General features: G+C 37.9%; 6 protein-coding genes and 1 non-coding gene across 20 annotated transcripts; 1 reads left to right on the top strand and 6 right to left on the bottom strand.

Annotated features, from left to right (window-relative positions):
- Nucleotides 1-6,229: 6,229 nt before the first annotated feature.
- Nucleotides 6,230-7,603, bottom strand: LOC103695709 (uncharacterized). Its single transcript, XM_008777099.6, has one exon. It carries the CDS (start codon nt 7,355-7,357, stop codon nt 6,470-6,472), a length of 888 nt encoding a protein of 295 aa, XP_008775321.3. The 5' UTR covers nt 7,358-7,603; the 3' UTR covers nt 6,230-6,469.
- A 14,021-nt stretch (nt 7,604-21,624) lies between these two features.
- Nucleotides 21,625-36,378, top strand: LOC103695710 (protein STRUBBELIG-RECEPTOR FAMILY 3). Of its 14 annotated transcripts, none has more exons than XM_039123702.3 (17): nt 21,625-21,771; nt 22,948-23,095; nt 25,191-25,320; nt 25,400-25,471; nt 25,670-25,735; nt 25,842-25,913; nt 26,007-26,078; nt 26,166-26,237; nt 26,311-26,376; nt 27,102-27,167; nt 27,407-27,780; nt 27,874-28,154; nt 29,701-29,969; nt 30,084-30,222; nt 34,123-34,262; nt 34,362-34,518; nt 35,954-36,378. In XM_039123702.3, the coding sequence occupies exons 2-17, from the start codon at nt 22,987-22,989 to the stop codon at nt 36,071-36,073; spliced, it is 2,205 nt and encodes a 734-aa protein (XP_038979630.3). In that variant the 5' UTR covers nt 21,625-21,771; nt 22,948-22,986; the 3' UTR covers nt 36,074-36,378. The 14 variants fall into 14 exon arrangements, with proteins under 14 accessions (XP_038979630.3, XP_088559214.2, XP_008775323.4 ...); XM_008777101.6 differs by having other exon boundaries at nt 21,634-22,063; XM_008777104.6 differs by having other exon boundaries at nt 21,679-22,063; nt 25,260-25,320.
- Nucleotides 36,379-39,782: 3,404 nt separating this feature from the next.
- On the bottom strand, nt 39,783-39,856 carry TRNAV-CAC (transfer RNA valine (anticodon CAC)). The gene has a single exon. It is a non-coding gene; the product is annotated as a tRNA-Val (tRNA).
- Nucleotides 39,857-41,124: 1,268 nt separating this feature from the next.
- Nucleotides 41,125-43,313, bottom strand: LOC103695712 (Pentatricopeptide repeat (PPR-like) superfamily protein). Its single transcript, XM_008777106.6, has one exon. It carries the CDS (start codon nt 43,193-43,195, stop codon nt 41,270-41,272), a length of 1,926 nt encoding a protein of 641 aa, XP_008775328.4. The 5' UTR covers nt 43,196-43,313; the 3' UTR covers nt 41,125-41,269.
- A 1,143-nt stretch (nt 43,314-44,456) lies between these two features.
- LOC149753035 (MDIS1-interacting receptor like kinase 2-like) lies at nt 44,457-47,705 on the bottom strand. The gene is made up of 2 exons (XM_089924922.1): nt 45,638-47,705; nt 44,457-45,089 (listed from the first exon to the last, which is right to left on the bottom strand). Exons 1-2 carry the CDS (start codon nt 47,211-47,213, stop codon nt 44,728-44,730), a joined length of 1,938 nt encoding a protein of 645 aa, XP_089781048.1. The 5' UTR covers nt 47,214-47,705; the 3' UTR covers nt 44,457-44,727.
- A 634-nt stretch (nt 47,706-48,339) lies between these two features.
- Nucleotides 48,340-52,459, bottom strand: LOC149753034 (uncharacterized). The gene is made up of 3 exons (XM_089924955.1): nt 52,035-52,459; nt 49,398-51,885; nt 48,340-48,783 (listed from the first exon to the last, which is right to left on the bottom strand). Exons 1-3 carry the CDS (start codon nt 52,457-52,459, stop codon nt 48,340-48,342), a joined length of 3,357 nt encoding a protein of 1,118 aa, XP_089781081.1.
- Nucleotides 52,460-66,500: 14,041 nt separating this feature from the next.
- LOC120109922 (MDIS1-interacting receptor like kinase 2-like) lies at nt 66,501-69,166 on the bottom strand. The gene is made up of 2 exons (XM_039123698.3): nt 67,517-69,166; nt 66,501-66,970 (listed from the first exon to the last, which is right to left on the bottom strand). The coding sequence occupies exons 1-2, from the start codon at nt 69,090-69,092 to the stop codon at nt 66,609-66,611; spliced, it is 1,938 nt and encodes a 645-aa protein (XP_038979626.3). The 5' UTR covers nt 69,093-69,166; the 3' UTR covers nt 66,501-66,608.
- Between the last annotated feature and the right edge of the window lie 2,125 nt (nt 69,167-71,291).

Here is a 71,291-nt window from a genome sequence, read left to right as displayed (position 1 = left end):
CTACTGAAGTCTCAATCTAAGATAATCTACTAGAGTTCAATCTACTGAATTGGTAGGCAAAACGATCTAAGACATATGATGCAGCTCTAAATTGGTTTAAGCTACTAAAGTTCTTGATAAGGTTTAAAGAAGGACATTCATGTGCATATGTTGCAGCTCTTTATATATAAAGTTTTTTGTAATAGCATTACACGTGTCGTGGGCAAAAAGTTTCAGCCAAAAACTATTTGTAATAACATTATATATAAAGTTCTTTGTGCATAATGTTTCTGTGAGGATCCGCACGGGCGTGTATTTAGTCTCACATCAGTTATTTGCCGAAAATATTTTAGGTACTTATACAGGAGTAAGGAATCCAAATGATACCTTTTGGCTAGCCTTTTTGGGAGAGGTCATGGATTGTGAAAAATGGTATCAGAGCTTATGTGGATTAGGGGACATGCAACACGGGTTAATGGAGGCTGACCACGGGCCTATCATGGTGCATATAATTAGATTTGAATGGATTTGAACTCTTAGCCTGACAAAGACATCAGGGCTTAAACGGAAGGAGTATGTGCGGATCCGTGCAGGCGTGTGTTTAGTCCCACATCAATTATTTACCGAAGAGATCTTCGGTACTTATACAGGACTAAGGAACCCAAATAATACCTTCTAGCTTCCTTTTGGGTGAGGTCCTGGGGAAGATACCAACCGTCCCGTAGGCCATTTCAGCCAAAATCAATATCTGAATATTGACCACACATGATGCAGCTCTGTGTAAAAGTATATCAAACCATTACATTACATATAAAGTGGATTACAAAGCTGACTACGAAACATTCATTACAAAGCTGATTATAAAGATGATAACATTCCTTACAAAGATTATTACAAAATATTTATTACATAGTTAATTTTCAAAAATATAACATAATCACAGATATGTCCTTCCCCCAACATATAAGCATAATTGCTAGCACAACCCATGAAAGTATCATTACAACCACATAAATCTTTTCCCTTGTAGCACACTTTGCTAGCTCCCTTCTCAACATAGCACATTTAGTCTTCACCCTTAACTGCCTCCATTTTGATGTCGATAGCCTCTCTTTTTAAAACCTCTGCCTCTTCTAACAAACCGATTACCTCTCCTTTTAGTTCTGATACATGTCTTTTTCAAATCAGAACTTTCTCCTCCATATCTTCCTATAATTGTAGATAATATTCCCACCTTAGTTTTCACATCCCTAGCTTTATCCCTCTTTTCAAGAAGAGCTGCTTTTACTTGACCATTTTTTTTAGGACCAATCCATGTGAAGTACCTAAAATATGAATCCTTCTATAATAAAAACGATGTTGCCCAGCTATGCAGCCCAAGAAGGAGGTCTTTTTCAAAAAAAAACTTTAGCTAATAATGCAACAGAATTATTTGCTTAACAAATAAATATTTAAATCGGCATATAAGCACTAAGTAAATATGCATGGAATTAAAACAAGAAAAAAACAAACAAAGCAAACAAAAAAAAATTATAGTAGTTTGGTGTCAACTTGCACCTATATCCACTCTCCAAGACTTTTGAAAATTTTACTATAATCTATGATCCAAATTACAGCCTAGTTATTTTTCGGGTTCATAACAAAACTCGGTTAATTTTCTCTAGTTAATCAACCAGAACTTTACTGATTATTTTTTGGGTTCACAAATAACCCAGTTGATTTTTTAGAAAATTAATCAAAAGTTTCTCTGAGCCTATCCCAGGCTCAACACAATCCAATTACAGGTTTGGATGGATTTTTTTTCCAAGTTTCAATCCTTGAAACTTGTTACAACAAAGAATAGAAAAAAATAAATATTGTTACAATGAATATAGCTCCAAAACAATAAAAAACAAAGCAATAAATAGAGCTAGGCTTTGTTGGTTAATTTGAATACTCTTGAAGGTGCTTCATGAACTCTATGAAATTAAGGATGTGATCTTTTTGGCTTATAATAAAAGCTCTTAAATGATTTGTTTGTTGAAACTCTCTCTGGTTCTAGTGAATTTATTTTTGTAGTGTGTGAGCTGTCTTTTTTTTTTGATGTTTCCATTCATTTATATTCTTTGAAGAAGGTTGGAACGCTTTTTCTAGTCGTTAGACAGTTAATAGAGCCATTGTGAGATAACAATAGCCATTTAGACTCACAAAAAACTAGTTGTTATAGTTGTCAGGCACAGAGGGGTCGACTCACTATTTTCTGGGATCGACTCGGGATCTTCAAAAGTCGGTTCGAGCTTGCTTATGTTTTTGCTGCACTCTGTCTTTTGTCTGTGGCATTTGTGGAATTGGTTCTCTCGGTTCAGGGATTGATTCGAGATTTTCAGGAGTCGACTTGTTGATTTTAAGGGTCAACTCTTCAATAGACTGTCTTACGCCGCTTTCTGTCTTCCCACTTTGCCCGTTTTGGGATCGACTCAACTATTTCTAGGGTCGACTCTAGTTTTACTAGAGTCGGCTCGTGAATTTTATGGGTCGACTCGCTAATGCAGTGATTTTTATAGCTCTCTGTCTTTTTTCTGTAGCCATTATGGGATTGACTCACCTTTGTTTGGGGTTGACTCGTGCTAAGTTGGAGTCGGCTCAAGTATTTCATGAGTCGACTCGTTAATGAGATAAAATTTTTGGCTTTCTATCTGTCCTCTGAGACTATTCTGAGGTTACACTTGTGATTTGTTGGAGTTAGCTCGTAAAGGTTTATCAGTCAGCGACAATGTTTCTGGGGTTGACTCGTTGCAAGTTTGGAGTTGACTCTTGAGGTAGCTTAGAATAAAATTTTCAGTATTTGTCCATGAGCTTCCAACGAAGGTTTTTATGACCTTTTGGAGTTAGCTTCTTGATGTGGTGCTTCAGATGAATGATCTTCATTTGAAATGAAACACATAAGCTGTAATCGGACAATAAGGAGGGACATGGAGGGAAAAAAAAAGAGAACTAGAAATCCTAGCCAGAGAAAGCGTGGGAAAGGTGGAAAGGAGCTTAGTCATCAGTAAATCCTATCACATTAGCTTCAATAACGTGTCACGTGATAGCATGTGAGCACTTTCGCGTCGGCAACCAAACGAAAGCAGCAGCTGGCAGAGAAATTGCAACATTTTTAAAGTTTGAGGACTTGATTGTAACGAATCGAAGTTTGGGATAAAAAAAAATGAAAACCTTCAAAAATTTTGGGGGTTTTGAAGTAATTAAGCCCTTTGGAAATAGTAGCTAACTCAATGTTTAACAAAGTTTCCTCGTACTTAGTGTTGTATTTGACTAAAAATGAACAAATATGATTTGTGCTATTAGGAGAAGGTGCTGCTATAAATCACCTCTGCTCTATTTACCAATCCTATGTGGCACTAAAAACTTGCCCAAATATAATTGGGCATAGGTAGGTGATTGTAGAAACCTAAGTACCAGTAGCCAATCACATGTTTCTATACATAAAATTGGCAATTTGAATGGTGATTAGATAAGTGACATTTGATATTTTTCTTGAATAAAAAAGAAGAGAGAGATTCCCAACAAGCATAAAGTCTTTAATTTATTTTTAAAACTTAAGATGCTATAAGTGGAGCATAGAAATGGCTAATACCAAGTGTTTTAATCAACTGAAATTCAAAATGTTTGGCGATATGTTGCATTGAGACTCCAAAAGTCCAGTTACAAAAAGGTTATGAAGCAAAAACAAGGTCTAATCGCATGGAATTCTCTCTTTAAAATTGCATAAGATGATGGCACCAAGTGCTTGCTTGAATAGTTTTCTTGAATGCGTGGCCCTCGCTCTGACACCTAGTTAGCAAGACCCTGTTTTTATTGGGGGGGCTTAGGCTCAGAACAGGTTGCATAATGGGTGGTGGATGAGCTCTTTCGGCCTTTAAAAATAAAAAAAAAATTAGAGAACAGAAACAAAAAAAGAGGAGGAGAAGAAGGGTTTTATGGTTTGAACCAAGTAGCCTGCAGCAAGTCTAGAGTATCAGACACTAGCTCGAGAGCAATCCATTCCAAAGCCCAATTATGTCTGATGCCCATGAAATTTGGAAGTTGCAAGACTCAACCTGTTTAGTGTTGTCCATATTCCTTGGGGCCCAAAAGTTTTGCTTCAAGATACGCCCAAATCAAGCTAGCTTGCACCAGTCTTATTGTCCTCAAGTTTATATCACCACTACATTGAAAATTACTGAGTCTTGGAACTGCTCCCATGTTTTTAGTTAGGCTTACGTTCCTCTATTTGAATTTGAAAGTAAGGTTTTAAATAGGGATTTAAATTTCCTCGACCTACCAATCCTTTGGGTCAATTGTACCATTTTGTCGTATCTGGGTCTTGTTGCCCTTTGATGAGATATTGAAATTTTCTGGTTCAATCTAAAGTAGGGGTGCAAATAGGTCGAGTTGCACCTGATCATGAGTAGCCCAGATCCAACCCGGTTCCTTATTCGGATCCTAATGTTAGACCCAGATCAATCCAATAGAAGATCGGATTGGGTCAGAATAGGTCTACTGCTAAATTTTCTGACCCAAGAGGTTATTCAGGTTGGGTAAGTCCATGGACACTAATATAACCAAGCTAAGTCTTAATATAAAATTCATACCATTGGACACTACACAAAAAACAATCTCTTTCATTCCTCTCATTATCAAATACAAGAAAAGATTAGAGGAATAGAGATATAGAGACCCTGAAGTGCCTCTGCGGGCCCTGATGGTATATCGGGTTTGGGTCGGATCAGGTCAGGTCATAGGGTAAGAAATCCAAAAATTGCCATAAAAATTAAACAAGGTTAAGTCGGATCAGAATTAGTAAACTCAGACCTGGCCCTTGGGTCCTTCATATCGGGCCGACTTGAGTCTAAGCGGGTCGGGTCACAAATCAATTCGATCCATTTAGACCCTGGTAGAAGATCCACACTCAATAATATTAACCCACAAATTGCTTTCTAGAAAAGATAATCCTTTCTCAACAACGGGCTAGCTGCTTGATTAGTGATTACTCTCTGATTGGAAGGAGGCACTTGATTTATAACTTAGTCCTAGTCATATCCATTTTTTATTTTCCTATTGAGAAGCTTACTGGGGACCTTAACCTCTATGGATGACCATAGCAAAAGTAAGAAACAATATTTTTTATTGCTTTTGGATGGGATTATGATCAGTTAGGCTGTGATCAAACACCAAAGGAATTTAGGCTGCACTTGTATATATTATAAAATCATGATATTTCAGGGTTTTTTTTTGACTTTTGAGTTTAGGAGGGAGTTCCATCTAAGAAGTCCCATTCAAATAATTTAGTACGTGGGCTAGTTTGACCTAAAAATTTTATTTGGGAGAGAAATCCGACCCCTATAAGAAGTTAGTTGGAACGAATTATTCAGGATATACCACTCTTGTTTTGAACCCAGTAACTCCAGCTAGTAAAAGGAAGGGTATCACCACCAAGCTAACATAGTAATTATAATCCAAGTTGTTTCATTGTGCCATAAAATCTCAAAAGATCATGGAATCTGAAAATTTCAACTTTGTATAGAATTTTCAAATAAAATTCTTGAGGCTTCTTATTTTCATACTTTTCTAATTTTTAACTTGCTCTTTGTAGAGCCCGAATACCTTCTAAAAGTCTAAGTTTTAATAGTTAAAAATACAAATTCATGGAAATTTTTTTTTATGATTTTTATATATGAACTATCAAAATGATACCTAAATCCATAAGGCAACCTTTAAAAGTATTATGTAGTATTGTAGATCATTGATTTTTTTTTTTTTTAACATATTTTTCACTTCTTTGATACTTGCTTAAGATTGCCACAAATGAATAATCAAAATAGTGCTGATAAGAACATGACAATCCGATTCTCATTAACTTCTTTCATAAAATTAAGATATGTAACCAAATGAGTGCTTGATATATAAGTACAACATGTTCCATAAGCAAACAAATCATCATAAAAATATAAATTCTTCATCTGCCTAATTACACAAACACATGCGAGATTATTAGATTATGTACCAACAATATTTGATCCAATTCTTCAACATCACAATAACAATATAAAAATCCAATACTTTCTCACAAAGAAGAATCGTATATGCAAGCACAGTTAGCTAAACCACATTCCCCAGTATAGAATACTTATGCATCACACTAATTTTTTTTAAAAAAATAATGATAACACTATTGCAATATAACAAGAAATTATAATTATAGTCAGCCCAAAATAATGTAAACAGATAATTATTTTAGCAACCAACAAAACTTGCATTTATTTTTGCATATTAAGCTGCAACCTTAATAAGATTAAAGCCACTGTACATCACATATATATCCTTTATGTCTATGAATCCAAGCATCCTATACCATTCACTAACTCCAAAAATTCACAGTTGAGGTTCCTTTTTCTTCCCTTTCAGGGAAAAAACTACCACCAATACGGTACTTTTTGAGGTATGGTTCTGTTATTCCTTGTGAACAGAATCAAACGATGGTGGCCCTCCAATCGAGCGGCTGCTGGGCCTCCACGGAGGCGACGGTGGGCTTCCGAAACGATACGATATGGCTGCTAACCATGTAGGCGGTGACCCGATCCGAGACCCTGACCTCCTCCATTCTCATCTCCCTCAGCCTCTGCGCGAGCTCCGGCACGCACACCAAATCCCACACCACCCCCACCCCTCCGGGCTTTAACACCCTCACCACCTCCCCCAGCCCCCTCCCCCTCTCCGCTGCCGCTGCCGCCGCCGACCCGCCGCCGCCGGCTGCCATCCGGCCGAGCCCGCTGAGGTGCACCGCCGAGACGACGACGTCGAAGTAGGCGTCCGGGAAGGGCAGCCGCCGGGCGTCCCCCTCCCGGCACGTCACGTACTCCTGCACCCCCTCCGCCCACGCCCGCCGGAGCGCCGCCACCGCCGTCTCCCGCCGGCGGTCCAGCCCCACCACCCTGCCCCCGGACCCCTCCTTCTTCATCTGCTTCGCCACCGCGTTCAGCAGCATCCCCCGCCCGCACCCCACGTCCAGCGCCGTCCGCACCGCCACCCAGTCCGGCACCGCCGCCACCATCCGCTGCGCCATCTCCCACCGCAGCGCCACCGAGGAGTACAGCACGTTGCCGGCGGCGAACAGCAGGCACAGAGCCGACAGGGCCGCCACGGAGCCGGTGAAACCGGCAGCGAAGCGGATCGCCGGAAGGGGAACGCCGGGGAGGAGGGAATGGAAGAAATCCAAGATTGGGACGAAGTAGAGGAGTAGGAGGAGGGAGACGGCGGCGAAGATGGCGGCGTGGAAGGAGAGAAACGCCACCGTCTGCCCCTCGTCGGTGCCGTAAATCGCGTAGATCTGCATCCAATCCCTCCCGGCCTTCCCCATTTTCGACCAGATCGAAGCCGATCTCAATTCTAGGGCTTCGAAATTCTTCTCTCAAAACCCTCAATCTTTGATCCAAACCTCTGAAAGTCTGAACTCTACACTAAGCAACAGAGGAGTTGGAAATGAAGACGGGGGATCACAGACTTACAAGGAGGAAAGAGGAGGGCCGTCGGATGGCCCGATCTCGTTCGTGGACCGTTCGATCGGCGGTTCTTCTCGGTGGAGGCAGTGGAGGAGCCAAGGGTGGGGGAAGAGGAGAGCGAGGGGGTTCGCTCCAGCATTTAAAGAGACGGCGGTAAATCCGGGCGCGGTAGTTCCGTACGTTTACGTACCGGGGATCGCCGGTCACCTCGGAGGGAATAATTAAATAAAGGCAACGGTTATTATGTAGAGACTTGATGGATTCCATCGTAGCCGTTAAACTAGAAGATTTTTCGATCAGACGGTGAATGATGATGTCAGACCCTTTATTTGTTTAGTAATGGTGAAATTAGGCAAGTGGGGATGCCGGGAAAGCCGGTGGGCGGCGGTGGGGTTGGTGTGGGTCGCCATCGTGTCTGCCGGTCTGTCCGCTAATCTCGGGATATAGAATTTTAATTAATTAATTGATTTTGTATAATTGAATAATACGGTAAACTTTCTAAAATTTAAAATGCCAAACTTCTCTTTCTATCTTCTCCTCCTCCTTCTTCTTCTTCTTCTTTTCTTTTTCTTTTTTTTTTTTGAAAACTTCTTCCGAACTGCAAACTAATTTAATAACTTCACCTTCTTATAAAGCTCGTTTGGTTCGCAGAAAGTATTTTTTTTCTAGAAATATGGTTTCTGAAAAGAAAATTTCTATGAAAAGAATGCCTAAGAATGTACTTTTAGCATATTTGGTTAAAAATGAAAAAGTAACAGATTTAGAGAGTGCTTATATTTGGTTGGCCATCTACTTTTCTGAAAAAGTTATATATAATTTCTATTATACCCTTAATAAAAATTAGGTCTTTAATACCTCTTTTATGCTAAAGGGCTTTTTTGGAAAAAAAATAAAGATGGAGTGATTTCTGCCTCAATAACTTTTCCATGTTTCTCACGGGAAAGACTTTTCCATAAAATGTGAATCATATGCCCATGAAAATACAACTTTCTCATTTTTCTCCTTTGAAAACTACAACCAAATAAAAAGCATCTCATTACTTTCCCATTGACCACACTTTCTCCCTTCTTTTTCCGCGAACCAAACGAGCCCTATAAAGAAAAAAATCTTATTTCAAATATGTTTACCATATTGCCATGCCTTTGGAATCCGACAGGAAAGTAGGAATATAAGCTTAAATACTCCTTTTTTTTATTGAGAATTAAATACTCTTTTTGAATGTCCAAAAATTAGCTTTGCATGGTTATATTAGGTATCATATGTAATTTTAATTATAAAATTATTACATGTATAATATAAGAAAAAAATTAAGAGATAGAAGATTTTCTTTCAACAATAAACTCATCAATAATATTTGTTTAATTGAATTTCTTTCTGTTTTTTTACACGATGCATATTTAATGGAAGAGGTTTAAATTGCCATATACAAGGAGATGGATATATGAATCATATAGGAATGATATGATACATGACAAGCATCCACTTAGGTCAACATCTTGTAGTGTTTCTATTGATTTTGATATTGCGATCAATATTAGTGACAGTATAAATTATTCCTATTTGAATATGGAAAAAGTGTGCAATAAAACACCACTTTGGATATATAATTTTTTCACCATTATAATATTTACTTTTGAAGCTTTTTAATTTTGCTATTAGTTAATGAATTATCCCAACTGGTCTGTCTATCTATTGTAAAGTACAAATAATTTTAGAGATTAGTCTTTCTCAAGATTGACGGGAATTTCATAATTATGTACATTGTAACTTCACTTGTGTTTATTAATGCATTAGTCTTTAGCATCTTCTTTTCAATCTTTTTTTTTGAAAAACCCTTGAGCCTTTAATATCACAATTAACTGCTATCTTATGCATAAAATAGAATAGTAGCGTCCTTAGAACTTAATAGAGTTAGCTCATTACAAAATAAGTAAAGGGATGCTAACCTATTTAACTCTTAACTTTTTTGATCTATCCCATTTTTTTTCACCAAAAGTTTAAGAGTCAGGCCCCGACCTCAACCTCACATAATTTTTTTTTATTTTTTTATTTTTTTATACGATACCCCTTATCTAGTTAATATATTTTTTAAATTTTTCACATAATGATATATATTCACTCTTTTTCAAATTGTCTTATATGCATTATACTTACCTAAGTTCAGATTTTTGAAGATGAACCACCTAAAAATTAATTAAACATAAAATATCAGGTTATTGAGTAGATGGTTGCGACCACTAGGACAAACCTGGTTCATAACATTGTTCAAGTTATTATGACTTAATTTATTTAGCTTACATATATCTTTTTGTTATCAAATGATTTTTTTATTATTGAGTTAAAAAAGTTAACATGAGCCTTCCTATTCTATGATATATGTATACATTTACATACATACGTATATATATACACACAATATATCTCTTACATATATAAGTACACACATATGTATATATAATCAAACAAATGCTTGCCAAGTAAGTTAGTTGATATTTGTCTGCTATTTTTGTAATGTGTGCGCTCTCACGCGCGCACACGCACATATTATATATATACATATTATATATATATATATATATATATATATATATTGATCAAACAAATGCTTGCCAAGTAAGTTAGTTGATATATGTTTGCTACTATTGTAATGCAAAGTGCAAGGCCTAGACTCCATTTTTCCCCAGTATTGTCTCTTGCCTATTATTGTAATGCAAAATGCATGGCCTAGACTCCATTTTTCCAAAAAATTGTCTCTTGCTCCGTATTTTTTTTTGTTGACAGAGAGAACAAGGAAGTAAACTAGGGAAAATCGAGGTGGCTTTTTCTTTTTGAAAATAATGGTGGTAGCCCCATGATGAGGTATTTACTATATCATACAAATAATGAAAGAAAGTTAATTAGATGTAATACAACCATCCATCTTCTTCTATGTTTATCGCATCTCTTTAGTACCTACCGTACATGCAGAGAGAACTTCTTAATCATGGCAAATGTGACATCTACTTCTTTGAATTACAGTTAAAATCAAACTTTAACGTGTATTTCTCTTTTTTGTTGGGGGGAGCTATTCTTAGATTAGTTTATTTTTAGTAACTAAATATTTCCTCGTAGACTCTCCCTCATACACTCACCCTCACTCTCGCACATATTTAAACAAGCATGCATTCACGAGGCCTTTTCTCTCCTTTTGTTTTAGATGGAAGGAAACTAGCATCCATTTTATTTTGTGGCACCCCAAAATTGGATTTATAATAGATACCAAGATTATTATCTTCATTTTTAACTTTTTCTTGGAAAAATGAATTAAAAAGACTATGCGCAACACATGATCTGTAGTGCATCCCTTGAATATGGTCCAACAGGTCCATGGATGGTAACATGTGAATCCATGAATAAAATTGGAAAAAGTCATTATTTGTTGCTGCTCAAAATTCAACCTGATAAGTGGATAGACTAACAAGTGAGTTGCTCTACTCTGTATAGTGGAAGGAGTGTAGCATGATGCTGGAGCTATTATGCAACCATATAAAACGACTAGAGGGTCACTGGAATGTGTCTAGCTAGGAACCCTCCAACGCTTAAATTAGGTAGATTTTTGAGAGAAAATGGGAGAGATAAAAAAGAGATAGGAGTTTTTGGAATACAGTGATGGAAGTTCACTTCATTATACCTAAGGTCCTCCTACTTGGTATTTATAGAGGAGAAGATATGAATATGTATGTTTCCGATTGTAAAATTTATGATGAGCAGTTGAGTATTCTCCATATCCGCTGATCAAGGTAATGAGGTTATTCATTTTCAAGTGTGATGTGATCGAATGCTTTCCTTATTTGTTGCACAGTTATGTTATTCCTTTTGGGCAGATTGAAATAGCAGCAAGTTGTCATCGATCGGCGATTATTCGAATATTTGATTGGCCATTGATTCATTGTTTGATTCGGCGAGTTGAGCTATCAAGTAAAATTTTAGGGATGGCAAATTCGTGCCATATCACGTCCTTGCTCAGAGATCGGTGATTGGCTACATGATATACAAGATCTTGATTGACATTGAAATACTTCTTGTATGTTGCACCAATGCTCCTCTGCTACACAGGATTAGTCTGCCAAGCTTAGATGCTATGGCATAGTAATACTTGTTAAATTATACTTCACAATTAACTACTGTGTTGTTCTTTTGAAGTCTCCTTAATTATGTCATAATATTTTAGAATGTCTATTGTTCTATATTAGATTAGAAAAATTTTAGATCAATGCAGTACATAAATGCAAGAGTCACCTCCTCTTTGTGATATCAACTTTAAGATCTCTTGCATGACAATATTATGAGATGCTTGCATCAAGAGTGATGTGAACAGCTAGAAAAAAGAATATCGGTGTTTCGTTCTCTATTAGGCATTGCCACCAGGTACCCTTTTTAAGACAAGGAAGATCCTTCAACGCGTTTTTGCAACTGTTTTCAGCTAACAAATCATTAAAGAGAGAAGATTTCAGGTTTAGCTTTAGAATCATCTAAAGAAAATTATAATTAATATATAAGAGTGGAAAGAAGCATAAAGTTTCTAAGAAGTACATCCTAGTTGAGCTACTCACCATGAGCAATCTTACTTATTAGAAAATTGTAGGCAACCCATAGATAGTTTACCTTAAGAATAACTTAATGAAGAAGACTTTTCACTTTTATAATCACTTTAAGTTATGGAGACAAACATTGTTTGATCTTTTTTTTAATCTCACCGCAAAATGGGCATTCTAAAGACTGAAATAGTGGGGTGTTCGGTTTACCCCTTGAAGGAATGCTTAATGAACAAGCTAGCATTCATGAGTCAAAGTTAGATGAAGGTTCTATTAATACTTAAGTGGATTCCAAAGAGACAAAAAAGAAAAAGTTTCATGTAGATAACATAGATTGCTTTGTGAAAAGAAACCATGCAATATAATCTCCTTTCCTCTTTTACTTTAGCCAATTCCTTTTATTTAGATCTGGATTCAGATCTAGATTTAGTCCACTCTTCCCCAGATCTCTTGTAAGCAGGGTCCCACCATGCCAACTTAAGGTAGAAAAATATCTAATACACCTATACCCTTCCGCCGGCACCTGCGGAAAAACTATTTGAGTGTTGTCTTATAGAACCTTAGAATTGAAAAAAATTTCTTCAATTTGATCATCATACAATGGCCTGATTGCCATTAGTTCAGTGGTCTCAAGGGTTTGGCTCTTGAGTTGTATAACTCTTTGGGATTTCGATCCTTCTGAGAATTTCTTTAGGTGAAAATTTTAGGTTGATTGGATGCTCTCTCTTACCCTATGGGATGGCACTTCTCTCATGTACTTTATTAGAGAAAAAAGAAGGGTAATCATATAGTATCACATGAGGTTAAGCACAAGGCAATAATACCACTCCTATGATCATAGAGAATGCTGATATTTGTTTTGTCGCGGACGTAAGTTGCTCTAGGATAATTATATTATTGTAAGTGGTAGTTATAACAAGTTTGATATGTATTATTGGATCGTTTTGAGTAGCCTAAACTTTTTAAATCAAAGAGTTAGTTAAAATAATATCAAAAATAAAGTTCACGGGAAATCGTTTTAGTTAGACTTATTGCTAAGCATTGTGGAGTCACGTGCCTTGGTAGACTAGTGGGGCCAAAATGGCTAGTGGGCCTTTTCATTCAATTTTTATCCTTATTTTTTTTAAAAAATAAGTGTTTATATATATATATATATACCCTCATAAAAATAGAGAAAATTGTCTCACAAATTTATTATTTATATATATAACCGTGTAAGTTATTTATTTTTTCATGTCTTCCCTTGTTGAGTTAAGCATATACATGCAAAAAAAATAATTATATAAGGGTACTCAAAAAATAAATAATTCATAAGAGTATAACGTGAACAGTGAATTTGCAAAGATATACACATACTTTTAGATATTTGCAAAAATATACATATAAAAAAAATAATTATAAGAGTATACATCTAAATAGTAAATTTTTAAGAGTTGGCATACCATAATTTTTGATATTTATAAAGTTATATATGCATAAAAACCTAAATATAGAACAAACCGTAAATTTTCTTGCCTAATGAATGAGACTCTAATCATAAGTGGTAGGTGAACAATGTGCAGAAGCAGAAATAAGGACATGCCCTACGATCAGGACTTACTAGTTAGCTAGATATCTCTCTTTCTCCTATTACAATTTCTCTCATCCATCCCTTTGTTTTTAGTTTTTTTTTTCGGTGAAGGATTGAAGTAGCCAGATAAACGGTTAATAAAAATATACAAAATAGTAAGACTAGAAAGCAAGATATGCCGATTCCGGGATATGCGGTTCCGGATATCCGGGTGTGGAGCACGTCGTGCAGGACCGGAGTGAGGGTGGGGGACCTCTCCCGAGTGCTCCGGCCAGGGCATGAGCCAGGACTGGAGTGTGCCTGGGTTTGGCGCCTAGGCCTCCATCCGAGGGTCGCACTGTTCTTATGGAAAGTCGTCTGGGTTCGGCTTCCGACAAGAGCAGTACTGAGCGAACGGGGCTTGAGGATGCCCCCTGAGTGCGGGGCATGCAGAGCCGATGAGTCGGTGGACCATGTACTGTTTTAGTGCACATGGGCGAGGGCAGCGTGGCGTGCGGCAGGGCTGCTATGGGAGGGTTGGACCCGAGGAACCAGTTCTTACGAACTATCCGTTGGTGGTCGGGTAACCCATTGACACGCCAAAAGGCGGTTAGAGCGACCTGCACAGTATACCAGATATGGCTGGCAAGGAATGCTCGAAACCTTGGTGAGCAGAGCATGTCGCCAAGGCTCGTGGCGGAGAGCGCCCGGGCGCAGGCGGCAGAGATTAGTCGTGCTTCCTCCTTAGATGGACTTTTGATAGCTCGGGATATCTGGGGTTCCCCTTCTGCCTCGGCAGCTTCTCACACGGTGTTTTTCACCTGGGAGCCCCCACCCCCAAGCTTCCTCAAAGTCAATTTTGATGGGTCAGTGCTGGATGGTGGCACGATAGGTGGAGCGGGTTTCGTTATTCGGAACCCGACCTCTAGGGTAGTGGCGGCGGGAGGCTGTCAGTTATTTGACTGCACGGTTTCTGGAGCGGAACTGAGAGCTGCCTGAGCGGGTCTTCGACACGCTCAGCGTGTGCTCTCAGCTAGATCAGTTATCTTGGAGGGTGACTCGGCTACGGTCATTAGTTGGATCCAGGGGGGTCAGAGGGTCGGTGCTGCCGACCATCCCTTGATCCGTGATATCTGGTTGATGATGAGGGACGGAGGGGTGGTCCAGGCGAAGCATGTATTTAGAGAAGCCAACGGGGCTGCGGATTGGGTGGCCACGTATGTGGCTAACCATGCCAGTAGTACCCTATGGGCAGGGGATGGGGAGTTGCCTCGGGAGCTCCGGGATGTTTTGTTTTCCGACTTTATTGGGTGCATCCGCACACGTGTTGTATAGATCACCCAATTTAGCAAAAAAAAAAAAAAAAAAAAAAGCAAGATCTACCATATTAGTATCGAAGGCCGTATCGGTCAGCCGATGGCATAATCCGATACACCCCTATGTCATTCCTGTTGGGCTCATACCGATGCAGTAGAGAGGGTGAAAGAGCACGAGAGAAAGAATGGGAGAGAGAAAAAGAGAGGGAGAGAGAGAGAGGAGAAAAGAAGAGAGAGAGAGGAAGGGAGGACCACCGAAGGCCTTCGGAATGTGTCGGAGGGGCACTGAAGGGCTAGAGCAGGGGCTCCACTCTCTGAACCCTGTTTTGTTTGAAACAAAAGTTTGTTGGGATTTTTTTTTTATTTTGAAAATTTTAAATAAAGCTGATAAGTTCACTTAAAATTTTTAAAATAAAAAAGCCACTCATATTTCAAATAAGATAGAAGCAAGTTAGAAAGAAACTCCAAACAAAGGAGTATATAAAGCCCAGAAAATTGTCACTATAGAGGCCCATCTTTTGCAACATCCAGCCAGCAATATACGAGCCAAGTCTGGGTTGAGCCTGTCAGTAGGATTCAATATGAAATCAACCTTCACAGCAAAAGCAGCTTGGTTTCCTTCACGATAGATGTGCGAAGTAACAAAGGAGTTAAGATGTTTAGTCCAAAACATTTAATCCTGAAATATGGGAGAATGAATAAGCCAGCAAGTGGATTGGGAGTCAATCCAGTTTAATACCGTAGCCGAATCTCCACGCAAATGAACATCTTTAGCATTGCAATGACAGAGAATGAAATAGAGTCCAAGCCAAGCTCCTGTAAGTTTTGAATAGGGAACAGCATAGTAGGTTAATTTCTTTCCCCTAGCAAGAATCAAAGAGGCTTCAGAGTCTCTTACAATGAAACCAACTGCAGCTTGGCCATCTCCTACAGTACCATCAAAGTTCACCGAAAGGACTCCAAACTAGCTGCAGCTCGGCCATCCCTTCCCTTGCCCCTTGTCCTCCTATTTAGTCATATTATAGCTCGTATATGCTGTGAGATAAAGTAGATGAACTGGATAAACATTGTTGATCATTACTGCTTTCACATTTATATTCCTACTAGTATGAATTAAGAAAAATCTCTAAAACATAAAATATGGATAAATATAAATTCACAACTCATGCTACATACTTGCTAAATAATGTAATTTACAAAATTCAATTTTTAATGTTTAGGTATTCAAAAGATATTTACTTGTTGCTTACCAAATTATATATAGATTCCTTCACAAAAGCATCGAAGTATCCAAAGCCATTAAAGTTCAACACAGGAAGTGCCATTCTTTTAATGATTTTCAGTTATTAGTGTTATGAAAAAAATAGACGGTAAGAAAGAATTTATCGGTTGAGACGTGTTGTCACTATCCTTAAGAATAGATCGTGCCTCTCGGAGAATGAATCTTGGTGTAGCAGGCAATGGCGGCCTATCCTCCAGGATACAACAACAGGGTCACTCCAAGCGTACACTCGCAAATGCAGTGCAGTGACTAGCGAAGGCTTGGGTCTCCATTGGACTCGTGCACGCGTAGGCTACTTACTTTCTTTGCTTCACTAGGTTAAAAAGATCGAAAACTATATAAAAACTATTTGAGTTTCATTTCTTTCTAATATGGGACTAAAGAAAATAAACAAGAGAAAAGAAAAGTAGACATGGAATTTTGAAGTACTCCAACAATTAGTACCTTTGTGATTAACAAACTACATCACAAAATCTATTGCAATATTTCACTACCAGAATATGGTACAATTCCCACTAAATTATAGTGTGGATGGTATTGGATCGAGTGGGAGGTTAGAACCCCACACCATTCTTAAAAATAAATTAAATTAAAAAAAAATATTTAGTTGCTATAATTTTTAATCCAGTGCGCGTAAAGGGATGCCTAGGCAACATATTTAGGACCTTTAGCCAAGAAGGAGCACAATATATATGTCCGCATATCTGTAAAAGAAGTGAGGAAAGGTCACTGGGAGTGCTTTGATCCAAAGTTGCTATTTGCTAGTACTTGCTCTAGTTGTAATTTGTAAACACTCAAGACTACATTTGGCACTGTTGTCATTTTTTTTTAAAAATAAAAAACAAAAATCCTATTTCTTTTTTTTAGATTTCTGATAACAGAAAATATGCTTGTTTTTTTTTTTTATAACAACCAGAGTAGGGGATATGGTCGGCAACGTTATAAAGGGAGAGATCATGAGACCGGCAACATGACCAAAGCGGCAGAAGAAGAGGGAGTAGAAATAAGGCCAGCAACATGGATGGGGATGACAGGTAGCTTGGCATTGAGTGGAGAGATGATCGATGAGGCTCGAAGAGCTAATGTGGTCAGATAGGGGCGAGATTGGATGGAAGAGGAGGGTTCGTGGGAAGAAGGGCGAAAACCTACTTAAAATAAAATGGAAGTAAAAAAAATTTTACTTCTACTTTTTTCAGAAAAAATGAAAATATTTAAAAAAATAGAAACAGAAATAGGGTAATCAAACATATTTTCTGCATCAGATACCTTTCTTTTATGTTTAAAAAGAAGAAGTACAAAAATACATTACCAAACAAAGCCTCAATCTTAGCTTTTGCACGCATGCCCCGGAGCAACGTTGGTTTGGCACAGTCTCGCCTAAGCTATAGGTTTGGCCTGCTCAAGTTTAACATCCATGAATCCCACCTATTACTCGTTGGACAAAATTTGCAGGTTTTGGGGCCAATAACCTGAATGCGCAGGGTTACTGGGATATGGTACAAGGAATGCCACAAGTATTAGGGTCTGAGAAGCCAAATTGGACATAGCTTATCAACTTTAATTTTCATCAATTCATATGATTATTCAGATAGGATTTTTTTTTACAGTTTTACACTATTTTTATTATTCCACTTATAAGCATATTTTCATGTACATGCTGCAAGAGCTGCTTCTTCTTCTTCTTCTTCTTTTCTTTTTGCCTTTATTTGTCAGCAAAAACAAGGATACTCTCCATTCATTTCATTGATTTAATGTAATAGGAGAGGCAAACTACCAGCCCGGAGAATGGCGACCGCTCACTCAAAGTGTTACAATCCATTTAGAAGCAAAGGAACAGGGCTTACAGAATAGTTTGGAGCACATTCTAAAAGGGACCACAGACCTGTTTGCCTATCATCCAAAACATCTATGTGATACTCGTTACGAGAGGCATTAGTCACAGGCTAGATTACGTTCTAAGGGTGGAGCCACACATGGATGATTGGCAATAGTTTTTAGGAATACCTACTAGCTGGCTGTTCAGGTCAGATGCTAGTTTAATCACATACTTATTGAAACAACCTATGGCCTCATCCAAAAATAATAACCGGAAGGCATTATTTGAATTTCTTGATCATGTATAAGTATTCAAGATCTTCATAGCGAATAACCGATGTGGGACTAAATATACGCTTGCATGGACCCTCATATGTTCCTCTATTTAAGTCCGAATGTTTTTACCCAGTTTAAGGATGCATATCCATTCAAATCCAATCACAAACACCACGCTTGTGGTCAATCTTAATTTGATTGGAGAGACGAAACATTCCGATATGGTGGATCTTGCTTTTAGACCCTATCCGACCCTACTTGTAATGGGCAAAATGGTCCACATTGAGTCAGGGATCCTCTTAGATCCATATCTCCTAGTCCACATAGGCCAAGGACAAGGTCTACTCTGATACTATTCGTAATAATTCAGAACCTCATCCAAAAAAACTAGTTAAAATGTATTATTTAGATTCGTTGATCATGAATAAGTACCAAAATCTTTTTGTCGAATAAAAAATATGGGGCTAAGCATAGACCCGTACGAATCCTCACACTTATGCATGACAACAGAAAATTTTACCTACAATCATAGTGTCTAATAAATAAGCACCAACTAATAATAACAATTTAATACACTCGGCTATACACTTGATTGCATCATGTCATTTCTTTTAAAAATAAAGAGATTACATATAAACACCCATTTCACTGATTAGTTACATGCAGTGACTCCTTTGCTTTTCAAAATTAATACATCTCTTTTTCTAGAAATTTCTTAATATGACTTCTAATAAGTTTAGTTTTCATCAATAATAATAGAACGTTAAAAAAATATTCTCATTGAGACTAACCTCATAAACTTAATTAACAAATTTTCTTGCTTTATTGTTTGTAGCAAGTGTGTATTTATCAGATAGAATTATAGCTTATTTTTCTAATTAATTTCTCTCTCTCTCTCTCTCTATGAGTGTGTGTGTGTGTGTTCAAGGATATGGGATGTATTGATATGTAAATCTGTAAAGAAAAAGTTTTTACATAATTGATATATAAAGATAGAAATTATTCTAAGAAAAACTGTAATGCCAAGGCCGATCATGATGTTGTATAAAACAACAAAATAAACTATTCATGTAGAATTCTTCTGGCCAGACTTGACTGCGAGTAAGCTTAGGATTTCTAGTTTTTTTTTTTCTCTTACGAATCCCTCCCATCATTGGACTCCAACTGCATTATAAGTGTATACCAGTTTAAATTCTTACATGGGCAACTAGTCTTATAAGCCTTAATAATGCTTATTTTCCAGTCTAGGTTTTATTAAACATGAGCTGTTGTTAGAGCTCATAAAATCTAACAATTATATGGAAAAAAGATAAGAAAAACGAGGACAGAATAAAGAGAAAGGGGAAGAAAAGTGGTTTAGTAAGAGCTTGAGAAATGGGTAGCTAACCATTGGTCTCACTAAATAAGGATGGGTCCATATGGGGGGAAAAGAACTTGATAATGTTTTTATCCTAACCGGGCACATGACTCCCCTATAGCAGATTCCTTCAGGCCAAACTACATGTCAGTCCACACTCAGTCTGAGGTGTCGCCACATAAGCGCCAACCAATCGCATGGGTGGCACAGATTCGTTTCAGCAGGATGGAACCATGTTCGATCGACAAATGTCCCCGGTTATCATTTCATCTATAATCAACCAAAAGGAGAGTGGAGGAATATGATAAGAAGTCTAAATATAAAGTTTAGCTGCTTTGCTGAGGATAAAGTTTAGATAATGGTTGGTATGACTTTGTAGAAGTTTGATGATGTGAAGATTCTCATACGGTATCTCAAAACCTTTTTTATTCCCTATACTGCAAGTTGGGTGACAAAGCCGATCAAGTAGATCGCCGGGTTTCTATAGCTTATTGTGTCGTCCATTAGAGAATGATTACATAAAATAGACGGTATGCTTCTTTTCGATCGGTGTAAGTTTGGCTATAGAAGGATATCAAAGGCATGATTGTGCTTCTAGATCTTGCTAATGACATCTTCCAAGTGATGTGCCATCAAGTTAATTACTCTTGTTAGGTTATCATATTGAATTTAAAGACCTAAAAATTGGTATAATTTTTTAATGGATTTAAAACTGCGCTCACAAGTAACTCTCTATTAGCATCTTTGAGCAAGAGTGTGTTTAGCTGAGTTTGGTAGATTGAGTAAGGTATGCTAAGAAGTTGATATATAAGAAAACCTATAGCCAACTTGATTATGTTGCAATTATGTTAAACACTATGAGAAGTCCCACCTCCACCATGACCATTTCATAGATAACAACATACCTTTTCAGAAAATGCTCTCATATTAATAATAACACTATAGAAAAGTAATCCGGCACCAAGTTTGGCTAGGTATGTTCTTAATAATACCTGGATTATATATTTGATGATAAACTACTGCACAATGCCCAATCTCCGATATAGCCACGCAAAGACAACTTTTCTTCTCGAGAAGGATTTTAGAGAAAGTAATTTAGTACAAAGCAGTTCCATAGGCAGCTCATTTAATTGGTAGTTGCATTTATTATTAGTCGCGTGTGCGCGTGTGCACACACACACACACACAAATCTTGGCAATGTTGGATTCCACAATTCTTCATCACTTGCCTTTTTAGCAGTCACAAGCTAGCTAGCTAGCTAGCTCATGTTATCATCAAGTTAGTCATCATATTCTGACCTAATCTCTATGCATTTCATATGCAACCCATTAATTAGCTCGAAAGATCAACATCTCTGAATTGGTTGACACTAGTTTTCTACATTCAATGCACATCACCCTTCAAGATTAAGAAGCATTTTATAGATGAATGCCATCTAATCAATTTTGATTATCTAAAATGTTACTACTAATAATTTTCTTTAATTCATTAGAACAAGAGTGTACGCCTAGGAAAAAAAAAAAAAAAGGAGATATAGTATCTCATGCCTAAAAGTTTTGCAGCCATTCGAGCCACCGTTATAACCCTTATGACATAGAGGAATTAAAACCGATACAATTCAATTTGATCCAACAATATCTTGTTACACTCGAAAAGATAATTACTAGATACACAAGTAATGGTGGATTTTACCACTCATCTAATTTGGAAAGATGATCACATATTAATAAATCCGATCCAACTCGGTCCAACTCAATCCAACCTAAATCTGGAGCAAGCATGAGAGAACCCAAATAAAGGCCGGTCCCATCTGACAGAATTGCCGCACATAGTACAGGATCAGATCACATGACCCCAGAATACCCATGGGGCCCATTCCCATATCATGGAGGTCGTCATCTTTTTGGAAGCTTTTACGCAACAAAACTTTTCTCCTTTTACCTCTTGCAAAATTCACAAATATTGGGAAGGTTAGGAAGGAAAAGCAGCTTTGTGTCTATCTCTTCACAGATTCCCATACAGTGGAGTGCAAGGAAAAACTCGACCAAAAGGGAGGAAAAAAAGAGGGAGCTGGACTCCTCTCTTTCCTTCCAAAACCCAACGTATACTTTTAATTTTTATATATCTTTATATATAAATGCACCATTCTTGCACGGCTTTCCTATTCTACTCCTCTATTTACAACTTGTCTGTCCGTTTCTTTGCTCTCTTTTATTCCCATTCCCTGCTTCTTTCGTTTCTCTCCGCACTTAGAGTGGAGTCTTAGCGGCGAAGTTTAGCATACTTTAGCTTAGTTCTAGCTAATTGTGGCGTGCCTTTTGACGGCACTTCTGCTGAGACCGCTTTTGGGAAGCAGGAGAATTCTTGGCCTCTCTCTTCCTCCTCCCTCTTTGAGTAAGTTTTTGAAGAGTTCGGTTTGGATTTTTTTTTTTTTCTCTTTTTGAGTTGGAAGTGTTGTTTGGTTGGAGTGCAAATTGCTGCTTGTGTTCTTGAGGATTTTGGGGTTTTGTTTTGTTGGGTTTTCAGCATTTTGGTTTCTTGTTTTGAGATTGTTTATTTTGTTTGTTTATGTAAATATGTTTGAAGGAAGCGATTTTCTGCCTGGAGTTCAAATCTTAGTTATATCCGTGTCTTGGCCAGCAAAAATGTGATTTTTGTGTGGTTTTTTGGTATTTGAATTGCATTACAATTTTTGGTCTGCAGTGAGAATCAGTGGGAATGCTGATTTAGTAGTTTTTTTTGTTTTTGTTCTTGTTTTTGTTTTTGTATTTTTGGTGGTGGATTCTCGAAAAGGTACATTTTAGATATATGGATTTTACTGGGATCATTTTTTCTAATAATTATATGAAGGGATGGGTTATGGGTAGGTGAACTAGCTTGCTTCTAACATGAATACTACCCTTCTTGTAAGTATTTTAATGATACTGTGGAAAAATTTATGTTTTATGCAAAGTTTTGTGGATAGTGTGAGGGAGAATCATTGAAAAGGTATGCAAAGAAGGATTCATAAGCTGTTTGTAATTAGTTGGGATAAAGGTTTTCTGGCTTTGATGCTTTGGTTTGTAGTGAAATGTTACAGCGAGCTGCATCAAATGTTTTGTGATCTCCTAATTTAACTCAGTTTTACTTCCTTTTGACTTGTTTGGGCTTTCTAGGTTCGAAGTATTGATGCTGTGACTGTGACCTATCAATTTTATATTATTCTTTCTGAACATGGCTTCTCTCTCTCTCTCTCTCTCTCACAATTAGTGTCTACTCTGTTTGATTTTTGAGGGCAGAACAAAAATCCGAATGATTGGTGTGCCATTAGTTAGAAGATGTTGACGGTGAATGAAGCTAAGTTGAGGATCTTGCTATGGGTTACTGTGGGCTTTATGGTTTTGTTTACCATGCCATTTTCACAGGGATACACCAATGAGAAAGATGGTAATTTACTGTCTCTACTTGTTTATATGATATGTTATGTTTTAATTATGTGGATTTTCGAGCATCCAGCTCTCTCTGTTTATGGTTACATGTAGAATTTTAGTTTTATTACAGTAGACAACATGGAATATTTTTCTTGTTTGTGCATCTGCACATCAAGTGCATTTTATTGCTGCACTGTTCTATAAGTTTTTACAATAGTTATCAATTGTAAGAATTACTTTATTTAGCTATCACTGCCAAAATGTGAACCTTGGATCGCCATTTGGTTATTTTACTAATTTCTTTTTCTTGGTTGTGGATAAGAAAGTTTTTTTAGAGTGAGCTGTATCTGTCGATAGGGTGTGCTTCAGTATACATAACTATATGTCCATTTTTTTTCAATTTTATTAAGTTTATTTCTTCTTACTCTCAGACTATCCGGTAATAAACAGGATATAAGACAAAAGGGATGGATATTCAGTTGTTCACTCTCATTTATATCTTTATGAAAGCAGCGATCATTACTTTTGTAATATTAGCTAGCAGAGGTTCAATCTTCCGGATGTAGAACTGGTTGTGGAAGTTAGTTTTGTGAAATTGGTTACAGTTGGCACCATTTAGTGTTGCATGATTTGAAGAATTCTTTGGATAAAGTCCTAAACCTTGATTTTTTTGCATTTGCTTATACAGTTCTCTTGTCAATATATGGATAAGTTGGGGCCTAAATTCTGAGTCCCCTTATAGCATCCTGCAGATTAAATGGGGGTCCTTTAGATTGAAATCCAAGTTAAACACATCTTGAACCTGAAATTCAGAATCAGCGGGTTGGATATGTCTAGGCAAGGCCATCATTGGCTTGGCAACTTTGGACCTGACTTGGACTGGTTAGATCTAAAAAATAGAGGCTCACAAAGTCAAGTCAATCTAGCCCATAAAGCTCAATGTCCATCATTGTATCATCTCTTTTGATGGCATCTCTTAGACTGCCTTTGCTCTTTGATATAGCCCAATTCAAGCACTACTGCACACATTATAGATGTATATCTTGCTGTCTGTGTGTTGTACAGAACTTCTCTTCTATTTACTTGTTATTACTTGTCTATATCAATGTTGTTGAATCAAACTAGATCATGTTTGTGCAAGACATATAGGAATTGAATGTTACAATTGATACCAAGGTCTGCAGAACTGTCCCGAACCGTCCGGTTCAGAGCATCCTGGGCTGTACCGGCGGAGGACTGGGACGGTTCCGACATTGAAACTGAGACGCCGTCGCCGGAGGGGGAGGAGGAGAAGAAGAGAGAGAGAGAGAGAGAGAGCGAGGAAGGGAGGGAGAGGGAGAGGAAGGAAGAGAGGCCGGCTGGCGGAGGCCGGGGAGCCTCCACAGGGAGGAGGCGGAGGCCGGAGAGACATGGAGGCGGTGCTCTGCCTCCGGTCTCTTATTTTGGTTCGAAACAAGGGTGCACTTTTAAGTTGAAGTCGGCAAACCCTTTGTTGACTTCAACCCTTAAAACACAAAAGGGTTTGCCGACTTCAACCCTTAAAACACAAAAATAAAAGGGCCCCCTTCTGGGCCCCTGTTTCGAACGAAACAGAGGACTGGAGGCAGAGCCCCGCCTCTGTGTCTCCCCAGCCGCCGTCTCCTCTGCGCGGAGCCTCTTTGGCCTCCGTTAGCCAGCCCCAGCCGGCCTCTCTCTTCCTTCCTCTCCCTCTTCCTTCCTCCCCCGCTCTCTCTCTCTTTTCCTCTCTCGTTCTTCCTCTCCCCTGTCTCTTCTACTGTGTCGGCACGGGCCTCGCCTGGCATGGCACGGGCCTGTACAGACTCGTCCCATCGGGCAACCGGTTTGACCGACGTTGATTGATACTCTTGTCTACTATCAAATATAGATTAGTGTTTGAGTGGAAATATAAATGCTTTGCCGAAACATCTAATTATATAGGCTGATATAGTAGAACTTGGAAGAATATAAGGTTGCATTTGTTCATTTCTTTTTCCTTACTTGCTTTTCTGCTTTCAACTATTTTGGAGGGGTGGTTTCTTATTTATTGTATCCATTCAACATCTTGAAGCTACACTTCCATCTATAACTACTAATACTTGATTTACTTTCAGTTTATGCTATAAATAACTTATATACTGCACTGGGATCACCTCCTCTTCCTGGATGGGTTGCAAGTGCAGGAGATCCCTGCTTTGAGGTCTGGCAAGGCGTCCAGTGTGTTGAGTCAAACATAACCGCTATGTACAGTTCCAAAACCTCTCTCATCTACACTATTTAGTGATGCTTGATCATCTCTTCTAATATATTTCATCATTGATAGAGTACTTAATGACGCAAATTTGGGAGGAGAACTGGGTGATAAACTTGCAAATTTCACTTCAATTACAACGATGTAAGTGTTGCATTATAAAACACTTTTCCTGCTTGCATCATGAACTGACATAAGATTTTGGATGTGTTACTCTGCAAGGTTCCAATTCACTGCAGAATTTGCTGCTTCTTTTGCAAAATAAATTGATCAAACACTAATCTTGTTATGCATTCATTATTGCGAATCATTCAATTAATTTTCTGGCATATATTGTTTTAGAGATCTGAGCAACAACCACATTGGTGGAAATATACCAGAGAATCTACCTCGTACAATGATGCAGTTGTATGTTTCTCATTCCTATTCATCCATGTTTACTAAGTTGCTTTTATATGCAGTCATTCCACAGTAATTATTTGCTAGAAATTTGTGAATTTTTTCTTTATGGCAGTTTCCTTTCAGCCAATCAATTTACAGGAAGCATACCGGATTCATTATCAGAATTAACACTTCTATCAGACATGTAAGCCTTTTCATCATTTCCATCTGTAGTCATATTGAATAAGGAGCTGTAGTGATTGCTTTTCATGCATTTTCTTTTCCTTGGTTCCCCCAGGTCAGTCAATCAAAATCTTTTAACAGGAGAATTGCCTGATGCCTTCCAGAGTCTCACTGGACTAATAAATTTGTAGGTTTTTTCCTCGAAAAGTTTTTCTTTTCTTATAGCTTTTTTAAATGTTTCTTATTTCTTATTCTATGTCTTCTGTTGAAGTAGGGATCTTTCTTCTAACAATCTGACTGGCCAATTACCACCTTCCATGCAGAACTTGTCCTCTCTGACTGCCTTGTGAGTGTTCATCTTTATGTTATGATAATTCCTGCAAATTCCTTTAAGAACCTAGATACATTCTGTTATGCAGGCATTTGCAAAATAATCAACTATCTGGAACCCTGGATGTCTTGCAAGATCTTCCCCTCAAAGATTTGTACTTCATACATGCACCTCTTATTTTATCTTGTCTATATATTTTATTCTCTTTTCACAATTTTATGTGTGCATTTTAGGTGGGGGAATGGTTCTTCTATGATTTTCTATTGTTATCATGTTCTAGATCGCGAAGGTTTAGGGAAATAAATACATTGGGATGTTCAATGAACCAAGGCGTAAGTCATAAATTTTAGGCATCTATTGTCCATGTGTTCATATTGAGAATACATGGATCTTAGGCTACATATTTTTGGGGCATGTTTGTGTGTGTTGAAGATGTTTTACAACTCATGGACACATGAACAAGCTGCTTTTCTTTAATTGGCCCAAAGTGCAAATAGTATTTTCATTTCTATCTTTGCCTCTCTGATTTGTGGCCAGAAGGGATGCTGAAAAAAGTTCTCTTGATTCTGAAATAAGTAACAAACTTGATAAAGGATCCTTAGGTTTAGGAACCGTTAATTTACCTTTTATTTGATCTTGGAGGAATTTATAGCTTGACTGATTCACCTTTAAGGAAAGGTATAAGATAAGATGTGGACATTCTGCACTGCTGTGTGAATATGTGTCCTGTAGCAAACATCCTTTGCTGTGCACCTTATGATATTTCTTTAAACACTCACTTTTAGGTGTTATTCATTGTAAAATCAAATGAAGAATCTCTGTCCACTGGCTTTATTATTTTTATTCATCTAACAAAGTCCTTGACTTTATGTTTGACAGGAATATCGAAAACAATCTATTCTCAGGACCTATCCCTGAAAAGTTGCTGAGTATTCCAAATTTCAAGTAAGTGTTCCATAACTGCTTAATTGTTATTACTTCCTAGTGCAGCAATAATTTTTGTTGGCAGACAAATAGACCAATAGTATATGCTAATTTGATGACTTAAGTTATCCAAAATTTGTAGTTTTTTTCCTTTTTTGGCTCATTGAAAAATCTACTACTCTGGCTTGAGGGAATGCAACTAGCTGCATAGTGGTGGACTTTGTATTTGCAAATGCTTAACTTTTATATCTATTGTGCAGGAAGGATGGGAATCCATTCAATACTAGTAGTGCTCCTTCACCTATGATAACACCATCACCTTTGCCTCATTCAGGGGCACCATCTCCTGAAACCATGCCTTCGAACTCTTCTGAGGGTCCATCCATCCATGACAATGAAACTCCTAGAAAAGAAAAAAAAGTTTCAGTTGTAAGAATTATTGGATATGCAGTAGTTGCTGTGATTGTTCTTATCATGGCTGTGCTGCTGTTTATGTTTTGTATATCAAAGCGGCGAGGAAGAAAACAAAAACACGAAGAGATTCCCAAGAGGCTGGAAATAAGGGCACATGGAAAGCCCAAGGAGCCTCAGATCAATGCAGACTTGAATGAACCAGACAAAGAAGCAGGAAAAGGTATAGTTCATTCATTTTGTCGATAGCCTGTCCTTAATATTTCTGGTCGGTTGCTGGTTTTGCTATTTATATGTTGTGGATTTGTTGTTGCAGTTCCCATAGTGGCTGATGAAAAACAGGATGAAGTCAAGATCAATATGGCAGGGCCTGGGGCACTTGCGTTGCCACCACTAGTTGATAAAGTCATTGTTAACCCTAGTGCTTCCAGCAAAAAGAATCCAAGGACTTGTCCTGAAAATCTAAATCCCCCGGCTCCTGTGAAATCATATTCTGCTGCTTCCCTTCAGCAGTATACTAACAGTTTCAGTGAGGAAAGCCTGATCAAAGATGGCTGCTTGGGCCGGATTTATTTGGCAGAACCTCCTGAGGGAAAGGTTTGATCTACTACTTGAAATTTAAATGAATATATCTTTGATGTTTTATTGAAAATTTGTCTGTTTTTCTGTTATGTTCCTCATATGCTATCTGATTGATAAAAAGTACAATATTCATATATTGGATGAACTGGATCACAAACTTTTAGCTTGTTCTGGTGCCTTGTCAGAATAGATGTGTTGATAAATGCACCATTTGAATCTTGTAATTATACCTGCTGGCTTTAATTTGACTAAGTCATATTCTGTGGCTGTTAATCTTAAATGGCTTTGACTATTATTTTATTGTTTCTTTATACTCTATGTGGTTGATACCCCCAAAAAATAAAAACGAGTGCATTCACTGGACCGTAACATTTCCGTTCATCCTAATGGAGTATATCTGTTGGTGCAATCTTTGTTTCCTGTATGTATTGGACCAAAAATTTCCAAATGATCCAAGTATTTTCAAGAAATTTAAACAATTCTATTGTCTTCATTGGTTGATTGGTGGGGTCTTAGTTTCAATTTTGTCAAAGTAAACCGATATCGGAAATGTGATGATATACAGGAGTTTGGGAAAAATCTGAAATAAAAAGGCAGTATTATATTATTTTCTATTTAAGATAAACATAAGGATATGATGATGCTCCTTGCATCTTTCTTTTGATACTGCTGGAGACCATTTGGCAGACATTGTAGTAACTATTTTAAATCCGGCCATCTGCTTTTATATAGGATAACACTATCAATTGTATAGTGTACACTAAATATGTATAAAACTTTTACATACAAGACAAAAATGGCTTCTTTGTATCTTTTCTTGAATTTCCAATGATATATTACATACTAGGATAATATTATTGTTGGTTTCTTAGATTTAGCGATTTTATATATGTGCTTCCACAAATCTATTTTCTCCACGTTCGTGTTTTGTTGCCTCCTCATTCTAATCCAAATTCTGCACTTTCTCGAGCTACCATTTTGACATGAGTAAAAACTTAACAAAATTGATTAATACCATGCCTACAAGCATGCAGTATTTATGTCACAACCAGGATTTCACCTAAAAAGGCTAGCCGGAAGGTATTAGTTGGGTTTCTTGATCCTGTATAAGTACCCAAGATTTACCTAGTGAATAACTGATGTGGGCCTAAACACGCTGGCACGGGTTCTCACATTCTTTCCTCGTTTAAGCCCTAACATCCTCGTCAGGCTAAAAGTTCAAATCTATTCAAATCTAATCATAAGCACCACGATTGGCCTGTGGTCAGCCCCAATAGATCCGTGTTGCAGTGTCTCATAGTCTATCTAGTTTATGGGCCGGATCCGCTCTGATACTATTTATCACAATCCAGAATCTCAACCAAAAAGGCTAGTTGGAAGGCATTATTTGGATTCCTTGATTCTGTATAAGTACCAAAAATCTACGTAGTGAATAACCGATGTGGGTCTAAACACATGCCCGCACGGGTTCTCACAATTTACAAGCATGCAAAAATTATTGTTATGATATGATAATATGTTGCTTTCAGTTCTTTATCTGATCTATTTTCTTGTTATGCAGCTATTGGCAGTTTTGAAGCTTGACAATATGAACTCAAATATACAACTTGATGACTTTCTTGAGTTGGTGTTGAGTATCTCAGAACTTAGGCATCCTAATATTCTAGAGCTTGTTGGCTACTGTGCAGAGTTTGGGCAGTGTTTACTTGTCTATAATTACTTCAGTAGCAAGACACTACATGACATCCTCCATAGTGAAGATGATCACAAGATAAGGCTATCATGGAGGGCTCGTATCCAGATAGCCTTTGAAGCTGCAAAAGCTCTAGAGTAAGTTAGCAAACATTATATGAAATTTCTAGAACTGTCTTTCCCATATCTGTCATTTGCTTGATGAAAGTGCACTCTGATAGACATATTTGTATCTCTGAATATGGACTGAAGGTATCTTCATGAAAGCTGTCAACCACCAGTCATACATCAAAATTTTGAGCCCAGCAATATTTTCCTTGATGATGATCTAGCAGTACGAGTTTTTGAATGTGGCCTAGCTCCACTAATGTCATCCAACTCTGTTACTCAGGTAAGTTACTTCAAATGGTATTGAATACATGGATGACATTACACTAAAGTTGAGTGTCCTTTGTTGTTTCCACTTTTTCTTTTCTGAACGCTAGAACAACAGCTTAAAGATAGGACATACCATTCCAGAATTTAGAATTATCTGTCTCATTTAACTTTTTTTTTTTACAAGCGAATGCTGCCAACATAGAGAGCAACTTAAATCATAGTGAAATCTGCAACTTTTTTGCGAGATTGTGTGCCTCACCTCTACAAGCACACTCTTCTTTAGTAAATAGAAGCTTCTCACCTCCCTCTCCCTCTCTCTATCTCTCTAGATATTGACTGAGGGAGATAAAAACAAGATGCATTTAACTTGGCAGACACTCGTATAATTGTGTGCATTCCATCATTATGTAGGTGGAGTAATGAACATTCAGGGAGAGACAAAACAATCCAGTCAACATGATTTAGATAATAATACTCTAAACTAAGTAACAAACTCATCTACAGTAATGCAGTTATCAGTCATTAGATTTAAGTATGATCAGGTGGGAGGGCATGAGGATCATCGGCATATTCTTGATCATGATAATCTATCACAATATAACCTAAAGGCTACAGCATTGAGTGGAAGAGATTCCTTGTTTGACCAGGAACACTGAATATGCCTCTACTCGTATCACATTGCAGCATTAATTGTTTAATTTGCCCCAATCATCTCCACTTAGCAGCTAACTCCAAATGGCGTGGATATATGTAGTTAATTTTATGTGTTGCTCAAATGGCACAAGGACCATCTGAGACAAGCATACCCAGCATAATAACAGGCACTTGACTAACAAACAAATTATGGGGCCAATATTCGGAATTGAAACCTTTGAGATGGATTCGTAGCATGATATGGCCGTGCTACCGAGGGGTACAACCCACGATAACACGAAGCTAACATTACATTTAGCTTTCAAATCCATCTCAAAGGTAATAGAATAAATAGAAATTCAATTCCGTCATCCATTAAATAAAATCAATATTGGTTCAGAGCATTTAAATTCAAACATAAATACCAAACCCATAATCCTTACTATTCAGGAAATCACTAACAATAAATTTATAATCAACTGAAGAACTAAAGTTTTGCTCTGCTATATAGATCGCCAAGCTTGTTAGCGCGATCTCTAAGTCTAGACCATCCTTCGTTTCTATCGACTCTATTCGTCTGGAGAGAGAAAAATAAATAGAGGTATATGAGCGATACAGCTCAGTAAGCAAATCTTACTCTACCTTACCGGATCAAGCATAAGTTTTTCCATGTCAATGCGTCATTTAAGAAAAATATCAGATATTCCAAAATAAGCATTTTATAGTACAGTATATTAAAACAAGTCATAAAGCAAATCATGCATGAATAAAACATCCATCTTTCATAAACATAGTACCAAGTTTATTATTGCAAATAAATTCATAAGTTATTTTTTATGTCATTTAATCCTATCATGGATCAAAACATTGTCACAGATATTCATGCTATGGTTACTATAACCTGTAATAGGACCATCTTTGTAATCGATAAAATATCGTAGTTCGTATTTGTTACCAACTTTAATCCGTTGGCAGAGGGTCATTTTTGTTAGATGCTAGCTCCAGGGTGTCGACTGACCCCTATTTCTAAGGACGGTCATAGCAATCTGAAACTCTTTAGAAAACTTTTATCTTTTTCTTAAAACATACATATAAATGGATGAAAAATGCTTAATGACATGATCAAATTCATATTTTATAACAAAGCTATATTCATCAAAATATTTATGAAACTATTTCTCATAATAAAGCATGATTTTTATAACATATATGTTGATCCATAATTTTAAGAAATACATGATATTTCTACAAGCAAATTTAATGCATATAAGACATGATCATTTGAAAAGTAATAAGAAGTGTAAGATCTACTTACTCTTTTTGTCTTAGACTATTAGACTTCGCTAGGCGATTCCGCTAAACCTATTTAAAGATATTAAAAGAGATTAATTTTTATTCGAATTAAAATTATAAGAAACAGGGACGATTGGCCAGATGATCGCGTTCAACGATTTCAGGTGGGTCAGGGCTTAGCGATTCGATCAATAAATCATAGGGCAAGGATTCGATCAAGGCCAAGGTCGTTTAACATAGTTTATCATCAGTGGGTTCCATGGACACTTGATAAGGTTGGGTGATCGGTTTAGTAGGCGACCCGGGCACTAGGGCAGTTTAGGGCCTCTTTTCAGGAATCAACTCAGGTTCGTAGATCATGTCGACAGAACCTGATACTGAGTTCCATAGATCTTCTAGAGAAAGTAGAGAGAAGAGAGGAGAGAGAAAGAAGAGAGAGAGGACTCTTTTTTCTTCTCAAAATAGGGGAGAGCCCGTCTCTTTCTTTTTTTTTTTGGATCAGAAGGGGCGACGACCATGGTGGCTAACCCCGACGATTGTGGCCACGGGCAGGTCTTCAGCCGCTGCCCCACCGGAGATGGTGGCTGGCTGATACAAGAAAGAAGGGAAGATCCCGAAAAAGGTGGAGGATGATCCATGGCAACTCGGCCTGAACTATGGCTAACTCCATAACAGGCAGCCACATGTTCTCAAGGTCTTAGACGGCGGCGGAAACCAGCCGAATCCGGCGGCCGGTGGCGGCATAACTCGAAAGGATGCTGAAATAGGGTACCCCTGTTTCAGGAGGTATTCTGGTGATTTGCTGGCTCAAATCGGGGCCAATCAAGGCTAAAATACCAGGAAAGGAAGGACTAGAAACTCTTACCTCAGTCCGTTGAAGCTTCTAGCAAGGTTTCCGGCAAGGATTAAAGGAGGAGACTTGGAGAAACAAACTTGGAATCAGCGGTTCTGGTAGTGGAAATTAAAGGAGGGGGAGGAAAATTAAATAGGCGCGATCTTAGAGTTCGAGTCGAACTCGGATTGCCTAGGGGAGTCTTCGATTCCGCCAGAATTGGGGGAGGAAGAAGGCTCCCATCGGAGTCTTCTTCGCCTGGATCGTGCCACTGTGCACGGTCGGGCTGGGCTTGGCCCCTTTGGGCTGGCCCATAAGCCCACGGGACCAGGCTGGTCACGGGTTGGGCTGTGCCGGGCCACTCCGGATCGGCCCACGAGCCAAAAAAAATTCTGGTTATTGCAAAATCAAAAGGCTTATCTCAATTATTTGGTGTTAATATTGTGAAATTTTTCTATAAGCTACCTCCTTGCATCCTTTATATTTGCTAGCTTTTCTAAATCCTTTCTAGAACCTCCATCCATTTTTTATTCAGCATTCCCTTGACCCTTTCTCAAATGTTTGGTACAAATCCAAGTCATTCTCTTCGTGTTACACTACTAATTCCAACCAGTTTTTCTTTTTGGATTTTTTAAAAAAAGGACATGCTGAAAAAAGTGAGACATGATATCAATTGAGCTCTGCGAGATTTAAATATAATGAATTACCTTTAAATTATTCATACATTTTGTCAACCAATCAAAATCTGACAATCACATTACGCTTCGATGAAATTGGGCAAATATAATAAAAATTCTCTTATTATTTGTTTATTTTCGGCTTATGAGTTCCATAAGAGTGGAAACCAAAATGATAGTCATACATTGATTTCAGCATTAAAGGAACTATAAAGGTGGAATTTGATTATTTAGAGATAAGATTACTCCAAGGTATATGAAGAGTTAAAAGTAAGTTTTGGCCTTGCTGCTATTATGACCTTGAGAGATTATGGGCGGTTTAAAAGTTGTATGCAGATAGTGGTATAATTAATGAAAGTCAAACTTTTTGTGTAGTTTGGCTTTTTTGTTACAGGATTAAACCTATAAGCAGTTGAAATTGATTTAAAAAAGGAAGTGATGTATGCAATAGTAACAAAAGTCTCAATCTAAATTTCAGTTGTCAGGCCGGATACATGCTTTATTCAGTTATGAGGCCCCGGAATTTGGTGAATCTGGGTCACATAGTGAGCAGAGTGATGTTTACAGCTTTGGAGTTGTTATGTTAGAACTTCTTACGGGGCGTAAACCCTATGACAGGTATAAAATTGTCTTGGTTTTTCCTTTGAGCTGAGTTTATAATTTACAAATTCTTTTTAGCAGTTTCCTCAAAAATTTAAATTTCCTTCTATACTACAGGTCACGGCCTCGTGCAGAGCAACATCTTGTAAGATGGGCTAGTTCTCAACTTCATGACATCAACACATTGTCAAGAATGGTGGATCCTTCTATTGATGGGAAATACTCTGTGAAATCATTATCACGGTTTGCAGATATTATTAGTCGTTGTATACAGGTAAAAGTTTCTATATTCTTTCAAACATAGTCTTGCTAAACCATAAATACTGATGCTTGGATAATGTTATGCTTCCTTTGGAATAATTTTTTTTTACATCTTTGATTCACTTATCCATAATCCATATGCATGACATATTATCAAAATTATCTAGTCCTTTAGTTTGTTCATGTATTAAAAAATTTGAACTTTCGTCAAAAGTAGAGTAGGCATAGTTTTAATTTAAACCATGATACATGATAAAATATAGCAAGTTCCACATGCTTAAATGATTCCAGGTTATAAAGTGAAGTGTCGCATCGTAAAGTGACAAGAACTTAACTACTATACCCTTACATAATATGCTTAAATTCTCAAATATTGAATAGATATTGTCGATTATTCTTTTTGAATATGTTACTTTATAGGCTTAAAATTTTTAATACTTCATATTTACAGCTACAGGCCTTTGGTAAAAGACACGGATTTCATATGTACTGTGGAAACTTACAGTAGACCCACAAGTTGTAACTTTGTGGGCATTAAGAAGGAAAGGTCTACTGGGGGATATAGTGAGACATTTAAGACAACCTTTATTACCTATCAACTTGTAAGCATAATTTTTCAAACCCTAGATATCAACACTTTTGGACAATACAAGTCAGGTTTTGCAATTTGAAAATGGACTTAGTGTTAGCTCCTCAATGTAGATCTAGCATTAGATCATTAGACTTGCCTTAGTCTGCATGTTACCAATCACTTTGTCTGCAATTTGAAAATGGATACGAACTCCTCGGTGTAATCTAACATTAGATCATTAGATACTACTTAGTCTGCATTTTACCAATCACTTTTATTAGAAGCGTCTAGCACCTTAAACATCATGCATGCGCACGCTTGAGAGAGAGAGAGAGAGAGAGAGAGAGAGAGTATGAAGGTGCGCTGAAAGGGCTCCTGTATGTCGGGTACCCTGAAATGGTCGCTTGGGGAGGCAGGCGACCTATGATACATAAAAGTTGCAAAGAAAGTTTGTGCGGACGGAAGCCTCTCCATGATAGGGGAAATGGTGCAGAATAATCTGATATGCTTAAGATGAAGATATTGTAATGCAATTGTCATGGTTATGCATTTAAGTCAGCTTTGTTAGTGTGGAAATATCTAATATTTATTCTCTTCCCAAATTTGTCTACCTGGCTTGTGTTACATTATTTTTGATCTCTCTACTGATTGGCTGATGTGGTGGGCAGTGACATGGTTTTACATTTTAAGGTATCTTCATATCAGAGAATTACATTAACCAGTTTGCGATTCAATGATACAACTGTAAAAATATAACGTGTTTCCTATTGAAACATGCACACAACATTACACAACTGCTATAGACAGTTGCATATGTTTGCATTTACGCAAAAAATTATGAATATAGAAGAGGCTGATCTTTGATTCGGTTTTGCAGCGAGGGCCAGAATTCAGGCCATTAATGTCTGAAGTTGTCCAGGATCTTGCTCGTGTTATTGAAGATGCGATGAAGAATGAAAATGGAAACCCTCACTCAGTTCGGGAGAAAAGGATATGAGAGATCCAAGCTCACTAACCAGTGAACAAACATTAGTTTCAATAAGAATGGCATGAATATTAATTAACTAAAGAGTTGATCACCCGAGTAGTTATTCGCAAACCTGCACCCTCCTTTGCCAGAATCTCTTCTAGTGGAATGGAAAATTTAGTCATGGAATGACTGACCACTGCTACCTCCTTGATCATTGGCATTCTGGAAACATCACAAATGGGATGGTCCATTTATTTAAATGTATTTTGTTATTATTTTTTGTCTTGTATATTAATCTGTTTATATTAATGATAGTCTGTCATTGTCCATCATTATTTAAGTAGGCCTTTTCATGGTGGCTTAACAATCATGTAACCCTTTCTCTACAGCATCTACACTTGGTCACTAGATAGCCTTTTTCTCATGTGGCGCACTCTATGCTCGGATCGTACCAAATGTTATTCCCCTAATCAATATACTGAAGATGCCTTGGCATTAGAAGTGCCTTGGCTTAAATTTTAATCAAGTACCTAATAGACTACCATGCTCCATGGTGGCTCTCATTATGGTCTTTCCATGGGACAACCTTCACTCTAGAACAATTAGGTATACCAAATGTTACAATCCTATCAAGTAGTCTGCGACCAATCAGCGTTAACCAATCAGCAAAAAAAATTAATGCGTAGACATTACAGATGCATTAGGCCTAGGTTTTAATCAGGTATGTAGCATAATATATAATTGCTCAGAGCTTTAGATAATTTTATCTTTAAGCGGCTAAAAAAAAAAAAAAGAAAAAAGGAAGGTAGGGCATTTAGAATAAAAAATTCAATTCAACCAACCGAGAGATTGTCTTTCCCCTACACTCTTTCTCAAGGCCAGCTGAAAGTCTAAAACTGATTACCTATGATTGTAAATATAATAGATATATGACTACTGTCATGATCATCAGATTGAATCCTGTATTTGCTGATGAAATGTTAACATTGTCTACTTAGGAAAAAAGGACAATTAAGAAAGAAAATGCTAGTATTCTTATTTCCCGATTGAGTTTCTCTTATGAAGGATTGTTGCTTAGTATAGTGCCTGAACTCCCATAGGATCCAATTGCTACAAGAAGTTGTGATTGTCACTTGATGCTTCAATGGCCATCAAGACCCCAAGATTGCCTGCATGAGAGATGTGATGATGTGGGTCCGACCTCTCTAGGGTTTCCAAGCATCTAGAAAAAAAGAATAAAGAAAGACTACTTTGGATACTATAAACTAAATCAAAATTATGAGTTGATGCAAAAAGACTAATAGCTATGATACTAACCCAAGAGATTTTGCCGGAAAGAGGATGTATTAGAATACCTCACCTTCCCCTAAAACCCCGAAAAGAAAATAAGCGCAAGGTTAGTATGTAGAGATGAAATAATCTGCTAATGGAGAAAATTAAATTGAAAACTAAAAGAGAAGAAATCCTAAGGAAACTTTCCTACCCCAACAAGCTCCAAGATAAATCTTTATCCCTTGAGCCCCACCAGTCCTATGTGCCCTCTAGGAATGTAAAAAGCTTAGGAATTGCGGCGCCCTTCAATGTAGGAAAGCCTAATCTTCTTCTCTCTTTCTCTCTCTCTTTAATGAGGCAGATGGATTAAATCATCCTAGAGTAGATACAACCCGAGAGATCCGAGTACAAAATATCCCGAAAATGGGAAGGAGTCAAAGACAAATTGTCCCACCAATGTCCACTGAATGACTAGCAACATAAAAGGCAATCCAATCTACAGCTCCATTCGCCTTCCAATATACATGAGAAGCTTCAAAACCTGTGAGGCACCTTGCAGCATTCCAGATGCTGATTAGCAAGGAATAGGCACTAGGGGAGCGAATGTGCATTCTCAACCATCTCACAACAGTGCTGAAGTCCCCCTCTAGGATAATGTAGTCAATCCAAGGATCCTGATCACATATCTAATCCCTTTCGATGTCTCTCTCAATTTGACCATGGGAATATTGGTGTCATAGAGATGGCAACCCCTGACCGCCAAGGAGAATGAGCTCGGGCCTTTGACTAGAAGTGGGTTTTTGCAAAGGCTCAATTCTCTTTCTTCGAGACTTGTGATGATTCCTCATAGTCTTTGAACAATTTGTCCCCTAAGTACGGAGCTTTACATAAGCTCTTTAGGGGAGGCCCAGAGCCTACGCATCCAATATGGGATAAGAATTGGTCTAAAACAACTTAAAACTCGAGAACATCGAGTTAAAATTGAGAAGAATTCAATTTGAGGGAGTTGTACCTCCATTGAAGGTTTAGAATCTTTCGACTGTTGGGTCAATGCCACTGGAAATTGATCCTAGTTAGTTTGGCATTAAAAGGCGACCGACCAAACTAACGGTCAGGTTCACTATTAGTTGTTCCCTTTCTTCTATAAAGCTGGGAAGCATCAATGCCAAAAAAGTGTGGTATTAGTATTCTAATGACAGCAGGTGCATATTGTTAATATGGCATTAATGATGAGATCCCACCTTTAATTGCTTTAGAGGAGGCTTTGATCCCTTTCCTCGATAAATTGAAGGATCAAATGTATGAGTTGAACTCCTTTTCTAAAGCAAAGACTCATGGCATCATTCTTGTGGATACTTTAGATCTCTTCCATGGGGTGCCAATCCCCCGCCCACCCTCCGATTTAGAAAACCTATCTCCCCAAAAAGGCAAAGAAAGATTAAAAAAAAGGGAAAAAAAGAAGGAAATAAATATATGCCATAAAATTTTAAAAAGAAATAATACAAATTTATGTCTTCAATGAGATGGTAGTATTTTCCAATCATTAAAAAAAAACTAAAACTCTTTTTTTAAATGTTGGCAATCTTATTCCCATCTCTCCAAAAAGAAAAAAAAAAGAAAGAAAAAGGATATCCAAAAAACTCAATTTTTAGGTAAAAATGTAAGACTCTATTTTTCAAAAGATTGGGATTCTTATTCCCATCTCCCTAGAAAGAAAGGAAATAGAAATGAGATCCAAAAATTCATCTCCTTGAGATGAAGAAGGAATTTCAAAAAGAAAAAAGAAATATTGTACACAAGTAAAAAAAGAAAAATCATATCTCTGCAGCTAGGAAAAACAATAAAGAAAGAAATAATTCAAAAAGGAAAAAGGAAAAAATAAAATAATACAAATAGGAAAGGGAATTTCACAAAAGGGAAAACATGTAGAAAAGAATGAAGGAAGTTCAAAGAGGAAAAAGGAAGGAAAATATACAATAACATGAATTTATGCTGTTGGTGAGACGACTTTTAAACTTAGGTAAAATATAAAGATCTGTTTTTATAAACATATTAGCAATTTTAATCCTATTTCCTTAGAAAGAAAAGAAAGAGAGATGAGATTCAAAAAAATAACTTTTCGAAAAGAGAAAAAAGAGGAACGAAGGCATTTTAAAAAGGAAAATGGAAAAAAAAAATATAAAAAGAACAATGGAATTAAGAAAAGAAACCAAAAGGAAATAAAATAACATATCTTCCCAAAAAGGAGAAAAAAGAAAAAAGAAGGAATTTATCTTAAAAAATAACTTTCTCAAAAGGAAAAAAAAGGAACGAAGGAATTTTAAGAAGGAAAAAAAGAAAAAAATGTAAAAAAAATGGAATTAAGTAAGGAAAGAAAAAGGAAATAAAAATAACATATCTTCCCAAAAAGGCAAAAAAAGAAAAAAAGACGTAATTTTAAAAATAAAAAAAGATAAAAAAAAAGTGTCTGAGCCCGGGTTCGAACCGGGGACCTCTAGTGTGTGAGACTAGCGTGATAACCAACTACACCACCCAGACGCATGTGTTGCCTCCATTACAAAGATCATCATTGTCATAAAGTTCTTTGGGCATGGTCACTCCCTCCAAATCATATATTCACCATCAGCTTTACTGAGCTGCTTAGATAGTTTCCATCGAAGTGACAAACCTACTCTTTATACGGATTATATCTACATAAAATGTCATAGATAACAAAATATAACCTACACTAGGTAGACTTGAGAGCACCTAGGAGAACATGGAGCTCAGATTGTTTTATAGAACGGAACCTTTAAAGACAAGGAATGAGGTTTTTCTCATGCTAAGTGGTGTTTGTGGATCGACATTCCACCCATGATGAGTCAGAAGGGTGCTATGAGGTAAATAATTTCTTGCTCTAGATTTTCAAAATCTAAAAACAATATAGCTCTGCTGTTTTTTATGGAGGTTATCGTACAGTGCAGCTTGTTACACACACACACACACACACACACACACACACACACACACACATATATATATATATATATATATACACATATACATATACACACACAGCTGGAAGTTAAAAACTTCTTTAATATTTTTTTTGTAAATTTGTGTACACTATTATTGCATGCAGGTAAAATAATTTTTGTCAGATAATGTCATTATCTGAAAAACCAACTTTCCATCAGTCTTACAGACATTAAAGTTGCCAAGCTAAATACAGGAACTTCTTTATTTTCCTTTGTGAATCCAAATTCCTTTGCTTTCTTATTCTATCAAAACCAAGGCAATGACTGCCGTTTTTTCAAATTTAATCCACCCTTGCTCTTTATACTTTGATACCTTTTCCGTGGTTCATCAATTCAGTCCACCTATTAACAGATATTTTTTCCTGGATTATTTGTGCTCCCTTGCTGCAGGCATCTTTCAGATCTAGCTAGATTCTTACCAATATCAGAGAAATGACAAAGTTCCAGATTTTAATTCCTTATACCAATCTGCCTGAGTGCCTGTTCTTATTTTAATTTCATGTCATATACTTGTCTCGAGCTTATAATCTAGATTCAATTTTTTCTTGAGGCATATACTTCCTTTGCTTTGAAATATTCTTACTAAATACTTTGCTTTCCTCAATTGTGAGTTCATCATAACCAACACATTGAATTATGTTCATTATGTATATCTAATATTCTACCTTTCATAACAAAGTATAACTCAATAATTATAAAGGAAAAAGATATCTGCCAATAACATCTGCTAGACCTTGCGGAGTTGTTGTATAAAACAGTGCTGAACTACATAAGAATCAGCAGAACTCGTTGAATCAAAAACCTGATGCAAATTTGACAATTGAACAAATATGAATGAAGTTACATATACTTTAATTGCTTCAATATTTTTCTGTTTATCAGTATCACTAGCATTACATCTAATAAATATTAGAATCCAGAACTCAAAAAAGTGTCAAAAGGAATTTGCACTTTCCTCATCCAAATCTAGATCTTCAAGATCTTCAGATTCATTCTTGACCAAAACAGTACCGCCAATGTAAGAACTGGTGTTACGCTTTACTTCAATCCAGCTCTTACCTGGTTCCTTCCTTACACCCCTTTTTCTCATCAACCTCCTTATCTTCAAAGCATTGTCCCATCGACCAACCGTCTTGTAGACATTAGCAAGAAGAACATAGCTCAAATGGTACCCTGGTTCCAATTCCATCATTCTCTTTGCGACACGCTCTGCTACATCTGGGTTTGAATGGGTGGCACAGGCACCTAAAAGAGCAGCCCACAGTGACGAATCATCTCTATACACAGCCATGTTTATTAAATCTTCAGCTTCCTCGAGTAGACCAACCCTGCTGAGAAGATCAACCATGCAACTGTAATGCTCGATTCCAGCAGCAATACCGTAATCTTCACCCATTGATTTAAAGTAACTCCTCCCTTCTTCGACCAAACCAGTATGACTACAAGCAAATAGCACACCTACGAAACTAATATAGTCAGGCCTAGTCCATTCCCTAACCATCTCATTGAACAACCTGATAGCTTCCCGACCTTGACCATTCTGAGCAAAACCACATATCATGGCATTCCATGTTATCAAATTTCTCACAGAGATTTTAGTAAAAACTCTATATGCATAATCTATAAGACCAGATTTTGCATAAAGATCAACAAGTGCAGACTCCACAACGACATCCGTCCAACCTCCTGTCCTCAGGAACCGACAATGGACCTGTTTCCCCTGTCTCACAGCTGAAAGGCCAGCACATGCCCGAAGAATTGTGCCAAAACTATAATGATTCTCTTCTGTATCCATCTCCCGGAATTGAGCGAGGACAGTCTCATAGTCACCACTCTGGCAGTACCCTCCAAGCAGGGCACACCAAGAGACAGCATTCTTTGTGGGCATCCGGTCAAAGACCTTGCGAGACTCTTCCATGAGCCCGCACTTGGCATACATGTCGACCGTGCTGCTCTCCACCACCACATTCCCTCCAAGCCCACTTGTGATAAACTTAGCATGAGCTTCCCTTCCCTGTCTCGCCCTACCCAGATTACCCAGAGCAGTCATGATGGTCCCGAAAGTAAATTCATCAGGAAACAACCCAAGCTTTCTCCTCATCATCGAGTGGAAAAGCCCCACTGCCTCCTCAAACCTATCATTCCTCGTGCAGGCCGAGATTATCGAAGTCCAACAGATAGCATCGGGCTCGATCGTCTCACCAAACACGCGCCATGCATCTTCCAATCCAAAATTTTTACCATACATATCAACAAGAGCACTAGCAATCACATGATTCAAATCGAAACCACGCAACAAAACCATTGCATGGAAGCAACTACCGATCTTTATGTCTTTGAGATCGGAACATGCCTTGATTGCAGCAGAGAGAGTGAATGCATTCGGCTCGATCCCAAAAGCTTGCATCTTTCCAAACATTAGGAGCGACTCGGTGGGTCTCCCTGCACGAATATAGCCGGAGACCATGGAGGTCCAGGAGATGACATCTTTAAGGGGCAAACTCTCGAACACGCGGCGGGTGAGGGAGAAGTCGGGGCTGACCTTGAAGTAGAAGGAGAGGAGGCTGTTGCCGACGAAGCGGTCGTTGTCAAGGCCGGACTTGAGGACGCGGGAGTGGAGCTGGAGGCCTTGGGAGAAGGAGGAGGAGGTGGTGCAGGCCTGGAGGAGGGCGGCGTAGAGGATGGGTTTCGGGGGGAGGCGGTCGGGGTCGGCGGAGTTGAGGAGGGAGAGGGCTTGGGAGAGGGAGCCGGACTCGCAGAGGCGGAGGATTTCGGATCGAGGGGCAGAATGAGAAGGAGATGATGGGTTTGGATTGAGGTGGGAATAGGAGGTGTAGTGGCGCCAACGGAGCTGCCTCATTTACCAAGGTTTTTTGTTTTAAATGGAGGCGGGAGGAAAGGTAACGGCTATATTGGATGCGTCGGCCATCACGAGGGGGTGCATCGGAGCCTCCACAGGAAAGTGAACGGCGGCCACATGCATGCATCAAGATTTTTGAGTAAATTATGTATGTGTCAAGATGGCATATTTTGTCCTCTTGTTGTAATTAGTAGCACCATTTTTCCCATATTATAATTTTTCATATAATAAGCAACATAATTTATGGTGCATTTTTTTAATTAAATTTATCCTCAGTTATAAATTTCTTGAATTTATTATTATTGTAATATTATTATATCAATTTTTGAGAAAATGAAATGCGTGCTTGGCTTGACACAAGCCGGCCATTTTTTCCAAAGTATGACAAAGAAGGAAAGAAAAAGAAAGTCCAACTGGCCTTGAGTTCGCGTCTCCTGGAGAAAATACCAGCAAAGGAAGACAAGCATTTATTTATCTTCTGGTTCATTAGGCAAAAAAGAAAAGAAAAAGAGATTTCAACAGGCTTTGAGCTCTTGGCTTTTCTCCCATCCTCTCATTACTTTCTTTCTTCTTATTTTTTTCCTTTTTCTTTTATTTGAGATAAAGGATTCTTAGTATATTAAATAATTTGATTTTTATTAACAGAGCAAGTGGCATTATGGGACGCGAGTTTTTTTACTTACACATCAACTATGTGTGACTATACATGGGATCGGACAGGCATAGCGCGAATAGACTATAGCAGATTGATCTTAAGATCAAAATATTTGAAGAAAATACCTGCAAAGGAAGACAAACATTTATCTTCTAGTTCATGAGGCAAAAAAAAAAAAAAAAATGTGCCACTGCAGGTAGGAAGAAGAAGTTGTTCGTCGACCATCAACACAGAGTGAACCTGTTCTAAGGGAGAATTCTTTTACACCGCCAAGAGGCAGTTCAAGTTGGACAGGTCGCTTGAGAAAATTCTTTTTGTCTCCCATGCAATGTCTTGGGATGCTGCAAGCAGCATGTAGAAAACACGAATTAATGGAAACACTCCATGTACCTCGATGATAAGGGTGGAGGCAACGCTCATATCCTAGCAGGATTGAATCCTTCTGGAAGATTTATCGACAGTGAGAGTCCAAGCCCTCTTGGTTCTAACATTTCTAATAATAATCAACATGGAAAATTACCATAACATAATATTTAGGTGATCTACAAAACTAAAATGATCGTTACACCTATTCTGATTCTACTTCTTCTCTTCCTGACTGATCACTTTTCTTCTAAAATTAATGAAATTTTTTTTCCCAAAATCACCAAACTACCTTGATAATCAGATGAGATTCATGGATCATATGCTGACCTGCATTGCAAGATGCTGCTGCATGTTTAAATTTCTCATGATAAGTTCACAGAAATTTATGCAAGATGCGGAATCAAGAGAAACAAAAAATGCTGATACCTGATGCCATTTGGTAATGCACATGAAGCTGTGAATAATCAGAATTCTTGATCCTACAACAATCCAGGCCAACCTCGAGACAACATTACACATTAAGATTCTTCAACTGGAACAGGGTAATTCCGTCAACCGGCTCAAGCGAAGGTAGACGAGATTTTGACAACCTTTGGGTTACGCATCGCATTGTGGGTCTGTATTTCGGATCCCAACATATGCAAGAAAGTGCCACTGCAACTATGTTGCATATTTCCTTCATCTCCAAGGCGGAAGGGGGAGATGAGAGACGCTGGTCCAACACATCTTTTACCAACATGTTCCGGTCAGTAATAGACGTTGATAATGATAAAACGAGGTCTCCAGGATGTCTTCCCATCAATACTTCAAACGCCACCACTCCAAAGCTATAGACATCGCACCATTCTGTTATCTTCATCGTGTAAGCAAGCTCTGCATCAAAAGAAAAATATAATGAACTCTTACTTGCTCTTTTCCTTTGTTTCGCAGTGAAAGCATGTTGTGAACAGAGGCAAACATCGTCATCTCCAGAAGAAGGAAGAAGAACATTATCTTCTTAAGGAACGGAGAGCGGAAAAATCTAAAAGGGCACATATCATTCTTTATTTTCTTGGCACTATACCTGTTTACGGGTGTTTTTAGGAATAGTCGCTTTTAAGAGATGTGTCTATTACCATCAGTTGTTTCCCTTCTAATAAGACAAGTCTCTCAATGAAAGAGTTGTCTCCCTTATGGAAAGACATGTCTCTATATTCATCCCTTCGGGATGAGTCGAAGCTTGAGATCCTAGGTTACAATTGAGCCATGGTTAAGAGATAAACTAACTGCTGTACTACTTGAATACTCTCTCACATCTTGAGCAGCTGAAGTCATTGGCAGTAAAGAACAACAGAAAAAACATGCTATTGATAACAAAAGAAACAAAGGAAAGAAAAGAAAAGAAAGAATTGTTAATAACAAACCAAATTGTTAGGCTGTACCTGGAGCAGCATATCCGCAGGTGCCTACAAAAGCCGTCCAGTTCGAGGAATCAAGATTCAAGAGTTTTGCAGCACCAAAATCAGAGATAAAAGCCCTTAATTCTGAATCAAACAAGATATTGTTGCTCGATATGTCTCGATGCACTATTGGTCGGGAGCAATCATGATGCAAGTAACTCAGCGCACTGGCGACATCTTTAACTGTCCTCACCCTCCTATCCCAATCCAACTCCATGGCTCTTCGGTGATTGAATAATATTTCACTTAAGCTTCCATTTTCCATGTACTCGCAAACTAGAAACATGAATCTGCTGTGCAGACAGAATCCATAAAGTTTCACAATGTTGCGGTGCCGGATTTCGGTCATCACCCGTATCTCATTTATGAAGGTTGTGTCGTGGGGAAGTTCTCCATTGTCAGGTGAATGAATTCTCTTCACTGCCACCACTTGACCTGTAGGTAACTCTGCTTCGTAGACACACGCACTCCCACCAATTCCAACACAGTATATGTCATCGAAGTTCTCTGTTGCTTCTATGATGTCTTCAAACACAACCTTCCCATCAAATTTCCAAATGGAGAATACATTTGAAGTTCTTATTTCAACGATCTCTTTTGCTGTTTCCTTCTCTTTTTGCGGACTAGATGCACATTTACATTTATACAGGATTGCAATAATAAATGGCGATATAAGAACAGGAACCGCAATAAAGATGAGAATTCTGTGCTTTCCATGCACGTCATCGATGCAACATTTGTTCCCATAAAGCGTTCCTTTCAACCCATAGTAGTTGGCCCAGCTTCGATGGATCTCCAAGCTATTGTATGATAGATCAAATTCTATGGGAAGTGGAAAGTTTGATGGTGGTAAAGTGCCTGAGAGGTTGTTGTGGGAGAGGTCCAGAACGCTGACCCGGAAATGGAAGAAACTGATGGGTATCTCCCCATTCAAAAAATTTTTGCTCAAGCGTACTTCTGTAAGTTGCGGCATTAATGCCAGCTCATTAGGTATCGGCCCAGTCAAGGAATTCCATGATAGATCAAGTGATCGCAGGAATTTCAAATTGCCTATTGAGGGAGGAATCATACCACTGAGATTGTTACTAGCTAACCATAGCATGTTTAGAGAAGAAAGATTTCCTATTTCTAAAGGAATGGAGCCTGAAAGCTGATTGTCAGACAAATTGAGGCTTACGAGTTTGGAGAGACTACCAATGCTTGTAGGAATACTTCCATACAGAAAATTATAACTGAGATCGAGATCGGTAAGGTTAGGAAGGTAGGAGAAGTTGAGGTTACCAAGGATGCTGCTGATGAAACTATTTGGTAATCTTATTCCGATCACACTTTTGGCACGGTTGCATGTAATACCGGTCCAGTTGCATGGGTCGTTACCGCAAAAGCGCCAATATTCGCAAGGTGAGCCAAAGCTTTTTACCCACTGGTGGAGAGCTTCTGCTTCTGAATTTGCTGGAACTGGACTAGCTGCTACTGTTGCTGTGGAAGACAACACCAAGTGGATTGTAGCTAAGTACAAAAGCCAATAGAGGAAGGGAGGCAACTTGCTTCTATCCATGGAGAGGGGGATGGATTGAATCCCATGCAATTGGCGTCTTGCATTTGCTTTAAGAGAACTTGTTGTAGACTAAGGTCCTTATTGACCTGTTTAGTCTTCGTCCTTGGCTTTCAACCATCGCATAAAATTCCAATTGGGAGATATATGGTCGCCGACTCCAGTTGGAAGATAGACTAGTATGTTGCTCATTGCTTGTTTTTTTCCTTCCTGGACTAGGAATTCCATGTTGACCTGGTTAGTCCTAGTCCTTTGATTTTAACAATCACCTAAAATTCCAATTGGAAGATAGACTAGTAGCTCGCTCCTATTGGAAGATAGACTAGTAGCTCGCTCTATAGACTAGTATGCTACCCATCACTTTCTGGTACGCTACTCATCCCTTTCCTTTTTATTACTTTCTAGTCTAGAATTCCTTGTTGACCTGGTTAGTCATGGTCCTTAGATTTTCACTAAAATTCCAATTGGAAGATAGACTAGTATGCTACTCGGGTCATGGATATTGATACCGCTTGGATCAATTTGCAATCCAATGGAAATGGGAGAAAAGATAAGATAAATTTCTTGTGCAAGAAGGAAGATAACTTTCATTCAAATACTTGGATGCATTCTCATTACAATTCATGACTATTTATAGGCAAGTCATGGGTAACATGAAAAGACAAAAGAAAATGAAAGGTCAAGAGTCATCTTAATATGGGTAACTCACACAATAAAAGACATCAAAGCCAAAACTTAATTCTCTTAGGGAATTTAAAAGGTCAAAAGAAACCTGCCTTTTAAAATACCTATAACTTTCCAACCATAACTCGGATTTTAATGTTCTTAGGCTTGTTGGAAAGAAGAGAAAGAGACCTGAAACTTTTATGTTATTAACTTTTTCTAAATTCGGCCATTTAATACTCTGAAAATGGCATGCAAGTTGTATGACGTCCATGCACCTGCATCATACTCCCCTGGTTGAAGCTCAACTCGTCCTCGAGTTGTCCAATGCCTCTTCTTTATCATGATATGGAATTAGATCAGAAATATTGAAGGTAGCAGAAACTCCATAGTCACCAGGAAGTTCAATTTGATAGGCATTTTCTCCAATACGCTTAAGAACTCGAAATGGTCCATCGGCACGATCTTATAATTTGCTATATCTTCCATGGGGGAATCGTTCTTTACGAAGATGAATCCATACAAGGTCGCCTTCTTTAAATGATGCCGAGTGTCGATACTTATCAGCTCTCTCCTTAAACTTTTGATTGCTCTTCTCAATCTTGGATCGAACTTGCTCATGCATCTTTTTGATTTCATTAGCCCTTGCTTCTGCATCACCGCTAAATCGAACAACATGAGGAAGGGGAGCTAGATCAAGGGGGCCATTAGGATTGCACCCATAGACGATCTCAAAAGGACTAGCACCTGTAGTAGAACTACTTGAGCGGTTGTATGCAAACTCCGCTTGAGGAAGAATTAAGTCCCAATGCTTCTTGTTGTTGCCCAAATAACTTCGAATAAGATTGCCAAGGCTTCGATTCACCACTTCCATTTGACCATCGGTTTGTGGATGATGAGAAGAACTGAACTGAAGTTTGGTGCCCAATTTCGCCCATAAAGTCCGCCAAAAGTGTAAGTGAAAGTCTTTGGGATGCCATGAAGTTTGACAATCTCTCGAAAATAAAGATCAGCAATTTTAGATGCATCATAGGTCTTCTCGCAAGGTACAAGATGTGTCATTTTAGAGAATCGATCAACAACCACCATGACCGAATCCTTTCCACGTTGAGTGCGAGGAAGACCAAGAACAAAATCAATACTTACATCCTCCCATGGAGCTTGAGGTACAGGAAGAGGAGTATAAAGGCCGGTGTTTTTAGCTCGGCTTTTGGCAATATGGCATGTTCGACATAAGTTAACATGTCTCTCTACATCCTTTCTCATCTTCGGCCAAAAGAAATTTTCTTTGACAAAGATTAAAGTCTTGTCTCGACCAAAGTATCCTCCAAGTCCTCCATTGTGGGCTTCTTTGATGATTGCTTGACGAAGAGAGCAATTAGGAATACATAATTAGTTACCTTTAAATAAGTAACCTTCTTGAATTGAATAATCTTCATGAGGAGCATTACTGCATCGAGCCCAAATCTCGCCAAAATAATCATCATTAGAATAGAGATCTTTGATGAAATCAAAACCGATTACCTTAATCTCCAAGGTTGACAACAAAGCATGTCTTCGACTAAGAGCATCCGCAACTTGATTGAGACTTCCGGCTTTATGACGGATGGTGAAGGTAAAAGATTGCAAAAATTCAATCCACTTGGCATGCCTTGCACTAAGCTTGTGTTGAGTATTGAGGAATCGCAAGGCTTCATGATCGGAGTAGAGAACAAATTCCTTAGTCATAAGATAGTGCCGCCAATGACGAAGAGCCTCAACAATAGCATAAAATTCTTTATCATATGTTGAATAGTTCTTTCGCCCATCTCCAAGTTTGGCGCTAAAGAAGGCAATAGGGCGTCCTTCTTGACTAAGCACCGCGCCAATGCCCACATTAGAGGCATCACAATCCACCTCGAAAACTTTTTCAAAATCCGGCAAGGCAAGGATAGGGGCCGTTGTCATTAATACCTTAAGCTTCTCAAAACTTTCTTGAGCCTCCATAGTCCATTGATAGAATCCACCTTTCAAACAATTTGTGATGGGGGCCATAATAGAACTGAAATGTCGTATAAACCTTCGATAAAATGTGGCCAACCCATGAAAGCTCCGGATCTCGTGAATGGTACGAGGTACCGGCCAACTAGAGATAGCTTCAATCTTCTTAGGATCAACTTTGATGCCATTGGAGGTGACCATATAACCCAAAAATATTAAGCTATCGGTCAAGAAGTCGCATTTGCGAAGGTTGACATAGAGCTTCTCCTTTCGCAACATCATAAAGATTTGTCTAAGATGCTCCAAGTGTTGCTCTTGATCCCTGCTATAGACCAAAATGTCGTCAAAGTAAACAACGACAAATTTACCTATATAAGGCTTGAAGATTTGATTCATGAGGCGCATGAATGTGCTTGGTTCATTAGAGAGCCCAAATGGCATCACAAGCCATTCATATAGTCCATCTCTTGTCTTGAATGCCGTCTTCCATTCGTCACCCGGTCTCATGCAAATTTTATGATAGCCACTTCGAAGATCAAGCTTGGAGAAGATGCAAGCGCTGGCAAGTTGATCTAACATGTCGTCTAGCCGAGGGATAGGAAAACGGTATTTGATGGTGATCTTGTTAACAGCTCGGCTATCAATACACATGCGCCATGTTCCATCCTTTTTGGGGACAAGTAAGGCAGGAACCGCACATGGACTCATGTTTTCACGTACCAAACCTTTGGCCACCAACTCGTTCACTTGTCTTTGCAATTCTTCATGCTCCTTGGGACTCATTCTATATGCCGCCTTGTTTGGTAAAGTTACACCTGGCATAAGATCAATGCAATGTTGAATTTCTCTCATTGGTGGAAGATTAAAAGGAATTTCATCGGGAGTCACATCTCGGAATTCCTGCAAAAAAGAAGTAATCTTGGGTGGCAACAAATTGCCTTCTGGGTTAGATTCCACCACTATGAGAGCATATGCTTGGGAGGCTTCTCGAATTTCAACTTCAAATTCTGCCATGGACAAAAAGGTACTTCCCTCTCCCTTAATGGGTTTGGGTGTGTTGTCCATTTTTGAAGGCCCAAGGGTTATTTTGACACCATCCTTCAAGACTGCATAAGTATTTTTGTATCCATCATGAACAACCCTTCTATCAAATAACCATGGTCTCCCCAAAAGTAAATGGCAAGCGTCCATAGGAACCACGTCGCACCATATTTCATCACGGTAATTTTTCCCAGTTGAAAATTGAACAAGGCAACGTTGGAAAATTTTTACCTCATTTCCTTTCTTAAGCCAAGAAAGAGAATATGGGTGGTGGTGAGGTTCTGTCTTGAGTTTCAACTTTTCCACCATCTCCACTGAGACACAATTCTCGCAACTTCCTCCATCGATAATGATATTGCAAATTTTGCCATGAGCCGTACATCGAGTATGAAAGATGTTGTGCCGGAGCCACATATGATCATCTTTGCTTCGTACTGAATTCAGGGTTCGACGGACCACAAGAGCTTCACCATGATCACTATATGTGATGTCTTTTTCAATTTCATCATATATAGAATCTGACTCATTTTCTTCACCATCACCTTCTTCAGCAAGAGAAACCACTCTTCTATTTGGACACTCAGAAGCAATATGCCCATAGCCAGAACACTTGAAACATTGAGGTCGAGATGATGTTGGCCGAGAAGAAGATGAAGCATCTTTTTTCACCGTTGTGGTTGGCTTGGATGTAGAAGACGAATGAGATTGCGATGCACTCCCCCGGTTAGGAATGCCCTCATGCTTGAAATTTCGGCCTCCAGGAGCATTTGTTAAACCCTTTTCTCGCCGTTGTTGAAGTTGACGTTCCACCTTAGTAGAAAGTTTAATAACATCATTAAGAGAAATAAAAGAATGGAGGTGTACCATATCATGGATGTCACGCCTCAATCCGCTAAGGTAACGAACTATTATTTGCTCTTCGGCCTCTGCTACACCACAACGAACCATAAGATTGTCAAACTCTTCAGTATACTCCTCCACGGTTCGCATCCTTTGAGTGAATTGATACATAGTGAGAAATGCATCTTGAAGGTAATTTTCGGGAAGGTACTTTTTTTGCGAAACTCTTTCTTCATTTTCTCCCAAGTACGAATCTTGGTTTTGCCCTCCTTTGCTCTTTGCAACTTGAGGCACTCCCACCAGATTGATGCATGCTTTCGAAGCTTGATGGCTACAATCTTCACTTTAAGCTCATCGGGGACCTCTTTGTAGTCAAAGATTCGCTCAATAGTGTTAAGCCAATCTAGAAAGATGTCGGGTTGCATTTTTCCTTCAAACTCAGGAATGTTTATCCTGATGTCTGGAAATCGAAATTGATGACGATGTTGGTGAGATAAAGAAGAGTTGCTCCTTCTACCACGACGTAAACTTTGGTCACGGAAGGTGTTGCGATCTTCTTCAGTGGTGCCGCCCTCCTCTTCACTCGGGTTTTGCTCATAACGAACCAACCTTTCGATAAGATTTTGGACTTGCCGCCGCAACTCATCATTCTCTATGTCGCGAAGATCTCGCTCTCTACGAGGTTCTTCATCGCTAGAAGGACCTAGGTTGCCTCGGCTCGCCATAGTTGGTTGAAGCTTGCGTCAACACCACCACGAGAAATGCGATAGGTTTCCTCTCGAAACGTCAAGAGATGATAACCTCGCTCTGATACCACTTGATACCGCTTGGATCAATTTGCAATCCAATGGAAGTGGGAGAAAAGACAAGATAAATTTCTTGTGCAAGGAGGAAGATAACTTTCATTCAAATACTTGGATGCCTTCTCATTACAATTCATGACTATTTATAGGTAAGTCATGGGTAACATGAAAAGACAAAAGAAAATGAAAGGTCAAGAGTCATCTTAATATGGGTAACTCACACAATAAAAGACATCAAAGCCAAAACTAAATTCTCTTAGGGAATTTAAAAGGTCAAAAGACACCTACCTCTTAAAATACCTATAACTTTCCAACCATAACTCGGATTTTAATGTTCTTAGGCTTGTTGGAAAGAAGAGAAAGAGACCTGAAACTTTTATGTTAATAACGTTTTCTAAATTCGGCCATTTAATACTCTGAAAATGGCATGCAAGTTGTATGACGTCCATGCACCTGCATCAGATATATCTTTCGTGCGAAAGAAGGGAATAGAAACTAGTATGCTACTCGGGTTGGGGGTGTATCTTTCGCGCAAAAGATGGATTCACCTTTCTTCGTGTGAATCCACTATTAATGGATCATGTTATGGTTTCTTTGAGATTTGTGCAGGCAAACGAACAACGGAGTTTGGAGCGCTTTGAGATCCGTGCAGTGCACAATCCAATAGTGGATTCATGTGAAGGAAGGTCAGTCTTTTCGCGTGAAAGATACAACCTCGATTAATGCTACTTATCGCTATCTCTTTTCCTTCCTAGACTAGGAGTTTCAACGACCATTAACATCTTGAAGTCTTCGCCTACACTTTCGAGGAATTTTCAGAGCAGATTTCAGATGGGCTACTATGCTACTCATTGCCTTCCCATTTCCTTTATAGACTAAAAATTCCTTGTTGACCTGGTTAGTCTTGGTCCTTATGTTCCAACCATCACCTAAAATTCCAATTGAAAAATAGACCAATAAGTGGCTCCAATTGGAAGATAGACTTCTATGCTACTGATTGCTTTCTTTTGTCCTTCTTAGCTACTAGGAATTCCAGTGACTGTTTATATCCTGAAGTCTTCACCTATACTCGCAAGGAATTTCCAGAGGAGACCCACATGGGTTTGTAATAAAAATGGGAACCTTCCTAAATATTTATCTCTAAGGTGCTTTTATATAAGTTCAGCTGCTGGTTGGTGGAGCTGTAATAATACGTATATTCCTCCATGCTTTGGCGATAATACATGTGGTAGACCGATGGTGTTTGCTGAAAATTTAACATGCAGCTGTTTACATGATATTTAATTCTACGTGTCATCCTAGTTTTCGAGGTCAAATGGTCTACAAGTAAAAGGTAATTTGGTAGGAGAAGGGTCATGTTTGAGAATTCTCATGGCACCGCAACTACTTATTCAAATACAAGACTGAGAGCAACTCAAGATGTACATACATCCATATTGTTAGCCATTGCAGTTGTTGACATCACTCGCATTTTTGTTTAATTATTGTTTCTGTTGGCAACAAGTATACGTGTACTTTAGAGGAAGTGGAGAAGTTGCAGAGATGAAGCGTGAAGCTGCATGCAGAGCTATGAGGGCGGCAATAAGATATGGATTCCAAAAATCACAAATTTGAGCGTTACCATCTGAGGAGTACAGAGAACTCAATTTAAGGTTGTATAGTCTTTATGTAGTTTATAGTTAATACTTTTATTTTCTTTTAATTTTTACTGATCTTGTTTGTTCATCTAGTTGAGATGATCTGTAGTTTGTGATTTGCTGTTAAAGGACAAATTTAGTGGGTGCCTTCTAAGGTGTCAGGAATTAGACTTCATGTTCGAAAAGGTGAAAGAAGTTTTTACACGGTACATATATTGTTTGTAGATGGTAATTTGATGCTTCAAAGTCAAGTAGCATTGCCTCGATTATTGGCATCCCTCTCCTGTCTCCACTTGAGAGAGGTGCTCTCCGGCCCTCAAGGTGGCCGCCATCGAGAGCCGGCAATGCCTGTGGTCGATGGCATGCCGACGGCCACAGGTGCCTCCCCTTCTTTTTCCAACTCCATTGGTTCCTCCCCTTTCCCTCTCCCTCTTCTTCTTCCTTTCTTTCTTTTAAATCTTGAATAAATTAGAAGACAGGTGATGACCCAAAGATTGATTTAAAGATTGATTTTGATGATCACAAAACCTTGAAGTATAAATACTAATGTTTGTGTTGCAAGGAGAAAGATATTTATTTTGCAAGGAACATAGCAAGTTGGAAGAATACAAGAAGGCCTCCAAAGCTCTCAAGAAAAGTTGGAAGAAAGCTACAATTTATTGGCCCAAGTTTCAAGTTTAAAGTATTCAAGTTGGAGGAGCAAATTCTAAAGAAAAATTCAAAAGAATAGTTCTCGAGTCGACTCCTCGAAAATTCGAGTCGACTCCGATACATGCCGAGTCGACTCCCAACGTTTCCGAGTCGACTCAAAAGAGTAATAGAGGAAAGACAGAACAAAGAATTTTAGACCCTGCAATCGAGCCGACTCCAGAGGACCACGAGTCGACTCCGAAGTCAGGCGAGTCGACTCCTAATTGTGCAAGAGTCGACTCTCAGAGAAAAGCAAGGCAAAAAGTCAGAGAGACAATTTCGGATACTGAGAGCCGAGTCGACTCCCGCAAAGTCCGAGTCGACTCCGAGGCAGTTCAACTCCAAAGACAGAGGATCAGTTTTCGAGCTCTGAGAGCCGAGTCAACTCGAAGAGAATCCGAGTCGACTCGAGGAAGAAAATCAGAAAGTATGTCCTCTGGATTCCTGAGAATGAGCTGACCCCCAAGTGCCCGAGTCGTCTCCAGCTATTGGCGAGTCGACTCCAGTTTGGTCCGAGTCGACTCTAGGACAAGGCATGCACATTAATTCAAATTTGGAACAGTGGCCGAGTCGTCTCCAGTCAAGCACGAGTCGACTCCTGCAACAGGCGAGTCGACTCCAGATCGCGCGAGTCGACTCCGATCCCAACGGAAATATTGTCAGGAGGTACAGACTGTGTCCAACGGCTCTATTTTCGTCTCTAACGGCTAGATTCTTGTTTTCACGCCATCTAAAGCTATAAAATTAAGAGGAGAGCTAGGGGAGAAGGTATGGAAGTGGAAAAGAACATTTAGGAAAGAGATTTCAATGAGATTACAAGGGAAATCTCCCATAAGCACAAAAGGGCCATTCAAAGTAAAATAGAGAGAAGAAGAGCATCCAAGTGAATCCCAAAGCTTCCTCTCCATCCGTGTGCTGCCTCGGTGATCCTCTACTTCGTGCCAAATCAGAAGAGGGTCAAGTAAAGAAGAAGCCGAGCTCCTTCATCTTCAAAACTCATTTGAGGGCTTCTCTTTACTCTATTTGTTCATATTTGCTATATTTGCTTAGTTAAGAAGCTTGTATTTGCTTTAAATTCTTAGTCTAATATCTTGTAACTTGATTCAATCAAGGGATTGAATCAAGAGGTTAAGGTTTGTTGGTGAGCCAAAGGAAAAACCAACGGTGTTAAGGTTTGTTGGTGAGCCAAAGGGAAAACCAACGTTGTAAGGTTGTGGTTGGTGAGCCTTTGGGAAAAACCAACTGGGTTGATTGTGAACCCGGAAAACAATCGTTGTAAGGTTGTGGTTGGTGAGCCTTTGGGAAAACCAACTGGGTTGGATTGTGAGCTCGTGAAAACAATCGGTTGGTTCTAGTCGGTGAGCCTGTGAAAACCGACCGAGTTCGTTGTGATCTCGCAAAACAACAAGTTGGGTTGTGAGCTTGTAAAACAACCGGCTGTAATCTGGAGGATTATAATGAAATTCTCAAGAGGTCTTGGGGAGTGGATGTAGGTGCTAGGGTGCACCGAACCACTATATGTTTGTTGTGTTTGTGATGCTTTTTGTCATTGTCTAACTTGCTCACTTACTTACTTAGATAAATTGCTTGCTTAACTCTTATCCGCGCATCCTTTAGTTGCAAGCATATTTAATTTACTTAATCAAGTCTCATTCAATAAATCAAACTGTTGCTAAGTTTAAATTCCACTGTGCATCTATACAACTTAGCATAATTAATTGAAAAGTTTTAGAAGTAGTATAAAAGTTTTAAAAGACCCAATTCACCCCCCCCCTCTTGGGTTGTATCTACTGGGCAACAAGTGGTATCAGAGCAGGTGCTCTAAGATTAATTATTGATCTTACAATCAAGAGCCAAAGATCATGACAACTCAAATAGATAGTTTTCTAGGAGAAGGACAATTAATTGATACACCTCCACTATTTAATGGGATAAACGATACACATTGGAAAGCACGCATGCGCATTTTCATACAATCACTTGATTATAATTTATGGAACATTATAGTCAATGGAACACACACAAACACTAGTCATAATGAGAAAATGGTTCAACAAAATTCAAAAGCCATGAACCTATTATATTGTGCATTAGATAGGAATGAGTTTAATTGCATATCTTCTTGCATGACTGCTAAAGAAATATGGAATATGCTTGAAGACAAATATGAATGCACTAACAAATCTGAAACATCATGTGTAGAAGAAGAGCAGTATCATATTGCAAATCCATGCTTCATGGCACATGAGGTACATGTTGAAACTGAAAGCAATTTTACATTTGATGAACTTCACGATGCCTTCTCTGATTTGTATTTAGAATATAAGAAACTTATTTGTAAGAATAAGAACTTGAAGAATGAAAATCAAATTCTAATAGATGAAAAACTGAAACTAACTAATAAAACTGAAATCTTAATTAAAGAAAATCAAGAACTAAATCAAAAAAATCAACTTCTCACTGAAAGCCATGATAAACTTAAGAAAAACAATGAATTACTTTCAGAAGATAACAGAAGATTAACTAAAGAAGTTGACAAATTAAAACCTGTTGTTGAAAGATTTACCTTCAGCTCTGAAAAATTGAACCTTATGATAAATAATCAAAGAGCTGAATTTGATAAAGTTGGATTAGGATATCAACCTTGGTACACCCAAAAATCTTTCAAGAATATGTTTGTTAAAACAGTTTTTAATTATTCTAAAACAGATTCTTATAATACTGATAAACAGGAACAAAAGCTAAGTAAAATCTCTTCTATTGTTTCTAAATCTATACATTACAAATTTGATGAACCTAAAGGGCAAAAACAGAAAACTAAAAGTTTATCTACTACTTATGTTAGATCTATGTTTGTTAAATTCAACAAGAGGATACAGAAATACATCCCTTGTAATCCTAAAATCTGTAAATTTATGGACAAAATAGCTATTAAGAAAATATGGGTTCCAAAAGGAACAATTATAGCTAACCTACAAGGACCCAAAAGAGCTTGGGTTCCTAAGTTGAAAATATGATTATTTTTCAGCAAGTATGTCTAGCTATCCAAGGTTCTAATGAAAGATGTTTTCTAAATAATGGGTGCTCTAGACATGTGTTAAAGAATTGAATTTAAAATGTAATTAAGAAGAATGATTTAAATGAAAGAAATAATGAAATAAGTAATTCTTGCATCCTCTCGTATTGAAATTACTTTATTAGTTGATTAAAACATAACTTGCAAGAATTAATCATTTTTGTGATATAAGTGATATTTTTGGTATGAAAAGAAAATATATTCAAATCACTTCATCTTATAGTATGCTCTACTCACTATTGGATAAGTTGCTAAATGATTAATTAATTAAAAATAACTTTATGAATTCTCTATATGCTTGATTAAGAGTTTTTGTCCATGGCATTATCTTCTATTGATCATAGACATAATAATGTGTACTTGGTATGCTTTTGAATATATGCACTATGAATACCAAGATTAAAGAAACCATCTTTGGCCTATAAAATCAACTCATGCTAGTATGTACTTAATTTCAAGAGACCTTGCCATTGGCTTACTTAGATTATCTTCTGAAAGGTCAAAGGTTGCTATGCATGTTAACTAAGGAAACAAACAAGAATCAATCTCTAAATCTAAAGATGTTGTTTCCATCACTAAGTTTTCAAAAGCTTACATTGGATTTGTTCTTGGCAAATAAAATTGAAGTATTTTCTGTATTTGCTAAATCCTGTAAAAGTGTTTCAAATGAAAAAGGTTTCCAAACTGTGAAGATAAAGAGTATCATGGCACAGTGTTGAAAACCAAAATCCTGATAAAGTTTATACAGAAAATAATTATTTCAGCACCAAGGACACCTTAAGTAAAATAGGGTTAATAGAATTCTTGAAGAAATGAAAAAGACAATTGTGTATGATAGTCATCTACTTAAATAATTTTTAAAAGCTATCATCACTGCTTGTCATACATATGATTTCTATTAGATCTATTTTTGATGAAAACTCCTTTTGTTCTTCTAAAAAATAGAAAATGAACTATTGCATATCTTTCATAATTTCCAGTCGTACACGTTATGCTTGATATGTTCTTATGAAAATAATGCCAAACCTGATAAAGATATTTCTATCATTGGATATCATTCATCAAGCAATGCATATAGAACATTCAATGAAAAGATTCGAGTTGTAGAAATATCAATTCATTTTATTCTTTATGAGACTAATGATTTATTATCAAGATACTAAAATTAAATTATATATGTATATAGTTAATCTTTTACATATAACAATCTGAAAACTTGTTAATAATTAGAACCAAATTGAGTTTTTCAGAAATGCACTTAATGAAGAAAAATTGATAACTACTAAAAGACTAAATTAAGAAAAGATGAAATAGATCTTGAAGAAATTCTTGCATGATTAGAAGTAAAGATCACCATTATCATTTGCTTGCTTTATGAGCTTTATATTCTATCAAATGAATGTGTAGAATGCACTCCTAGGTGCTTATTAAAGAAGATATATGTTAAATAACCACCATATTTGAAAACACTCATTACAAATATGATAAAGCAATACATAATTTGGAACAAGCATCAAAAGCAGGATATAAAAGCCTAAGTAACCTTTTTTTATAGAAAGTAATAGTGATAAATCTATGCATCAAAAAGAAGAATTTGTGATATCTTATTTGCTCAAGGTATGCATTGATGACATTATTTTTGGTTCTACTAATGAAGATTTATATGAAGATTTTACTAAGCTCATGCCAGGTGAGTTTGAAATATGTATGATGAATGAATTAACATTTTCTCTCGAACTCCAAATTAAGACAAACAAGAAAGGGGATCTTCATTGACCAAAGTTAGTCCACAAGAAAACTCTTATAGAAGATTGGCATGAAGAAGGTATGTCTATGACCCCATCTTGTAGAATTTGAAAAGGATGAGCAAAGTAGATCTATTGTTTTAAAGCTGTATTGAAGCATGATAGAATAATTATTTTATCATACAGCTAGTAGACCAGATTGTATGCTCATTATGTGCCCTTGTGCAAGACTTCAATCTAACTTTAATGAATCATATTTTATTGATAACAAATAAATCATAATCTGAATTTTGATAGAAACAACTGTTTAAGATAAGTTGATTAAAACTTAGCTAGCGTGTCTTATTGATAATTATCTTAAGCAAATAAAATCTAAACTAAATTGATTTTGAAAATAAGAAAGTGATTTGACCTTGATAAATCTTCCTATTGCCTCACATGCTTGTCCTTGAACCATCTTGGTTAATGAAACTATCTCTTTAGTTCAAGTGATATGTGCTTGCTTATATTTAGGCAATCTCTTGAGAAAAGTGACTCAATATTCAACTATTGTCATATCTTATATTGAGTCATCTAGTTAAAAATATGTTGGATGAATGGTTTGTATCTTGAAGAAACTAATGACTTTCTTTCAAGAAAGAAAAGTTTGTTAATAATGCAGGATCCTTGAGCAAGAAAATGAGAGATTTCAACTTGAAGGACACCTCCACATAAGATACAATAAACATTCACATGCAAACAAGAGAGAGGACCTTCTTCAGCCAAAAGTTCACACATAAGAAATCTAGTTTGGCTTGAAGAATATAAAATGAATAGGTAATTTTAGATACCTCTCTCATAAATTAATTGAGCAAAGTCAATAACTTAATCTTATTATGGCATGATTAATTCTTTAATTATTAATTTTTGATATCATGTCTATATATGTATTGATTGACTTATACTTTTAGAAAGTGTTTCATGGTTTTTCCAAACTAAATTATTTCTTTGCCTATATCATAACCATGAAATACACAAGTATATGCTTAAAATTTTGATGAAAAATAACTTGTGAGAAGTTATGAATCCTTGAGCACAATGAAAATGTTGTTTGCATGATATACATCTATATGATACATAAGATTATTTCTTTATTCTGCTCTTTCATGTAAATTACTTGAGAATAACAAAAAGAGAGAGAGATAAAGAAAAGAAAATGCATATTATTCAAGAGAAGTAAAATCTAAGTAAAGGCAAACACCTCAATCTTAAGAAAAAGCAAAACAAGCATAATATATTTGGCACATTTATGAGACTTGTGAAAGGGATAAAATCCGTAATTAATTACACTTAAACAGGGAGAGTTTGAAGTGAACATTTTAACCTTTCTATATTGCTCATCATAGGGATGGTGCCAATGGGGAGGCTAGTGATAGTACCCGGCACTATTTGACCCAACTATTCGGTGTAGGGTATATCAGGGACGGCACAAGAGGGAGGCTAGTGGTAGTACCTCGTGCCCCTTCCAACTCCACCGGATAGAGAGCAAATAGAGTATAGAGCATAAGAAAGTAAAAATGAAAGACAAAGTAAATGAAAGTATATAAGAAGAATCAAGTCAATTTTTTTTTTAATCACTTGAAAACACACTTTAAGGATAAAATCAATGCAAGATTATATTTAAATAGGGGGAGTTTATTTGAAAAGAATTGATTTTGATCCTTGACATGCTTGTCCTTAATATTTTAATGCATGACTTAACACATAATATATTTTGCATGTGGCATGATGTCTTGAATTATGGGTTCTCAATATTTTGTAATGCTCCATGCTTGGACAATTTGATTGAATGTGTAAAATACTACATAAAATTTTTGTTTGGTATTATTGAAAAGAAATTTCAGATTTGTCATTCACAATCATCTTTGAAATCTGAAAGTTGAATAAATTTGTAAAAAGGAGAAGAGAAGAATATCTCTATTTAGGCAAAAAAAAAAATGAATTGATTTTGTTTATCTTTCAACTTGCCTAACCTTGGTATATAATGTTCTAATTTCTACCAAAACTCAACATAAATACAAATATTCTGAATATGCTCTTATATGTTTGAAATATGTGTTTTCAATCGTAATGATTTAAGATGAGCTACAATGTGGAAGATACATATTTCAAATTATGACTTTGAAAGCCTCTATTGAAAATCTTTATGAAATTCAGAATCTGATTTTGTATAAAAGCTTAAACTCAATATGATTTCTAAATGAAAACTTTAATTTAAGAAAAACAGAATTAATTTTGATGCCTTGGTTGATTGCTCCGATACGCATCCGAAACATATCATTTCTTATCGTTAAAGTGTACTAATATTGGTCTAAATGATGTGTCTTTCAATGATCTTGATTGCAAACAAATATTTTTAAATATATAATTTTTATTTTGATATTAAAAAAATTTATTGTGCTTCATGTATACATTGCTGAAAAACTATGATTAAGAAATTGAGTTCTATAACTATATATACTTCAATGATCATCTATATGTTTTTTTCTCTCCTACATTATTAAAGACTTCCATCAAAATATATATATATATTATTAAAAGAGTGAATGATCTTAAGTCTAGAAACATTTCAGCTCACTCAAATGATTCTTAAAAGAAAGAAAATGTAAATGCTTTTGAAAGAATTTGAGCTTCAAATGAATCATTTTCTGATTAATATTTCAGTACATTTTCTCAAAAATTAAGAGGAAGCATAACTTGTTCTTGAAAGATTAAAAAGAGTGATTGCTATAAATTTTGAATAATTCTAGATCACTCTACATTCTCGATATCATAGAATTTCAGTTTTATTCACGCTTGTCATTAAAATCTGAAATTCAACAAAAGAAAAGAATGATTAAAGAGGAATGCATCTTTTGAGGGGGAGCTTTAGATATTCAGTATCTTATCCTAAAAATTACTTTAATTTTGATGCATACCTTGATTTTTATGGATTGATTTTGATGAACCTCCTTATATTGCAAGACTTGCTTTAATTATATAATAAGTTTATACCTTGAGATGAGTTCTATAAAGGTTGTCTTATCTCAAACATTGAGTCTTATGAAAATAAGCTGAAACTTATAGAAAATATATATTTTTTTGAGATTGACAATTTTATTGAACATTATCTTCAAATTCTAAACTCTTAAATGGAATGATCAATTGAGGGGGAGAAAGAAAATCTCAGAAGGAGAGATCTAATGGAACTTAATCGCATAAATCTATAACTAAAGGAGAGAGAAAGAATACTAAATGAAAAGTGATCCTAATACTCTCCAATATGTATCATCTGAAATTTAAATCTGAAAATCTTTATGATACACCTTGAGGCTTGTTATTTGGTTAATATATCTTATGCATAAATCATGAACCAAATTGCAATTCAAACAGTTGATCTTAAGAGCCTCTAACTTACTGAAAAAGGGGGAGAATAATGTGTTGAATTCTCTTGAGTAGCTCTAAGATATATCATAAATTGCATGAATTCATGTTTTGGCATGTATGCCACAATATTTTTACACCATAAAAGAACTTTGCAATCATACTTAATATATTGCTCTTATACTCTGAAAATTAGTTAAATTGCTCTCAAGTTGCTAAAATACTTAATCTATTAGGCAAAAGATCTTAAATGAACAAGCTTTCATACTTATTATTGAAGAGAGGTTAGATTTCCATTCGTGCTTTCCTTGAATATCATTTGTGGTACTTCTTGAATTAACCTAAGAAAGATTCCACCTACACTTGAGTTGAAAACTATCCTTGGAATCACATTCGATGTGTTCTCCTTTGAAATTATCCTAATTAGCTCTGATCTATGCTCATTAATCTTTTTTTATTGCCTTGAGTTATATGATTCATATTCTTGCAATAATTAGACAGGCAAATCAGAGTACTATAAGGAAAAGAAATACTTGAGTATTCTTATCTTTGTGCTTAATGTTTCACTATCTTTTTGATGTTGTCAAAAAGGGGGAGAAATATCTGAATATATGCTCATAATGCTTTATGTGTTGATTATGTTAAGATTAAATCTAAAAGCATTATCATGAAGTATATTTTAAAGATATATATTTTCTACTTCAAACAACTTAGCTATGCATTACTTCTAGAACACAATATATGTTATATTGCATATACTCCAAGTTTTGTCATCATCAAAAAGGGGGAGACTGATGACCCAAAGATTGATTTAAAGATTGATTTTGATGATCACAAAACCTTGAAGTATAAATACTAATGTTTGTGTTGCAAGGAGAAAGATATTTATTTTGCAAGGAACATAGCAAGTTGGAAGAATAAAAGAAGGCCTCCAAAGCTCTCAAGAAAAGTTGGAAGAAAGCTACAATTTATTGGCCCAAGTTTCAAGTTTAAAGTATTCAAGTTGGAGGAGCAAATTCTAAAGAAAAATTCAAAAGAATAGTTCTCGAGTCGACTCCGATACCGAGTCGACTCCCAACGTTTCCGAGTCGACTCAAAAGAGTAATATAGGAAAGACAGAACAAAGAATTTTAGACCCTGCAATCGAGCCGACTCCAGAGGACCACGAGTTGACTCTGAAGTCAGGCGAGTCGACTCCTAATTGTGCAAGAGTCGACTCTCAGAGAAAAGCAAGGCAAAAAGTCAGAGAGACAATTTCGGACACTGAGAGCCGAGTCGACTCCCGCAAAGTCCGAGTCGACTCCGAGGCAGTTCAACTCCAAAGACAGAGGATCAGTTTTCGAGCTCTGAGAGCCGAGTCGACTCGAAGAGAATCCGAGTCGACTCGAGGAAGAAAATCAGAAAGTATGTCCTCTGGATTCCTGAGAATGAGCTGACCCCCAAGTGCCCGAGTCGTCTCCAGCTATTGGCGAGTCGACTCCAGTTTGGTCCGAGTCGACTCTAGGACAAGGCATGCACATTAATTCAAATTTGGAACAGTGGCCGAGTCGTCTCCAGTCAAGCACGAGTCGACTCCTGCAACAGGCGAGTCGACTCCAGATCGCGCGAGTCGACTCCAGATCGCGCGAGTCGACTCCGATCCCAACGGAAATATTGTCAGGAGGTACAGACTGTGTCCAATGGCTCTATTTTCGTCTCTAACGGCTAGATTCTTGTTTCCACGCCATCTAAAGCTATAAAATCAAGAGGAGAGCTAGGGGAGAAGGTATGGAAGTGGAAAAGAACATTTAGGAAAGAGATTTCAAAGAGATTACAAGGGAAATCTCCCATAAGCACAAAAGGGCCATTCAAAGTAAAATAGAGAGAAGAAGAGCATCCAAGTGAATCCCAAAGCTTCCTCTCCATCCGTGTGCTGCCTCGGTGATCCTCTACTTCGTGCCAAATCAGAAGAGGGTCAAGTAAAGAAGAAGCCGAGCTCCTTCATCTTCAAAACTCGTTTGAGGGCTTCTCTTTACTCTATTTGTTTATATTTGCTATATTTGCTTAGTTAAGAAGCTTGTATTTGCTTTAAATTCTTAGTCTAATATCTTGTAACTTGATTCAATCAAGGGATTGAATCAAGAGGTTAAGGTTTGTTGGTGAGCCAAAGGAAAAACCAACGGTGTTAAGGTTTGTTGGTGAGCCAAAGGGAAAACCAACGTTGTAAGGTTGTGGTTGGTGAGCCTTTGGGGAAAACCAACTGGGTTGATTGTAAACCCGGAAAACAATCGTTGTAAGGTTGTGGTTGGTGAGCCTTTGGAAAAACCAACTGGGTTGGATTGTGAGCCCGTGAAAACAATCGGTTGGTTCTAGTCGGTGAGCCTGTGAAAACCGACCGAGTTCGTTGTGATCTCGCAAAACAACAAGTTGGGTTGTGAGCTTGTAAAACAACCGGCTGTAATCTGGAGGATTATAGTGAAATTCCCAAGAGGTCTTGGGGAGTGGATGTAGGTGCTGGGGTGCACCGAACCACTATATGTTTGTTGTGTTTGTGATGCTTTTTGTCATTGTCTAACTTGCTCACTTACTTACTTAGATAAATTGCTTGCTTAACTCTTATCCGCGCATCCTTTAGTTGCAAGCATATTCAATTTACTTAATCAAGTCTCATTCAATAAATCAAACTGTTGCTAAGTTTAAATTCCACTGTGCATCTATACAACTTAGCATAATTAATTGAAAAGTTTTAGAAGTAGTATAAAAGTTTTAAAAGACCCAATTCACCCCCCCCCCCCCTCTTGGGTTGTATCTACTGGGCAACAACAGGGAGGAAGGGGGCTTACCTAGCTTCCAGGGCGCCGGCGACGCTCGCGGCCGCACGCGGTGAGTCTTCGTCCTTCCCCTTCCTTTCTCTCTTTGTTTCTTTCTTTCTTTGTTATCTCGAATACATCAAGAGGAGAGAAGGCAGGGGGGTTTTGGGATTTCTTAAGCGGTAGTCACCGCGTTAGCAGCACCTGCTTCAGCTGCACCTGGTGCCGACAGCTGGACTCCTCTGTCCTCTCAATTAACATGAGGTGGCAGCCCTCAAATGGGCTGCCAACCATGGGCCCAAGAGGATATTGGGCTCAGATTGGGCCTGGATATTACAGTTCTAACATTTCTAATAATAATCAACATGGAAAGTTACCATAACATAATATTTAGGTGATCTACAAAACTAAAATGATCGCTACACCTATTCTGATTCTACTTCTTCTCTTCCTGACTGATCACTTTTGCTCTAAAATTAATGAAAAAATTTTCCCAAAATCACCAACCTACCTTGATAATCAGATTAGATTCATGGATCATATGTTGACCTGCATTGCTAGATGCTGCTGCAGCTTTAAATTTCTCATGATAAGTTGACAGAAATTTATGCAAGATGCGGAATCAAGAGAAACAAAAATGATGATACCTGATACCATTTGTTAATGCACATGAAACGGTGAATAATCAGAATTCTTGATCCTACAACAATCAAGACCACCCTCTATACAACATTACACATTAAGATTCTTCAACTGGAACAGGGTAATTCCGTCAACCGGCTCAAGCGAAGGTAGACGAGATTTTGACAACCTTTGGGTTACGCATCGCATTGTGGGTCTGTATTTCGGATCCCAACATATGCAAGAAAGTGCCACTGCAACTATGTTGCATATTTCCTTCATCTCCAAGGCGGAAGGGGGAGATGAGAGACGCTGGTCCAACACATCTTTTACCAACATGTTCCGGTCAGTAATAGACGTTGATAATGATAAAACGAGGTCTCCAGGATGTCTTCCCATCAATACTTCAAACGCCACCACTCCAAAGCTATAGACATCGCACCATTCTGTTATCTTCATCGTGTAAGCAAGCTCTGCATCAAAAGAAAAATATAATGAACTCTTACTTGCTCTTTTCCTTTGTTTCGCAGTGAAAGCATGTTGTGAACAGAGGCAAACATCGTCATCTCCAGAAGAAGGAAGAAGAACATTATCTTCTTAAGGAACGGAGAGCGGAAAAATCTAAAAGGGCACATATCATTCTTTATTTTCTTGGCACTATACCTGTTTACGGGTGTTTTTAGGAATACTCGCTTTTAAGAGATGTGTCTATTACCATCAGTTGTTTCCCTTCTAATAAGACAAGTCTCTCGATGAAAGAGTTGTCTCCCTTATGGAAAGACATGTCTCTATATTCATCCCTTCGGGATGAGTCGAAGCTTGAGATCCTAGGTTACAATTGAGCCATGGTTAAGAGATAAACTAACTGCTGTACTACTTGAATACTCTCACATCTTGAGCAGCTGAAGTCATTGGCAGTAAAGAACAACAGAAAAAACATGCTATTGATAACAAAAGAAACAAAGGAAAGAAAAGAAAAGAAAGAATTGTTAATAACAAACCAAATTGTTAGGCTGTACCTGGAGCAGCATATCCGCAGGTGCCTACAAAAGCCGTCCAGTTAGAGGAATCAAGATTCAAGAGTTTTGCAGCACCAAAATCAGAGATACAAGCCCTTAATTCTGAATCAAACAAGATATTGTTGCTCGATATGTCCCGATGCACTATTGGTCGGGAGCAATCATGATGCAAGTAACTCAGCGCGCTGGCGACATCTTTAACTGTCCTCACCCTCCTTTCCCAATCCAACGCCAAGGCTCTTCGGTGATTGGATAATATTTCACTTAAGCTTCCATTTTCCATGTACTCGCAAACTAGAAACATGAATCTGCTGTGCAGACAGAATCCATAAAGTTTCACAATGTTGCGGTGCCGGATTTCGGTCATCACCCGTATCTCATTTATGAAGGTTGTGTCATGGGGAAGTTCTTCATTTTCAGGTGAATCAATTCTCTTTACTGCCACTACTTGACCTGTAGGTAACTCTGCTTCGTAGACCATCCCACTCCCACCAAATCCAACACAGTATATGTCATCGAAGTCCTCTGTTGCTTCTATGATGTCTTCAAACGCAACCTTCCCATCAAAGTTCCAAATGGAGAATACATTTGAAGTTCTCATTTCGATGATCTCTTTTGCTGCTTCCTTCTCTTTTTGCTGACTAGATGCACATTTACATTTATACAGGATTGCAATAATAAATGACAATATAAGAACAGGAACCGCAATAAAGATGAGAATTCTGTGCTTTCCATGCACGTCATCGATGCAACATTTGTTCCCATAAAGCCTTCCATTCAACCCATAGTAGTTGGCCCAGCTACGAGGGATCTCCAAGCTATTGTATGATAGATCAAAATCTATGGGAAGTGGAAATGGAGATAGCGGTAAAGTGCCTGAGAGGTGGTTGTAGGAGAGGTCCAGAACGTTCACCTGGGAATTGAAGAATCTGATGGGTATATTCCCATTCAAAAAATTTTTGCTCAAGCGTACTTCTGTAAGTTGCGGCATTAATGCCAGCTCATTAGGTATCGGCCCAGTCAAGGAATTCCATGATAGATCAAGTGATCGCAGGAATTTCAAATTGCCTATTGAGGGAGGAATCATACCACTGAGATTGTTACCAGATAAAATTAGATAGTTCAGAGAAGAAAGATTTCCTATTTCTAAAGGAATGAAGCCTGAAAGCTGATTGTCAGACAAATTGAGGCTTACGAGTTTGGAGAGACTACCAATGCTTGCAGGAATGCTTCCATTTAGAATATTACAACTGAGATCGAGATGGGTAAGGTTAGGAAGGGAGGAGAAGTTGAGGTTACCAAGGATGCCACCGACGAGATTATAATGTAAACTAAGTCCGATCACACTTTTGGCTTGGTTGCATGTAATACCGATCCAGTTGCATGGGTCATTACCGCAAAAGCCCCCATATTCGCAAGATAAGCCAAAGCTTTTTTGCCACTGGAGGAGAGCTTCTGCTTCTGAATTTGCTGGAACTGGACTAGCTGCTGCTGCTGCTGTGGAGGACAACACCAAGTGGATTGTAGCTAAGTACAAAAGCCAGTAGAGGAAGGGAGGCAACTTGCTTCTATCCATGGAGAGGGGGATGGATTGAATCCCACGCAATCGGCTTCTTGCATTTGCTTTAAGAGAACTTGTTGTAGACTAAAGTCCTTGTTGACCTGTTTAGTCTTCGTCCTTGGCTTTCAACCATCACATAAAATTCCAATTGGAAGATATATGGTTGCCGACTCCAGTTGGAAGATAGACTAGTATGTTGCTCATAGCTTGTTTTTTTCCTTCCTGGACTAGGAATTCCATGTTGACCTGGTTAGTCCTAGTCCTTTGATTTTAACAATCACCTAAAATTCCAATTGGAAGATAGACTAGTAGCTCGCTCCTATTGGAAGATAGACTAGTATGCCACCTATCACTTTCTGGTACGCTACTCATTCCTTTCCTTTTATTACTTTCTAGTCTAGAATTCCTTGTTAACCTGGTTAGTCATGGTCCTTAGATTTTCACTAAAATTCCAATTGGAAGATAGACTAGTATGCTACTCGGGTCATGGATGTATCTTTCACGCGAAAGAAGGGAATAGAAACTAGTATGCTACTCGGGTTGGGGGTGTATCTTTCGCGCAAAAGAAGGATTCACCTTTCTTCGTGTGAATCCATTATTAATGGATCATGTTATGGTTTCTTTGCGATTTGCGCAGGCAAACGAATGATGGAGTTTGGAGCGCTTTGAGATCCGTGCAGTGCACGATCCAATTGTGGATTCATGCGAAGGAAGGTTAGTCTTTTCGCGTGAAAGATATAACCTCGTTCAATGCTACTTATCGCTATTTCTTTTCCTCCCCAGACTAGGAGTTTCAACGACCATTAACATCTTGAAGTCTTCGCCTACACTTTCGAGGAATTTTCAAAGCAGGTTTCACAGGGGCTGAATATAGACTACTATGCTACTCATTGCCTTCCCATTTCCTTTCTAGACTAAAAATTTCTTGTTGACCTGGTTAGTCTTGGTCCTTATGTTCCAACCATCACCTAAAATTCCAATTGGAAGATAGACCAATAGCCGGCTCCAATTGGAAGATAGACTTCTATGCTACTCATTGCTTTCTTTTGTCCTTCCTAGCCACTAGGAATTCCAGTGACTGTTAATATCCTGAAGTCTCCACCTATACTCTCAAGGAATTTCCAGAGGAGACCCACATGAGTTTGTAATAAAAATGGGAACCTTCCTAAATATTTATCTCTAAGGTGCTTTTAAGTTCAGCTGCAGGTTGGAGGAGCTGTAATAATATGTATATTCCTACATGCTTTGGTGATAATACATGTGGTAGACAGATGATGTTTGTTTACATGATATTTCTACTTGTCATCCTAGTTGTCAAAGTCAAATGGTCTACAAGTAAAAGGTCATGTGTTAGGAGAAGGGTCACGTTTTAGAATTCTCATGGCACCGCAACTACTCATCCAAATACAAGAATGAGAGCAACTGAAGATGTATATCCATCCATACTGTTAGCCATTGCAGTGGTTGACATTACTCCCATTATTGTTTTATTATTGTTTCTGTAGGCAACAAGTATACTTCAGAGGAAGTGGAAAAGCTGCAGAGATGAAGCGTGAAGCTGCATGCAGAGCTATGAGGGCGGCAATATGATATGGATTCCAAAAATCACAAATTTGAGCGTTACCATCTGAGGAGTAGAGAACTCAATATTCACTTCATATGACTGACCATCTTTTCTATATTTGGTTACTGGCTTTCCCCATGTACTTTACATGTTTATGAGATTTAAATGATAGTGGTGGTGTAAAGTAGTAGCAGAACACATTGGCAACCACTAGTGTTAATTTTTGTTTGGGAGGTTGTATAGTCTTTATATGTAGCTTGTAGTTTATACTTTGATTTTTCTTTTAATTTTTACCGATCTTGTTTGTTCGTCTAGTTGAGATGATCTGTAGTTTGTGATTTGCTGTTAAAGGACAAATTTAGTCGGTGCCTTCTAAGGTGTCAGGAATTTGACTTCATGTTCGAAAAGGTGGAAGAAGTTTTTACACGGTACATATATTTTGTTTATAGATGGTAATTTGATGTTTCAAAGTCAAGTAGCCTTGCCTCAAATATTGGCGCCTGTTGCTGGAAATTGGACCCGGGGGCAATCTTCGGTCGAGGAGAGGGAGCGGGAGGTGGTTACTCACGGCGGGGCGGTGGTCCGTCGACGGGCGGCGTCCTCCGTCTGGGGCGATCGGCGAGAAGGAGCGGCTGATTCCCGCGGCTGGG

The sequence above is a fragment of the Phoenix dactylifera genome, chromosome 8 (genome assembly GCF_051530095.1).
Source record: "Phoenix dactylifera cultivar Ajwa chromosome 8, Ajwa_hap1_PhDact_Kaust_v1.1, whole genome shotgun sequence".
Taxonomy (NCBI): domain Eukaryota; kingdom Viridiplantae; phylum Streptophyta; class Magnoliopsida; order Arecales; family Arecaceae; genus Phoenix; species Phoenix dactylifera.
The sequence above is the reverse complement of the archived record's forward strand: the minus strand, read 5'-3'. Positions and strand labels throughout refer to the sequence as shown.

Bases quoted from the DNA above. Each gene is read 5' to 3' on its own strand.
- LOC103695709 (XM_008777099.6), bottom strand. From the start codon at position 7,357: ATGGGGAAGGCCGGGAGGGATTGGATGCAGATCTACGCGATTTACGGC.
- LOC103695710 (XM_039123702.3), top strand. From the start codon at position 22,987: ATGTTGACGGTGAATGAAGCTAAGTTGAGGATCTTGCTATGGGTTACT. The intron at 25,321-25,399 runs GTACAGTTCCAA...CATCATTGATAG, and splicing joins GAGTCAAACATAACCGCTAT to AGTACTTAATGACGCAAATT. The intron at 26,079-26,165 runs GTAGGTTTTTTC...CTGTTGAAGTAG, and splicing joins CTCACTGGACTAATAAATTT to GGATCTTTCTTCTAACAATC.
- LOC103695712 (XM_008777106.6), bottom strand. From the start codon at position 43,195: ATGAGGCAGCTCCGTTGGCGCCACTACACCTCCTATTCCCACCTCAAT.
- LOC149753035 (XM_089924922.1), bottom strand. From the start codon at position 47,213: ATGGATAGAAGCAAGTTGCCTCCCTTCCTCTATTGGCTTTTGTACTTA. The intron at 45,090-45,637 runs GTACAGCCTAAC...CTTTTGATGCAG, and splicing joins CTGCGGATATGCTGCTCCAG to AGCTTGCTTACACGATGAAG.
- LOC149753034 (XM_089924955.1), bottom strand. From the start codon at position 52,459: ATGGCGAGCCGAGGCAACCTAGGTCCTTCTAGCGATGAAGAACCTCGT. The intron at 51,886-52,034 runs GTGGGAGTGCCT...ATTCACTCAAAG, and splicing joins CGAAAGCATGCATCAATCTG to GATGCGAACCGTGGAGGAGT. The intron at 48,784-49,397 runs GTAATCGGTTTT...ACCAAACTTCAG, and splicing joins TGTCAACCTTGGAGATTAAG to TTCAGTTCTTCTCATCATCC.
- LOC120109922 (XM_039123698.3), bottom strand. From the start codon at position 69,092: ATGGATAGAAGCAAGTTGCCTCCCTTCCTCTACTGGCTTTTGTACTTA. The intron at 66,971-67,516 runs GTACAGCCTAAC...CTTTTGATGCAG, and splicing joins CTGCGGATATGCTGCTCCAG to AGCTTGCTTACACGATGAAG.